Here is a 61,864-nt window from a genome sequence, read left to right on the forward strand (position 1 = left end):
CCTGAATGCCCCAAATCCCGAACATCCCAAAATCCTGAACATCCCAAATCCCGAACATCCCAAAATTCTGAATGCCCCAAATCCTGAACATCTCAAAATCCTGAATGCCCCAAATCCTGAACATCCCAAAATCCTGAGCACACCAAAATCCTGAATGCCCCAAATCTTGAACATCCCAAAATCCTGAGCAGCCCCATATCCTGAGCACCCCAATATCCTGAGCACCCCAAAATCCTGAACACCCCAATATCCTGAGCACCCCAAAATCCTGAACACCCCAATATCCTGAACACCCCAAAATCCTGAGCACCCCAAAATCCTGAGCAGCCCAAAATCCTGAGCAGCCCAAAAACCTGAATTCCCCAAAATCCTGAATGCCCCAAATCCCGAACATCCCAAAACCCTGAACACCTCAAAATCCTGAACATCCCAAACTCGTGAACGCTCCAAACTCCTGAGCACCCTGAAATCCCGAGCAGCCCAATATCCTGACCCCAATATCCTGAGCACCCCAATATCCTGAACAGCCCAAAAACCTGAACACCTCAAAATCCTGAACATCCCAAACTCCTGAGCACCCCAAAATCCTGAGAACCCTGAAATCCTGAGCACCCAATATCCCGAGAATCCTCAAACTCCTGAACACCCCAATAATCCTGAACACCCCAAAATCCTGAACACCCCAAAAACCTGAACATCTCAAACTCCTGAACACCCCAAACTCCTGAGAACCCTGAAATCCTGAGCAGCCCAATATCCTGAGCACCCGAAAATCCTGAACAGCTCAAAATCCTGAACGTCCCAAACCCCTGAATGCCCCAAATCCCGAACGTCCCAAAATCCTGAATACCCCCAAATCCTGAGCGCCCCAAAATCCTGAACACCTCAAAATCCTGAGATCTTGATCACCCCAAAATCCTTGGAACCCCGAAATCCTGAGCAGCCCAATATCCTGAACACCCCAAAATCCTGAATACCCTCAAATCCTGAGTGCCCCAAAATCCTGAATGCCCCAAAATCCTGAACGCCCCAAAATCCTGAACGCCCCGAACTCCTGAGAACCCTGAAATCCTGAGCAGCCCAATATCCTGAACACCCCAATATCCTGAGCACCCCAAAATCCTGAACATCCCAAAACCCTGAACACCTCAAAATACTGAACGTTCCAAAACCCTGAATGCCTCAAATCCGGAACATCCCAAAATCCTGAACATCCCAAAATCCTGAACACGCCAAAATCTTGATCACCCCAAAATCCTTGGAACCCCGAAATCCTGAGCAGCCCAATATCCTGAACACCCCAAAATCCTAAATACCCTCAAATCCTGAGTGCCCCAAAATCCTGAACACCCCAAACTCCTGAGAACCCTGAAATCCTGAGCAGCCCAATATCCTGAGCACCCGAAAATCCTGAACATCCCAAAAACCTGAACAGCTCAAAATCCTGAACGTCCCCAAACCCCTGAATGCCCCAAATCCTGAGCACCCCAAAATCCTGAACACCCCAATATCCTGAGCACCCCAAAATCCTGGGCACCCCAAAATCCTGAGCAGCCCAAAAACCCGAATTCCCCAAAATCCTGAATGCCCCAAATCCCGAACATCCCAAAACCCTGAACACCTCAAAATCCTGAACATCCCAAACTCGTGAACGCTCCAAACTCCTGAGCACCCTGAAATCCCGAGCAGCCCAATATCCTGACCCCAATATCCTGAGCACCCCAATATCCTGAACAGCCCAAAAACCTGAACACCTCAAAATCCTGAACATCCCAAACTCCTGAGAACCCCGAAATCCTGAGCAGCCCAATATCCTGAGCACCCCAATATCCTGAACAGCCCAAAAACCTGAACACCCCAAAATCCTGAACGCTACAAATCCGAACTCCTGAGAACCCTGAAATCCTGAGCAGCCCAATATCCCGAACATCCCAAAATCCTGAGCACCCCGAAATCCTGAGCACCCCAAACTCCTGAGCACCCCAAAATCCCAAACACCCCAAGGACGAAGCCCAAAACGCTTTGTGAGGGAGGATGACACATCCAGCGGGTGACACCTGACCGGGATGAGGACACCGGGAGACGTCGGAGCAGCTTCTGCCCCGCGGCCGAAGCTTTGGGAATGAGGGATCTGGGAGCAGCAGCTTCCATTTGTCAGGAGGGGACAAGTCCGGTCACGGTCCAAAACCAACCACAAAACCCTTTTATTCCCTTTCCAACCTCGCCGTAATCCCTGACTCGCAGGTTTTCCAGGAATTCGGCCGGCTCTGCTGCCGGTTGTCTCAGCAGGACGGGAGCCTCCAGGGAGCTCCTCTCCTGTTCCTCCTCCACGTTCTGCCAGACCTCCCTCACGTCCAAGCCGGGGTTTTTTTGGGAGCTGAAGGACCCAAAACCCCGTCGTGGTTCCCCCTCCCTGCACGTCCCGGGGGAGCTCCGTGGATCCCGGGAATCGGTGAGTCATCCACGTTCTGGGCTTTTTTCCCGGGGGCTTCTTCCTCCTGCTGAGTTGTTTTATTGGGGTTATTTTTTGGAAACATTTAGTTCTGGGCTGGTTTTATTATTATTTTTGTTATTATTCTTCATTTTTTTCCCCCCCCCCAATCTAATCTGATTTATAGGGAATAAAAGAGCGCTTTTGTCCCGGTCCAAGAAGGACTTGTCACCAAATCATGGAATGCTTTGGGTGGGAAGGGACCTTCGAGGTCGTCTCATTCCACCCCCTGCCACGGGACACTTCCCACTGTCCCAGGTTGCTCCAACCTGGCCTTGGACACTTCCAGGCACGGAGCAGCCACAGCTCCTCTGGGAATTCTCTTCCAAGGCCTCACCATGAAAAAACTTCGGCTCCTCTTCCTCAAATAACGGCTTTCTGTCCAAAAAATTTGTAGGATGTGGATCCTATTTTACGATCTTCTGGGTTTTTTTCTGTCCCTTTTTTTATCAATCCTTTGTTTTTCCAAGCCAAAAAAAAAGGCAGGTTTTGTTGCTTTCCCACCGCTCCAGATCCCGGAGCTTGGCAGGAAACACATTCCCAGGATGGGAATACCTGGATGCGTTTTGGACGGTGAGAACCGTGTTTAACTCTGAAACTCTCCTGGAATTACTCCCAAAACTCACCTACAAGGGGCTGAGCCCGGAGAAAAGGAGGCTCAGGAGGGACCAATATCCCACCTAACCCTGGGAAGCCATTCCCTGTGTCCTGTCCCTCCACATCCCTTGTCCCAAGTCCCTCTCCAGCTCTCCGGGAGAGCCCCCAGTGAAGGAAAACGACCTTGAAAGGTCACTTCCAACCCAAACTGTTCCATGATTCCATGAAAATAACCAGGAAAAGCCGCTCAAGCCTTGAGTAACTGAGGGAAAACCGGGATATTTTGGGCTGGAAAGGATCTTAAAGCTCATCCAGCCCCACCTGCCACGGGCAGGGACACCTCCCACTATCCCACATTGCTCCAACCTGCCCTTGGACACTCCCAGGGATGGGGCAGCCACAGCTCCTCTGGGAATTCCATCCCAGCCCCTCCCCACCCTCCCAGCCAGGAATCCCTTCCCAATATCCCATCTAACCCTGGGAAGCCACTCCCTGTGTCCTGTCCCTCCACATCCCTTGTCCCAAGTCCCTCTCCAGCTCTCCAGGAGCCCCCAGTGAAGGAAAACGACCTTGAAAGGTCACTTCCAACCCAAACTGCTCCAGGATTCCACGAAAATAACCAGGAAAAGCCGCTCAAGCCTTGAGTAACTGAGGGAAAACCGGGATATTTGGGGCTGGAAAGGATCTTAAAGCCCATCCAGCCCCACCTGCCACGGGCAGGGACACCTCCCACTATCCCAAGTTGTTCCAACCAGGCCTTGGACACTTCCAGAGACGTGGAATCCACAACCTCTCCGGGAAACCTGTTCCAGCACCTTTTTTGCTGTTTGAATCCCACCCCGTTCTGGGCTGGGGGTGAGGAAGAAGTAAATCCCAGCAGGATAAACCCAGGAGGCGGGCCCAGGGATATTTCCACCCCGCAAGCGCCAAGGAGATGTGGCTAAACCGGGATGGAGCTCTTCCAGAGGGGTTTTTCCAAACAAAAGCACATTTATTCCTTGTTTAATCCCTGGGGGGGGGGGGGGGTTGACAGTTGTTCCGAGCTTTTAAAGAACTTAAAAATATTAAAAGATAATAGTTTTAATTATTAAAAAACTATTTACTCAGAACAGGAGGTTTTTTGGTTGGTTTTTTTTTTTTTATCTTCAGGGGCTTATTTTTCCTTCTCCATCAGCTGCTTGTAGGGTCTGTTCATGTATTTATTGTCTGCAGCTGGTTTGGAGGGTGGGGTTATTTAATCAGGACGTTGCCCCTCCCTGTTGGGGTTGATATTCTTTGTTGAATTCTATGGTGGAGGATCTCTGAGTCCTTTTATCCACGGATTTACAAGCTGTGAGGGGTGGAAAAGGCAACAAGAGGTGTTGTCCAACACCTCGGGGGAAATGGTGAGTCCACAGGACACGGAAAAGTTGCATCAGCAAAAGGTGGTTTGATATGAGTTACACTTAATTATTATTTTATTAAATATGATCAATTATTTAATTTTATTAATTGAATGTTATTAAATTGTTTATTGGATTTTATTAGATTTATTAATTATTAATTTAATTTTATTATATTAAATTAATATAGAGTTTGATAAACAGGGACCACTTTGTTACTTAAAATCACATCATGGAATCATTAGGGTTGGAAAAGACCTCCAGGACCATTAAGTCCAACCCACTACATGGATGAAACACGTAATAAATGTTAATAGATTAGCATGAAATTATAATTAATTTTGAATTATTTACGTGGAGAGTGGGGAAGGAAAAAAATGTAAGAAGGTCTAGTGGCACTTAATCCTTGATTTATCCTTGATTTATCCACAAAGTGCTTCAGGAGGATTTACTACAATCAGAACAGAGACTCAGCTGGAGATTCCAAACAGTAAAATCCCTGCTGTACTTACCATCATGTATTTAAATCTTGGAATCACCTTCCCACTAAAATAAATACCATGGAGTCATGGAATCATGGAACTGTTGAGGTTGGAAAAGCCCTCAGAGATCGGGTCCAACCCCAACCCACCTTGTCCATCGCCCTGAGCCACTTGGGGAGAGGGGGCAGAGAACTGGGGAGTGAAGTTGAGCCTGGCTGAAAGGAGGGGTGGGAGGAAGGTATTTCAAGATCTGCGTTTCTGTCCCATTATCTTACTTGAAGGTTTGAATTTAATGAACGAAATGGCTTTCCCTGGGTAGAGTCTGTTTTGCCCACAATGGTGATTGGTGACTGATCTCCCTGTCCTTAACTCCACTCAGGAGCCTTTCTCCATCTTCTTCTCTCTTCTGTCCACCGGAGGGAAGGGACTGAGAGAGGGGCTTGGTGGGCACTTGGTGTCCTGCAAAGATCAACCCCAACCCCGCAGAGCCCCAAGTTGTCAGCAGAGCAGGGTCCCAGGCTTGTCCCTGCCCCTGGTTCCAAGGTCTCCAGGCTGTGCCTGAGGAATGCCCAGTGACGGTGACCTCACAAAGGGGACTTGCTGTGGGACGTGAGAGCAGAGGGATGGGGGCTTGGGGTCACGTGCACAGGTGATGCAGGGCCCCTGGAGAGGGAGGCTGGTGGTGCAGAGACCCCCGGAATGGGTCCCTGTGGGGCCCTGCAGTGAGCAGGGGATGGTGGCCGGGGCATCTCCACCAGGGATCAGTTGAAGACCCACAACAAGGTGAGATCCTGGCCCAGGGACTCCCAGGCAGGAGGAATGGGGAGCAGGCAGCCAGAGGGACAGTGCAACAAGGGCCCAGAGCGGGGTGAGCTGAGGACCCTGTGGAAGGGTGGGTGGTGAGCTGGACAGCCTGCATGGGTTCCCCAAGGTCCTTGGAGCACGAGGGGACAAGGACATGGGGCCTTGTGTGGGTGGTCCTGGGACGTGTGTGTGAGGGGAGATGGTGTAAGAGGGACTGGAGGTGTTTGGGGAGGGAGCAAAGGGTTGGGGTGTGCCAGGGAGTGTTGTCATGTCAAAGCCTGAGTGTGATGAGTGATGGGCTGGTGTAACTTTGTGACAGACCCTCAGGATCCAGTCAGTGCTGCTGGTGGTGCTGGTGAGATATTTCCTAGGAGGGGTCTTGTGGCCCTTTTCGACCCAACCCAATGGCCTGTTGAGGCCTGGCTGTGTAGGGGGTGAAGTTATAAAATCCCTGGTAGAATAAAGGAGGCAGAGGCGTCTCAGGCTTTGATGCAGGAGAAGTTTATTGAGTGAAACAAGTGAAGAGAGAGGAGCAGGGAGTGGGATGGTCTAGGTGTGAGGTGCAAGTAGGGCGACCATCAGCCGAGGTGCTTTGCTTGCAGGAGATATTGGTGCAAGAGTGAGAAGGGCAGGTGCAGGGGGTGTCAGCTGTGATGGCAAGGACCCTCAGCAGGTGCCGGAGCAGCCCCGGCCTGCCAGGCCAGAGCAGCCCAGGCCTCCCAGGCCGTAGCCAAAGCCACGGCCATAGCCCAGGCCGTAGCCTCCGGCCCCAAAGCCGCCGGAGATGGGCTGTCCCTGGACGTTGAGCTCCGTGCCCAGGGCAGCCCCTGCGGTGGATCCAACGAAGGAGCTCTGGGGGAAGGAGGTCATGATGGGCCCTGGGAAGGTGACGCGGACGGGGGAGGGCTGGATGAGGACGGTGGAGTCCTGGCACTGCCTGACACAGGGCTCGTTGCAGCTGTTGGCCAGCGGGGTGGGTCCGCAGGGGCGGCAGAGGTCGTAGCAGGCCATGGGTGTGGTGTGGAGGGGCCCTGGGAGGGCAGGCAAGAGAAGGGGAGAGAAGGTGAGAGCAGAGAGGGGTGCTCGGCAGGTGGGGGCGGTGGGGGTGCTCGGGGCGGTGTTGCAGGAGGGCTGGTCAGTGGGGAGGCTGGTGTGGGGCTGTGGGGAGGCGTGAGGGCTGCTGAGGCTGGGTCCGAGCGTGCTGGCCGAGAGGGGCCAGGGGGGCGGTGTGTCAGGAGCAGGAGGGGGTTGTGAGGGGCTGGAGGCTCACCTGGTTGTGGGCAGAGAAGGCAGGAGAAGGCTTGAGGAGAAGCGTGGCAGGGAGAGAGGCGCTGGGCCGGCTTTTATGCTGCTCCCGCAGGGGCGGCACAGCCTTGGCCCAGCCCTGTCAGCTGGCGGCAGCTTTGAGGAGTTGGGATTTGGGAGGGTTGGATTCTTGGATGTGTGTCAGAGTGGGCTGAGGAAATAACCAAGCCCAGGAGAGGTGTGATGTCATCAGTGAGGTGATTTTGTGGCCCTCGTGTGCTGTGGTTTGGGGATGTGTTGTGGATTGTGGATCCTCTTGTTCTGTGTGACTGGATGTCCATCAGTCATTGTGTTGTACCCAGGAATGCTGAGGGAGCCATTTGATGTCCTGGGGAGGTCACTCTCTATCAGCTTGGAAAGGTCATAGTCCTTTGGAGCAATTCTTGAGGGGTGAAAGAGAGCTCATCCCCTGGAATCGTGATTGAGATCACGAGAGAGGACCTGGAAAACTTGAGGCTGTTCAGGCTGAATTCAGGCTGGTCTGGTTCCGTTCCTATGGTCTACTTGGATTTTTGTAATATTCATCACAAGGTACTTGGTCATTTAAACTTTATTTCTTGACCTTCTGAAGAGAGGCAATAAACAAACCCCCAACAAGGCTTGATCTGTTCTTGCCCAGACTGGTCTGTGACGCCAGTTCCCTTATTCCACATTTAAGCCATGAGGTTTCACAAGGTATAACCTGTAAGTTGTAACATCCTCTACCTACGACACAAAAATTATAATTAGTAGGGGATGGTCAGTGGCTCCTCCCTCGTCCTCTGTCACAGTGCAGGCATTCGTTTCTGGAATTCTGTGATTCCATGTCCTGCCCTTGAGACCGTGTCCATCTGACCTTGGGAGCAGCTTTGAATTGTGAGTATTAGAGGCCAAAGTCTGGAGTTGATGGTGCGTGTCGGGGAGGGCTGAAGATGTGAGCGAAGCTTTGTAAAGGTGAGGTGTGATTAGTGAAGTCCCCCCATGTCCCTGGTGTGCTGTAGATTGTGGGTGTGTTGTCAAGCAGGCCTCCATTCCCTGTGAGCCCTGTCAGGCTGGTCTGGGCTGTGCAGCTGTGCTGGGCATGAGCATGAAGACCTGCCCTTTCCAGTGCAGTTTCTCCCTCCCCACCTTGCTCCCAGCTTACCAGGCTCTTTGTTCCTGTGGGTGATCGTTGGATAGTTTTTGTCTCCTGGAAAGCACTGCCAAGGCTGTGGAGAAGCAGAAGCTGATGATGAGAAATTAGCATTGATTTTGGAAGGGGAAATGATGTATTAAAGAGCTCTGTGTTATCTAGAGAGAAGAAAATCTTAGATGGTGAGAGAGCCATGGCTGGTGTTTACCCCAAGCTTTTAGTAAAGTCTTTGGCACTGTCTCCCAGTGCATGATACTGGACTACCCAGGAATGTCCAGGTTGTGGTAGTGGACAGTGAGGTGGAGTGCTGAGTGTCTGAAGGGCTGGGCCAGAGACCTGTGATCAGTGACCTGAAGTGCAGAAGGAGTCAAGTCTCCAGGGGAGCAGGAAAAGGGCTGGATCCATGGGACCAACACTGTTCAACATGCTCAGCCATGACATGGGCAGGGGGACTGTTGCCCCCGCAGCAAGTTGGCAGATGATGTAAAGTCCAGGGGAATGACTGAGGCACTGACTGGTTGTGCCACCAGTCAGAGGGACCTGAAGACGTGGGAGATTGAAGGTTAAAGGAATCTCCTGAAGTTCCAGAGGGGGAAATGTGAAGTTCTGCAACTGGGCAGGAACGGCCCTGGGCCCCAGGTCACACTGGGGTTTGGGAGGCTGGAAAGCAGCTTTGCTGAGCATGACCTGTGGTGCTGGTGGAGAATCCAAGGGCCACAAGGTCTCAATGACCCTTGACTGGAAATAGCACAGCAGTGCCCAAGATGGATTTCAGAAATACGTTGCCCTGAAGTGAAGAGAGGTGGCCCTTCCTCTCTGGAATTTTATTGGGGTCCCATATGGGACATCCTATGCAGGTCTGGGCTGCACAGTGGAAGGAGAAGCTCATGGACTTAGTGAATCCAGACCAGGGCAGGGCCACCCACAGTGAAGGGGCTGGAGCATCTTTGATAGAGGAGAGGCTGAGAGAGCTGGGACTGCCAGGAAACAAGGAGGGACAGAGAGACCTTCACTGATGTGTGAAAATCCCTGTTGGCAGGGACTGAAGTGGAGGGAGCCCAGGTCTTGTCAGCAGAGCACACGGGCAGGACAAGGGGCCATTGGTAACAGGGAGAACAGATACAATTCCGTGGGCAAAGAAGGGAAGACTGTTTCAGTGTGAGTGTGACCTGAGAGTGGAAGAGGTAGTGGGTTCTCTGTCGTGGGAGATCTAAAACTGAACTGGCCAAGGTCCTGGAAAACCTCCTCTCACTGCTCTTGCTTGAGCAGGAGAGTTGAACAACATGCACTGCAGGGTTCCTGTCAAACCTGTTGTATTTGAAACTCTTGTTTTTACTGTGAGGGCTGAAGAGTCCTGTTGGGGAAGAGAGTTTGTGCAGTGCGTGCTGGCACAGAGAGACTTTGGCAGAGGCGTGTGCAGGAGAGCCTTGTTGTGTGGAAGCCTTTGGTGTAGCAGGTGATGGGTTTGTGCCACGTTCTGGCAGGGCCCCCAGCCTGTGCCAGTCTGTGTGTTAGTGCTGGTGGGGTACTTGTTAAGAAAGGTCTTGTGACTCTTCTTCAACTCCCTAATGGCCTGCTGTTCCTGACATTGTGCTGGGTGAGGATGTGAGACCAAAGGAATTCCAAAAGAAAAGGAGGAGTCATCTGAGGCTGTGATGCAGGAGAACTTTATTGAGACTAAAGAGTAAAAAAGCAGGAGCAGTCAGGGGAAGGGATCTGGTGTGAGGTGCAAGCAGGGTGACCATCAGATGAGGTCCCTCTCTTGCAGGAGACTTTTCCAGAGTCCCGAGGTCTTGCTGCTCCCCTTGTTGGAAGCAGCCCAGCAGAAGAGGCCGCTGGTGTGTGGCTTGTGAGAAGGTGTTTTCAGCAGAGGGGACTGGCCAGAGCCGAAGGGGCACTGGAGAGAAGGAAGGGGGAGAAGAGGAGGAGGGAGCTGGGCCATGTTTGCAGGCAGTGCAGGCTGGCCCCTTGGCTGCTTCCATGCTTGGAGCCCTGAGAGCAGGAGCTGGAAGTGCTGAGCCTATTGGAAAGCCTGGGCACGGAGATGAATCCCTGTTCCATGTGGTGACTTGCAGGTCCTGGGTGGTTGTTGTTGGGGCAGTTGTTTGGGGCCTCAGCAGATGCCGTAGCAGCCCCTGTTGGCGTAGCAGCCCAGGCCTCCCAGGCCGTAGCCAAAGCCACGGCCATAGCCCAGGCCGTAGCCTCCGGCCCCAAAGCCGCCGGAGATGGGCTGTCCCTGGACGTTGAGCTCCGTGCCCAGGGCAGCCCCTGCGGTGGATCCAACGAAGGAGCTCTGGGGGAAGGAGGTCATGATGGGCCCTGGGAAGGTGACGCGGACGGGGGAGGGCTGGATGAGGACGGTGGAGTCCTGGCACTGCCTGACACAGGGCTCGTTGCAGCTGTTGGCCAGCGGGGTGGGTCCGCAGGGGCGGCAGAGGTCGTAGCAGGCCATGGGTGTGGTGTGGAGGGGCCCTGGGAGGGCAGGCAAGAGAAGGGGAGAGAAGGTGAGAGCAGAGAGGGGTGCTCGGCAGGTGGGGGCGGTGGGGGTGCTCGGGGCGGTGTTGCAGGAGGGCTGGTCAGTGGGGAGGCTGGTGTGGGGCTGTGGGGAGGCGTGAGGGCTGCTGAGGCTGGGTCCGAGCGTGCTGGCCGAGAGGGGCCAGGGGGGCGGTGTGTCAGGAGCAGGAGGGGGTTGTGAGGGCTCACCTGGTTGTGGGCAGAGAAGGCAGGAGAAGGCTTGAGGAGAAGCGTGGCAGGGAGAGAGGCGCTGGGCCGGCTTTTATGCTGCTCCCGCAGGGGCGGCACAGCCTTGGCCCAGCCCTTGGGGCATTTCTCAGGCAGCAGCTCTTGCCTGGCCCAGCCTGGTGAGTCCTGAACTGGGCACTGTTTTCCCTCCCCACCTCTGCAATGTCATGTCCTGCCCTTGAGGCCGTATCCATCTGACCTTGGCAGCAACTTTTGAGATTGAGCTGTAATTGGGAGGATTTGCATGGGAAGTGCATTTCAGGGAGGTTTGTAAACCTGAGTGAAGCTTTGGAGGCAGAGGTGTCATTAGTGAGGTTACCTCATGCCACTCGTGTGCTGTGGTTTGTGGTTCTGTTGTGCAGAGTGAACCCTCTTCTTTGTAACTGGATGTAAATAAATCATTTTACTGCGCGCAGGAATGCTGAGGAAGCTGCTTTTTGTTCCTGGGAGGTCACTCTCCCGTAGCCTGGAAAGGTCATGGTGCCTGGGAGCACTTCCTGATGGCACTTCCAGGATGCAGAGGGATGATCTGGAAAATTCAAGGTTGGTCAGGGTGAGCACCTACCCACTGTTATGCTCCATTTGGAGCTTCCAAAATTGCCCAACAGCATATTCTGTCATTTAAACCGTGTTTCTTCAGCTCATGAATAATCCAGTGACCAAACAGCAAACTCAGGCTGGATAATCTTTTTGCCCAGGCTGGTCTATGACATTAATTTATCTATTCTGTATTTTTGTCATAAGGTTTTTTGAACCTGTATGTTTTGATATTTTGCAACTCTGAGCCAAACCCAATAATTGCTATTAGAAGGTCAGTGGGCTCCTCTTTACTCCTCTGCCATAGTATGGGTGTTCCTGTATAAGCCAGGGAAGCATGAGAGCCTCAGCAGTGCAGCTGCTGCTTCAGGATCTGCTTCAGGAGCTGTTTTGGGAGAGCTGATGTTCTGAACCTTCCAGGCTGGAGCTTTGGTCTTCATCATCATGGCTAGGCTTCGTGAACGAAGATTTGGGAAGGCTCTATCCACATTTGTTGCAGGCATGCTGGTGGCTCATGCGGCCAATACGTGACAGACATATCCGATTGCAAAAGGCACAGCAGAAAGACTCCTTAGGTGGTAAATTCTGCAAGACACGGTTCTTTCTGTGTTGCCTTTTCTCCTCGAGGGTGATCCTGCGTGCGTTCTCAAAGGAGACAGTTGCGTTATAGATGGTGTGTCTCCAGGCCTCCCGATTGGAGGCCAGAGTAGACCAGTTATGGTGATCAATATGGCCAAGGCTGAGATGTTGTTTCAGGGAGTCCTTGTATCTTTTCTTCGGGGCTCCTCTCTTGCGGCAGCCAGTGGCAAGTTCACCATAGAGCAAGATCTTAGGGAGGGGGTGGTCCTTCATCCTTGAGACGTGCCCTGCCCAACCCAGCTGTGTTCTCAGTAACATGGCCTCAATACTTGTGACTGCTGCTTGCTCTAGAACAGATGTGTTGGTCACAAAATCTGACCAGGGGATGTTTAGGATTGTACGGAGGCAGCGTTGATGGAAGCGTTCTAGGAGACGCAGGTGGTGGCGGTAGATGACCCATGATTTGGAACCATACAAGAGAGTAGACAACACTATGGCTCTGTAAACACTGATCTTGGTGCTTTTCTTCAAGTGTTTATTACGCCACAGTCTTTTGTGGAGTTTTCCAAAAGCACTAAAAGCCTTTGCTAACCTGTTGTCTATCTCTCCGTCAATCTCACCATCCGAGGAGATGAGGCTACCGAGGTAATTAAACTGTTGGACTGATTTGAGCTCTGATTGGCCAATGGTGATGTGGGGATGATGGGGGACTTCCTGAGGTGCAGGTTGATGGAGGACCTCTGTCTTCTTTAAGCTGACTTCCAGCCCAAAGAGCTCAGCAGCATCTGCAAAGCAGGATGTTAAACGCTGCAGAGCTGCTTCTGTGTGGGCAACAAGGGCGGCGTCTTCGGCATAAAGCAGCTCCCGGACGAGATGGTTTAAGGTCTTGGTGTGGGCCTTCAGACGCCTTAGATTGAATAGGCTTCCATCAGTACGGTATCGAATGTAGATACCGTCCTGATCATCGAGGTCTGCTGTGGCCCTTTGGAGCATCAAGCTAAAGAAGACTGTGAATAGGGTAGGAGCGAGAACGCAGCCTTGTTTCACACCATTCTTAATTAAGAAGGGCTCAGAAAGTGTGTTGCCATATCTGATTGGCCATGCTGATCCTCATGGAGTGAGATGATCATTTTAAGGAACTTGGGGGGACATCCTAAACATTCCAAAATCTGCCACAGACCTTTTCTGCTCACAGTATCAAAAGCCTTGGTGAGGTCGACAAAGGTTACATACAGGCTGGAGCTTTGGTCTTACATCATTTCCATCTGTTCCTGTATTCTGACCACACTGCCAGAGGCAAAGAAGAGCCTTCAGGAGAGGGCAATTTGCAGGGGACAGTGGCTGCACAATGGCCTTTGGCTTTTGCTGGCCACTTGTCCTGCTTGCAGAGCGTGGATCAAAGTGTGGGAGAGAAGTGGCGCTGCCCTGGAGCCCTGGGGCCCAGCGCTGGGGATGGGTCAGCAGGCAGATGGAGCCCCAGTCACTGTCCCCCTTGGAGCTCTGTCATCCCCCAGGGCTTCCCCCACTGCTGCCTGTGCTGCTCCTGCACAGCTGGACAATTGTCTTGTCCAGGAGGGTGCAGGGAGGGACAGGAGCATCGACCTGACTAAAAGCCCAACAAACTGCATCCACCACATTCCCTTCATGCCTGAGTGGAGGGGCATAAACACAGAAGGATATGAAATGAGGCAGGAGAGACTTTCCCTTACTGAGCCCCCCCTGACTGTTGCTGAGGGTTGCCTTGTCCTTTCAAAGCCTTCCAGTTGCACCCTGTAGGATCTTGTGGCCAATTTTGCAGGTGCTGCGGATAGAGGGACAGGTTTGCAGTTGCCTGCATCTTCCCTGAGTGCCTTTGCTAAGTGGGGCTGAGTTGGGCTGGTTGCAGCCTGGCTGGAGCTGTGCTGAGTGCCAGCAGCTGCCGAAATGCAGGGGAGCTGAGTGTGCTGAGGGTTGTCCCCCAGGGCAGCAGAGGTGTTGGGGAGGAAGAGGAGGGGAGGCAGGAAGGGGATGTGTGTCTGGGCGTTGCTGGGGCTGCAGGGCCTGGCAGGCAAGAGGCATCTGGGCCAGTGCAGGGCTGGGCTGGGGGTGCCAGGGAGTGCGGGGGTCTCAGGGATCCCCCCAGAGAGGGGGGTTGTGTGACTGGGTGTGCAATAGTCCCTGGGGAAAGGTGGGGTGAAGCCTGGAGTGCTGAGGGAGGGACCTGATATCCTGGCCATGGAGGAATCTCCTGGAGTTCAGTGAGGAAAGATGCCAAGTCCTGTTTCTGGGGCAGAAGACCAGAACAGGGACATCAGGACACAGAATTATCTAGAGGTGAATCTGAGAGGGCTTGGACTGCCAGGGGATCAGGACAGACTGGAGGTGTCATCAGTGTGTAAATCCCTGATGGCAGGGAATGAAGCTGAGGGAGCCCAGCTTTTGTCAACAATGCACTGGTGCACGACAAGAAGCCCTTGCTCAGGTGAGAAGAGGTGGAATTCCATGGGAAAGGAAGCCAAGCCTTCTTCAGCATGTGGGTGTTGACAGAGTGGAAGAGGTGGTGGGTCCTGTGTCCTGGGAGATCTAAAGCTGAACTGCACATGGTCCTGGAAACCCCGCTGATGCTTGCCGTGCTTGAGCAGGGGGTTGAATCAGCTGCACTGAAGAATTGCTGCCCAACAGGAGGATTTTGTGGCTCTGTTTGCTGGGAGGGTTGAGGAGTCCTGCTGGGGAATAGTTTGTGCAGGGTGTGCTGGATGCCAGAGCCCTTGGTGTGGTGTGCACAGGTAAGAGTAGTGTTGTGTGGAAGCTTTTGGTGTAGCAGGAGATGGGCTGGTCCCCTGCTCAGAAAGGACCCTCAAGCTGTGCCAGTCTGTGTTGGTGGTGGTGTCCTAGTTGTTAAGAAGGATCTTGTGGCTCTTGTGCACCCACCACAATGGCCTGTTGAGGCCTGGCTTTTGCCAAGGCAGTTTGTGAGACCACTGGGAGAAAAAATGACAAGGAGTCATGAGAGGCTGTGATGCAGGAGAATTTTATTGAGACAATAGAGTAAAGAGACAGGAGCAGGGAGTGGGATGGGCGCAGGTGTGAGGTGCAAGTAGGGCGACCATCAGCCGAGGTGCTTTGCTTGCAGGAGATATTGGTGCCAGAGTGAGAAGGGCAGGTGCTGGGGGTGTCAGCTGTGATGGCAAGGACGGTCAGCAGGTGCCAGAGCAGCCCAGACCTCCCAGACCGGAGCAGCCCAGGCCTCCCAGGCCGTAGCCAAAGCCACGGCCATAGCCCAGGCCGTAGCCTCCGGCCCCAAAGCCGCCGGAGATGGGCTGTCCCTGGACGTTGAGCTCCGTGCCCAGGGCAGCCCCTGCGGTGGATCCAACGGCGGAGCTCTGGGGGAAGGAGGTCATGATGGGCCCTGGGAAGGTGACGCGGACGGGGGAGGGCTGGATGAGGACGGTGGAGTCCTGGCACTGCCTGACACAGGGCTCGTTGCAGCTGTTGGCCAGCGGGGTGGGTCCGCAGGGGCGGCAGAGGTCGTAGCAGGCCATGGGTGTGGTGTGGAGGGGCCCTGGGAGGGCAGGCAAGAGAAGGGGAGAGAAGGTGAGAGCAGAGAGGGGTGCTCGGCAGGTGGGGGCGGTGGGGGTGCTCGGGGCGGGAGGCTGGTGGGGGGCGGTGGGGAGGCGTGAGGGCTGCTGAGGCTGGGTCCGAGCGTGCTGGCCGAGAGGGGCCAGGGGGGCGGTGTGTCAGGAGCAGGAGGGGGTTGTGAGGGGCTGGAGGCTCACCTGGTTGTGGGCAGAGAAGGCAGGAGAAGGCTTGAGGAGAAGCGTGGCAGGGAGAGAGGCGCTGGGCCGGCTTTTATGCTGCTCCCGCAGGGGCGGCACAGCCTTTACCTTTGTGGTACAGTCATGAGGTGGGTGTGATTTCCTTCCCTCCATTCTGCAATGTCATGTCCTGCCCTTGAGGCTTTTGTCCTTCTGGCCTGGTTGCAGGTTTTAATTGCAAGAATTAGAGCCCAATGACTTGTTTATGGTGTGTGTTGGGACACATGGAATTTGCAAAGCTTTCAAGAATTGGGGCGTCATCAGTGGTGTCATGACATGGCATATTGACATGTCACATTTGGATTCTTGCCTCCTCGTGAAAATGCCTCCAGCTCCCTCAGCTTTTCCTCATATTAACTCAACTCCAGTCCTTTCAGCGTTGTAGTTTCCCCGCACTGCTCTTGGTCAAACAAGTCCATGTCACTCTTCCACTGTGGAACCCCATCAGTGGGTGGACAGGAGGGTTGACTCCCTCAACCAGTATTCATTTTTTTTCCTAATGCTGTCCCTTTTTACCAAAAATGGCCAGAAATGGCCAACCCATGATCCATTTATTCTCAGCCGGGACCACAAGGTCCTTCTCTGCTGAAATGCTTTGGTTGACAAGAGAAATCCAACCAGTGCGATCTGCCTAAACTTCTGTAAGGGCTTTAACATGGTCTCACATGACATTACTCTCTGAAATGGAAATATATGGGTTTGAAGGGTGGAGAAATAACTGGATGAGGAGTTGTCTGGGTGGACACAGCCAGAGAGTGGTGCTCAGTGGCTCTATGGACAGGTGGGGCTGGTGACAAGTGAAGACCCTCAGTGCTCTGCCCTGGACTGGTGCTCTTTAAGACCTTTATCAGTGATGTAGACAGTGAGATCGAGTGCACCCTCAGTGAGTTTGCAGGTGACATGAAGCTGAGTGGAGCAGTTGACACAACCAAATGTGGGAATGCCATCGGGAGGGGCACGGGGGATCTTGACAAGTGGGACCATGAGAACATCATGAGGTGCAACAAGTCCAAGTGCAAAATCCTGCACCTGAGCAGAGGCAATCCCAGACAGGAGCACAGCCTTGGAGAGGAACAACTTGAGAGCAGCCCTACAGAGAAGGACTTGGTGGTTCTGATGGACCAAAACCAGAACATGAGACAACAATATGCAACCAGACCACCAACCAAAAAAGTGGTGTGGCCAGCAGGAATGGCTGGGGATCAATTGGAGACAAGAGAAGGCCATTATTGTCCTGGCAGAGACCAAATGGATCAAAAGTTGACCGTGTTCCCTTGCAGGAAAAGGTGCATTGGGAAAAGTGTTTCCAGCAGCTTGATTTGGTGACGCTTCCTCTCTCCTCAGAAATAGGTAGCCCTGATGTGGGAGGGTGTGTTGGGCTCTGTAGCGAAAGAAAGATGTGGAGAAAAGTGAAGCAAAAACAGTACAGGGAGAGCAAGACACTGAGGGGACTGAAGCACTGTTGCTATGAGGAGCAGTGAGAACTGCAAGGTTTGTTGCAGCCAGGAGGCAATAATGGACAAAGGAAATGTTGTCAGCGTGCCATAGCACGATCTCAGTGATGACACCACAGTTCTTGTTTTTGTGTGTCAGGTACGTAGAAAATGCAAACAAAGCCTACAACACCAAGCCACTGGTGTCTAATTCTGGCAATTAAAAGCTGCCGCCAAGGTCAGATGGACACAACCTCAAGGACAGGACATGAGAGTGCAGAGGTGGGGACGGAAAACAGCGCCCAGCTCAGGACTCACCAGGCTGGGCCAGGCAAGAGCTGCTGCCTGAGAAATGCCCCAAGGGCTGGGCCAAGGCTGTGCCGCCCCTGCGGGAGCAGCATAAAAGCCGGCCCAGCGCCTCTCTCCCTGCCACGCTTCTCCTCAAGCCTTCTCCTGCCTTCTCTGCCCACAACCAGGTGAGCCTCCAGCCCCTCACAACCCCCTCCTGCTCCTGACACACCGCCCCCCTGGCCCCTCTCGGCCAGCACGCTCGGACCCAGCCTCAGCAGCCCTCACGCCTCCCCACAGCCCCACACCAGCCTCCCCACTGACCAGCCCTCCTGCAACACCGCCCCGAGCACCCCCACCGCCCCCACCTGCCGAGCACCCCTCTCGGCTCTCACCTTCTCTCCCCTTCTCTTGCCTGCCCTCCCAGGGCCCCTCCACACCACACCCATGGCCTGCTACGACCTCTGCCGCCCCTGCGGACCCACCCCGCTGGCCAACAGCTGCAACGAGCCCTGTGTCAGGCAGTGCCAGGACTCCACCGTCCTCATCAAGCACTAAACCGTCCGCGCTAACCCAAAAAAAAAAAATAAATAAAATCTAAAACAATTAAAAACTTCCCAGGGCCCATCATGACCTCCTTCCCCCAGAGTACCTTCGTTGGATCCACCGCAGGGGCTGCCCTGGGCACGGAGCTCAATGTCCAGGGACAGCCCATCTCCGGCGGCTTTGGGGCCGGAGGCTACGGCCTGGGCTATGGCCGTGGCTTTGGCTACGGCCTGGGAGGCCTGGGCTGCTCTGGCTTGGGAGGCCTGGGCTGCTCCACCTGCTGAGGGCCCTCCACAACTTCCCTCACACCATGAGCTCCGGCTCTGCCAAAATCTGCGACAACACAAGTACCTCAGCTGATGGTTGCCCTACTGCACCTCAGACCTTCTCCCTTCCACTGTCTTCTCTGCCCTTTCACTCTTTCTCTCAATAAAGTTCTCCTGCAGCAAAACATGACATGCCTCCTCATCCTTTCTTCCTCCAAGACTCTTAGACTTTCATTTGGCACAGAGCTCAGGGACCAGATGCCATCGGATGGGTGGGAAAGGGACCAGCTCTCTCCTAGGAAATATTTCATAACGATCAACAGAGACTGGTACAGAAGGGCCTTCCACAATGGGACACAAACTCTTCCCTTGCCCAGACACAGCCTTGGACACAACACCCACACTCGCACACAAACTCCCAGTCTGGGCTGCTTTCAGTCTCCATGGACACTGGGGGCTCCAGCCCTTCATCATCCCCAAGGCTCTACTCTGCATCCCACCAACAGCTCCCTGCTTTCCTTCTCCTCAGGCTCCCAGAGCTGAGGAGAACACACAACTCCAATCTCCCCAGAAAGGAGCAGAGGGGCACAATCCCCTCCCTCTCCCTGCTGCCCACACTGGGGCCAGGAGCCCAGCACACGGGGGCTTTCTGGGCTGCCAGGACACGTTCCTGGCTCCCAGTCAGTTCCTCACCCACCAATACCCTCCAAGCCTTCTCCACAGGGCTGCTCTCAAACCAGACACCACCAGCCTGGAGCCCTGTTAGGGACAGACACAACCCACAAGCTCTTGGCTCTCTTGAATACCATGAGCATCACACAGGTCCTCCTCTCCAGCCTGTCCAGGTCCCTCTGACTGCCATCCCTTCCCTCTTGACAACCAACCACAACACTCAGCTTGGTGTCATCCACAGTCTTGCAGAGCTCGCACTTAATCCATGATCCTGATGGAAATGGGGGAGGTCAAACATCAGCTCAGCCACAAAAGCAGCTGGAGTAGATCCACCAGCAGCTGCTCTGCTCAGTCTCTGAGGCTTCTCCATATGATTCAGGAACACCCACAGCAAGACAGACGAGGAAAGAGAAGCACATTGACCCTCCTCTGGTAGTTATAGTTTTTTCCTCACAAGAAAAAGATATTAAGAATTACGGCTTATAAATTGTGAACCCTTATTGCCTGAATGGTGAACCAGTGAACTGATGTCACAGACCAGCCTGGGCAAAAAGGGACCAAACCCACACTGTTGTTTGTTTATTGCTTTTCTTAATGAGGTCACGAAATACAGTTTCAATGAGAGAGTATCATGTCCTGTAAACGGGAGAGATCCCAAGGGTCCGTAACCCTGGCAATGAGGGCAGCCTGACCACATGCCAGTTAGCCAGGGAGTCACTGCTGCTCTTCCTCCACAAACCAAGCCAAGAGCTCTCTTTCAGCCCTCAGGAAGCGCTCCCAGGCACTGGCACCATGAGCAGCTGATGGCAAGAGGAGCAGAGTGGCCTCCCCAGCACATCAGGCAGCTCCCTCAGCATTCCTGGCTGCAGCACCTCAGGCCCGGAGGGCACAGGTGCACCCAGAGACACAGCAAACCTTCCTGCAGGGCTTCCCCTTGCCCAGCAACACTCACTGCTCGCCTGACAAACCCCCTGCAAACTCTGCCCTGGGCTCCAGGGGGGCAGCTCTGCCTGGCAGCCTTTGGGGCCTCATCTTCACCAGGTCCCCACAAACCACAGCACACCAGGGACATGGGGGACCTCACTGATGACACCACCAATTTCCTTGGCCTTTTTGTTTCTTCAGCCCTCCCTGACACACATCCAACCATCCAACCCTCCCAAATCCCAACTCATCAAAGCTGCCACCAAGGTCAGACAGACACGGCCTCAAAAGTAGGACATGGGATGAAAGAACTCCACAAACCCACAGCACGGGATTGACATCAGGTGACCTCACAGAGGACACCCCACCTCTCCTGGGCAGTGTCTGCACCTGCCAAGTGCCCCCACAAGCACATTCCAGGCACAACCTCCCAAATACCAACTCTCCCTTCAAAGCTGCCGCCACAAGGACACGTCTGCAAGAGGAGCACACGGAAGGGGAGCACTGTGGAAAGGAAAACACACCCCACCTCACCCACTCAGCCCACAGCACACGAGGGCCATAAAATCACCTCACTGATGACATCACACCTCTCCTGGGCTCGGCTTGTTTCTTCAACCCTCCATGACACACATCCAACAGTCCAACCCTCCCCAAAACCAACTCCTCAAAGCTGCCGCCAAGGTCAGATGGACGCGGCCTCAAGGGCAGGACATGGAATCCCAGAATTCCACAAAGGAACATCTGCAAAATGACAGAAGAGGAGAGCAGAGCCCACTGACCATCCACTAATTATAGTTTTTGCTCACAGCTGCAGGATGTTACAACTGACGGGTTATACGTTATGAAACCTCCTGGCTTGAATGCGGAAGAAGGGACAGGAAATCCCAGACCAGCCTGGGCAAAAAGGGATCGAGCACAATTTGGTGTTTATTTATTGTATTTCCTCAGAAGGTCAAGAAATAAAGTTTAAATGACCAAGTACCTTGTCATGAAAATTTCAGAAATCCAAATGGACCACAGGAATGGAACCGGACCAGCCTGAATTCAGCCTGAACAGCCTCAAGGTTTCCAGGTCATCTCTCTTGATCTCATTGATGATTCCAGGGGATGAGCTCTCTTTCATCCCTCAAGAATTGCTCCAAAGGACTATGACCTTTCTAAGCTGATAGAGAGTGGCCTCCCCAGGACACCAAATGGCTCCCTCAGCATTCCTGGGTGCGACACAAGGACTGATGGACATCCAGTCACACAGAAAAAGAGGATCAACAATTCTCAACACGTCCACAAACCACAGCACATGAGGGCCACAAAATCACCTTACTGATGACACCACACCACTCCTGGGCTCTGGTTGTTTATTCAGCTCTCCTTGACACACATCCAACAATCCAACCCTCCCAAATCCCAACTCCTCAAAGCTGCCGCCAGCTGACAGGGCTGGGCCAAGGCTGTGCCGCCCCTGCGGGAGCAGCATAAAAGCCGGCCCAGCGCCTCTCTCCCTGCCACGCTTCTCCTCAAGCCTTCTCCTGCCTTCTCTGCCCACAACCAGGTGAGCCTCCAGCCCCTCACAACCCCCTCCTGCTCCTGACACACCGCCCCCCTGGCCCCTCTCGGCCAGCACGCTCGGACCCAGCCTCAGCAGCCCTCACGCCTCCCCACAGCCCCACACCAGCCTCCCCACTCACCAGCCCTCCTGCAACACTGCCCCGAGCACCCCCACCACCCCCACCTGCCGAGCACCCCTCTCTGCTCTCACCTTCTCTCCCCTTCTCTTGCCTGCCCTCCCAGGGCCCCTCCACACCACACCCATGGCCTGCTACGACCTCTGCCGCCCCTGCGGACCCACCCCGCTGGCCAACAGCTGCAACGAGCCCTGTGTCAGGCAGTGCCAGGACTCCACCGTCCTCATCCAGCCCTCCCCCGTCCGCGTCACCTTCCCAGGGCCCATCATGACCTCCTTCCCCCAGAGCTCCTTCGTTGGATCCACCGCAGGGGCTGCCCTGGGCACGGAGCTCAACGTCCAGGGACAGCCCATCTCCGGCGGCTTTGGGGCCAGAGGCTACGGCCTGGGCTATGGCCGTGGCTTTGGTTACGGCCTGGGAGGCCTGGGCTGCTCTGGCTTGGGAGGCCTGGGCTGCTCCGGCACCTGCTGAGGGTCCTTGCCATCACAGCTGACACCCCTGCACCTGCCCTTCTCACTCTTGCACCAATATCTCCTGCAAGCAAAGCACCTCGGCTGATGGTCGCCCTACTTGCACCTCACACCGCATCCCTCCCATTTGTTCCTCTTCTCTCTTCACTCTTTTGACTCAATAAACTTCTCCTGCATTAAAGCCTGAGATGTCTCTACCTCCGTTATTGTACCAGAGCTTTTCCAATTTCACCCCTTACACAGCCAGGCCTCAACAGGCCATTGGGTTGGGTCGAAAAGGGGTACGAGACCCCTCCTAGGAAATATCTCACCACCACCAGCAGCAGCACTGACTGGCTCCTGCGGGTCTGTCACAAAGTTACACCACCCCATCACTCATCACACTCAGGCTTTGACATGACAACACTCCCTGGCACACCCCAACCCTTTGCTCCCTCCCCAAACACCCCCAGTCCCTCTTACACCATCTCCCCTCACACACACGTCCCAGGACCACCCACACAAGGCCCCATGTCCTTGTCCCCTCGTGCTCCAAGGACCTTGGGGAACCCATGCAGGCTGTCCAGCTCACCACCCACCCTTCCACAGGGTCCTCAGCTCACCCAGCTCTGGGCCCTTGTTGCACTGTCCCTCTGGCTGCCCGCTCCCCATTCCTCCTGCCTGGGAGTCCCCGGGCCAGGATCTCACCTTGTTGTGGGTCTTCAAATGATCCCTGGTGGAGATGGCCCGGCCACCATCCCCTGCTCACTGCAGGGCCCCACAGGGACCCATTCCGGGGGTCTCTGCACCACCAGCCTCCCTCTCCAGGGGCCCTGCATCACCTGTGCACGTGACCCCAAGCCCCCATCCCTCTGCTCTCACGTCCCACAGCAAGTCCCCTTTGTGAGGTCACCGTCACTGGGCATTCCTCAGGCACAGCCTGGAGACCTTGGAACCAGGGGCAGGGACAAGCCTGGGACCCTGCTCTGCTGACAATTTGGGGCTCTGCGGGGTTGGGGTTGATCTTTGCAGGACACCAAGTGCCCACCAAGCCCCTCTCTCAATCCCTTCCCTCCAGTGGACAAAAGAGAGAAGAAGATGGAGAAAGGCTCCTGAGTGCAGTTAAGGACAGGGAGATCAGTCACCAATCACCATTGTGGGCAAAACAGACTCCACCCAGGGAAATTCATTTAATTCCTTACAAATCAAATTGTAGAGTAAGATAATGGGACAGAAAACCAAACTTTAAATACCTTCCCTTCACCCCTCCCTTCAGCCAGGCTCAACTTCACTCCCCAGTTCTCTGCCCCCTCTCCCCAAGTGGCTCAGGGCAATGGACAAGGTGGCTTGGGGTCAGTTCATCCCACCTTGGTTTTGCTGTTCCTTCCTCCTCACACTCTGCCCCTGCTCCAGCGTGGGCTCCATCCCACACACACAGTCTCCAACGGGGGCCTTCCCATGGGCTGCATTTCCATACAAACGGCTCCAGCCTGGCTCCCTCCCACGGGCTCAGGCCTTCAGGAACACGCTGCTCCAACGTGGCTCTGGAGGGGCTCCCAAGTTCTGACAACAAACCTCCTCCATGGCGGGCTCCTCTCTCCAGGGGGCCACAGGTCCTGCCAGGAGCCTGCTCCAGCTCGCCCTCCCCACGGCCTCACAGCCTCTTTGGGCACTCCCTGGCTCTGCTGGCAGCTCCTCCTGGGGCTGCAGCTGCATCTCTGCTCCACCCTGCACCTCCAGGGGCTGCGGGGGGACAGCCTCACCCACCATGCTCTGCTCCACGGGCTGCACAGCACATTCTGCTACAGCCCCTGGGCCACCTCCTCCCCTCCCTCGGCACTGCCCTTCATCACCCCACACTTCTTCCTCTCCCATGGTTTCTCTCTTCCAGCTCCTCTGGAGCACTAATTGTGCCCCTTCCAGAACAGGCTGTGATCACAGAATCCCTGCATCATCCAGGATTGCCTCTGCTTTGTCCAGCAGCTGATCCAACATGGATCCAGTGGGAACTTGCTGTGTCAGACACCAGGGAAGCTTCTGGAACCTTCTCCCAGAAGCCACACCTGCAGAACTCTTGAGACCAAAACCTTGTCAGCTGAACCTGAGACACTCAGATCCAACCTTAACAGCAGTAGAGGCAACCAGGCCCCCAGAGAGCACACCCAGTGGGCAAGGCTGAGCCTAAAACCAGGCTGGGTGAGCTGGGAGAAAGCTGGAGAGGAATCCAACAAAATGGAAGGAGAAGCCCCTCACGCCCGGCACAAACTCTTCTTTGGACGCTCGTCTTCAACCAGAGCACAAGCCCTGTGACCCCAAAGGGTCAACTTGCTGACAGCAGAGCACAGCCAGTGACAAAGGCCAGGCTCAAAGACAGGCTCAGTGAGCTGGCAGTGAGGCTGGAAGGAAGGAATGGGATTGAAGGGGCAGCCCCTCACACCCGGCACGGCTGCACAGCCCAGACCAGCCCGACAGGGCTCAGAGGGAATGGGGCCCCTCTAAACAACTCACCCACAAACCACAGCCCCCGAGGGACACGGGGTGACCTCACTGATGACACCCCACCTCTCCAGTGCTTTGCTCACATCAGACAAATGCCCTGACCCCCATATTTCATGTAAATCCTCCCAACAACCAACTCAGCAAAGCTGCCCCCAAGGTCAGATGGACGCGGCCTCAAGGGCAGGACATGGAAGCACAGAATTCCACAAAGGAACATCCGCAAAATGACAGAAGAGGAGAGAGGAGCTCACTGACCATCCACTAGTAATTATAGTTTTTGCTCACAGGCACAGGATGTTACAACTTAGGAGTTATACATTGTGAAATCTCATGGCTTGAATGCAGAATAAGGGAATTGGCATCAAAGACCAGCCAGGGCAAAAAGGGATCGAGCCCCGTTGGTGTTTGCTTAATGCATCTCTTCAGGAGGTCAAGAAATAAAGTTTAAATAGCCAAGTATGTCGTGATGAAAATTGCAGAAATCCAAATGGACCACAGGAATGGAACCGGACCAGTCTGAATTCAGCCTGAACAGCCTCAAGGTTTCCAGGTCCTCTCTCTTGATCTCAATCACGATTCCAGGGGATGAGCTGTTTTTCATCCCTCCAGAAGTGCTCCAAAGAACCATGATCTTTCCAAGCTGATGGAGAGTGACCTCCCCAGGACATCAAATGGCTCCCTCAGCATTCCTGGGTGCGACACAATGACTGATGGACATCCAGTCACACAGAAGAAGAGGAGGCCCAGTCAGCACAAAGCACCCACAAACCACAGCACAAGAGGCCACAAAATCACCTCACTGATGACATCACACCTCTCCTGGGCTCTCATTCTTTATTCAGCCCTCCCTGACACACATCCAACAATCCAACCCTCCCAAATCCCAACTCCTCAAAGCTGCCGCCAGCTGACAGGGCTGGGCCAAGGCTGTGCCGCCCCTGCGGGAGCAGCATAAAAGCCGGCCCAGCGCCTCTCTCCCTGCCACGCTTCTCCTCAAGCCTTCTCCTGCCTTCTCTGCCCACAACCAGGTGAGCCTCCAGCCCCTCACAACCCCCTCCTGCTCCTGACACACCGCCCCCCTGGCCCCTCTCGGCCAGCACGCTCGGACCCAGCCTCAGCAGCCCTCACGCCTCCCCACAGCCCCACACCAGCCTCCCCACTGACCAGCCCTCCTGCAACACCGCCCCGAGCACCCCCACCGCCCCCACCTGCCGAGCACCCCTCTCTGCTCTCACCTTCTCTCCCCTTCTCTTGCCTGCCCTCCCAGGGCCCCTCCACACCACACCCATGGCCTGCTACGACCTCTGCCGCCCCTGCGGACCCACCCCGCTGGCCAACAGCTGCAACGAGCCCTGTGTCAGGCAGTGCCAGGACTCCACCGTCCTCATCCAGCCCTCCCCCGTCCGCGTCACCTTCCCAGGGCCCATCATGACCTCCTTCCCCCAGAGCTCCTTCGTTGGATCCACCGCAGGGGCTGCCCTGGGCACGGAGCTCAACGTCCAGGGACAGCCCATCTCCGGCGGCTTTGGCTACGGAGGCTACGGCCTGGACTATGGCCGTGGCTTTGGCTACGGCCTGGCAGGCCTGGGCTGCTCTGGCCTGGCAGGCCGGGGCTGCTCCGGCACCTGCTGACCGTCCTTGCCATCACAGCTGACACCCCCTGCATCTGCCCTTCTCACTCTTGCACCAATATCTCCTGCAAGCAAAGCACCTCGGCTGATGGTCGCCCTACTTGCACCTCACACCTCGCCCATCCCACTCCCTGCTCCTGTCTCTTCACTCCTTTGACTCAATAAAATTCTCCTGCATCAAAGTCTCTCAGGCCTCCTCTTTTTTCATTCCGGTGGTTTTACATCCTCACTCGGCACAAGGCCAGGGCTCTACAGCCAGTGAGAATCTGGGAAAAGGCCACAACACCTTTCTTAGCAAATCTGTCACCAGCACGAACACAGACGGGCAACGGAACAGGGGTGGAGGGGCCCTGCCACAACATGGCACAAACCCATCACCTGCCACACCAAAGGCTTCCACACAACAAGGCTCTCCTGCACACGCCTCTGCCAAAGTCTCTCTACTCCAGCACACACTGCACAAACTCTCTTCCCCACCACGACTCTTCAACCTGCCCAGCACAGACACAACATCAGCCACTGGGCCAGGATGCAGTGCAAGTGCTTCAACCCTCCTGCTCAAACCAACCCCGCAAGAGCAGCTTGGCCAGGACCATGGCCAGTTCAGCGTTACAGCTCCAGGCACACAGACTCCACCTCCTCTGCCACTCTCTCACCTCCCTCACACACAACAAGGCTTGTCTTCTTTCTCCATGCAATTCCATCGGTTTCCCTTGTGTCCAGGGCCCCTTGTCCTGCCCGTGTGTTCTGCTGACAAGAGCTGGGCTCTCTCCACTTCAGTCCCTGCCAGCAGGGATTCACACACACTCAGGACACTCCCCTGGCCAGCCCTGTCTCCTGCCAGTCCCAGCTCTCTCAGCCTCTCCTCTATCCAACATCCTCTGCCCTCTTTAGAATCTTGATGCTCCTGAACTGCTCTGCATTCCCCAAGTCCATCAGCTTCTTCCACTGGGGAGCCCAGCACTGCCCACAGACCTCACATGGCACATCACCAGTGCTGAGGAGGCAGCAAGAGTCACCTCCCACTGCTTGATCACACCTTGCCCAGTCCTCACCTGCAGACTTCTTTTCCCACACTGGTTCATGGCCACCTCTTGGGCCATTTGTTCTCCACCAGGAACACAAAATCAGGTCGTAATAAGAGATTAATTCTATGAAAACAGTTGATCCAGTTGATCTCCAGCCTTTCCTCCTCCCTGGGCTGACCCCTCCCCACAAACAGGACTTGGCCCCTGCCCTTGCTCAACTCCAGGACGTGGCCATGGCCATCACCACTCATCTTTGCAGTCTTGGCCCAATGGATGCAGCTGCTGGGCTACAGCACTGCACACTTGTTCCCATCTGCACTTTGGCACACTCAGCCCAAGGCTCTGGGCCCAGCCCTGCACACACTTCTCACCCCACCACACTGGGCACTGACACAGCCCGGCCTTGTTTGCACTCTCTGGCATCACACAATGCTTGTGTCCAACAACCCTGGACACCTCCAAATCCTCTTGCTGTCCTTCAGACAGAAAAGATGCCCAGAGCAGGGACCTCGCTCCCTGCCACTCAGCCCAGGACAGGGCCCAAAAGGCCCCAGCTATCAAAACCTTCAAAGCAGGAGGGGCACCAAAACCCCCAGAGAGCACAGTCAGCAGGAAAAGTCAGGTCCAGTGTCAGGCTTAGCCAGGTGGAAGCAAAGGGGAGAGGAACAGAAGGTGAGGGAAGGGGCAACACGTGTGAAACTCCAGAGCAGCCTGACAGGGCTGGGATGCTTTGGGGCCCCTCCTCACAACACACCCCCAAACCACAGCACACCAGGGACACGGGGGCACCTCACTCATCACACCCCACCTCTCCAAAGCTTTGCTCACATCTTCAGCCCTCCCTGACACGCACCATCAACTCCAGACTTTGCCCTCTAAGACTCACAATTCAAACCTGCTGCCAAGGTCAGATGGACACGGCCTCAAGGGCAGGACATGGAATCACAGAATTTCACAAAGCAATGTCCACACCATGACACAAGAGGAGAGAGGAGCCCACTGAACAATCACTAGTAGTTATAATTTTTTATTCACAGGTACAGGATGTTACAACTTACAGGCTCAAAGTTAGGAAACCTCCTGGCTTGAATGCGGAAGAAGGGAACTGGCGTCACAGACCAGCCTGGGCAAAATGGGATGGAGCCCCATTGGCTCTTTCTTTATTGTATTTCTTCAGGAGCTCAAGAAATAGAGTTTAAATGACCAAGTATGTTGTGACGAAAATTTCACAAATCCAAGTGGACCATAGGAATGGAACCGGACCAGCCTGAATTCAGCCTGAACAGCCTCAAGGTTTCCAGGTCCTCTCTCTTGATCTCAATCACGATTCCAGGGGATGAGCGCTCTTTCATCCCTCAAGAATTGCTCCAAAGGATTATGACCTTTCAAAAATGATGGAGAGTGACCTCCCCAGGACATCAAATGGCTCCCTCAACATTCCTGAGTGCGACACAATGACTGATGGACATCCAGACACACTGAAGAGGGGGCCCAGTCAGCACAAAGCACCCACAAACCACAGCACACAAGAACCACAAAATCACCTCACTGATGACATCAAACATCTCCTGGGCTCATTCTTTATTCAGCCCTCCCTGACACACATCCAACCATCCAACCCTCCCAAATCCCAACTCATCAAAGCTGCCACCAAGGTCAGACGGACACGGCCTCAAGGGCAGGACATGGGATGAAAGAACTCCACAAAACCACAGCACGGGAGTGACATCAGGTGACCTCACAGAGGACACCCCACCTCTCCTGGGCAGTGTCTGCACCTGCCAAGTGCCCCCACAAGCACATTCCAGGCACAACCTCCCAAATACCAACTCTCCCTTCAAAGCTGCCGCCACAAGGACACGTCTGCAAGAGGAGCACACGGAAAGGGAGCACTGTGGAAAGGAAAACACACCTCACCTCACCCACTCAGCCCACAGCACACGAGGGCCATAAAATCACCTCACTGATGACATCACACCTCTCCTGGGCTCGGCTTGTTTCTTCAGCCCTCCCTGACAAACAGCCAACAATCCAACCCTCCCAAACACCAACTCCTCAAAGTTGCTGCCAAGGTCAGATGGACGCGGCCTCAAGGGCAGGACATGGAACCACAGAATTCCACAAAGGAACATCTGCAAAATGACAGAAGAGGAGAGAGGAGCCCACTGACCATCCACTAGTAATTATAGTTTTTGCTCACAGGTACAGGATGTTAAAACTTAGGAGTTATACATTGTGAAATCTCATGGCTTGAATGCGGAATAAGGGAACTGCCATCACAGACCAACAGGGGCAAAAAGGGATCCAGCCCAGTTGGGTGTTTGTTTATTGCATTTCTTCAGAAGGTCAAGAAATAAAGTTTAAATGACAAAGTACCTTGTCATGAAAATTTCACAAATCCAAATGGACCATAGGAATGGAACTGGACCAGCCTGAATTCAGCCTGAACAGCCTCAAGTTTTCCAGGTCCTCTCTCTTGATCTCAATCATGATTCCAGGGCATGAGCTCTCTTTCATCCCTCAAGAATTGCTCCAAAGGACTATGACCTTTCCAAGTTGATGGAGAGTGACCTCCCCAGGACATCAAATTGCTCCCTCAGCATTCCTGGGTACAACACAACGACTAATGGACATCCAGTCACACTGAACAAGAAGATCCACAATTTTCAACACATCCACGAACCACAGCACACGAAGGTCACAATATCACCTCACTGATGACATCACACCTCTACGAGGCTCTTATTCTTTATTCACCCCTCCCTGATACTCATCCAACAATCCAACCCTCCCAAATCCCAACTCCTCAAAGCTGCCGCCAGCTGACAGGGCTGGGCCAAGGCTGTGCCAAGGCTGTGCCGCCCCTGCGGGAGCAGCATAAAAGCCGGCCCAGCGCCTCTCTCCCTGCCACGCTTCTCCTCAAGCCTTCTCCTGCCTTCTCTGCCCACAACCAGGTGAGCCTCCAGCCCCTCACAACCCCCTCCTGCTCCTGACACACCGCCCCCCTGGCCCCTCTCGGACAGCACGCTCGGACCCAGCCTCAGCAGCCCTCACGCCTCCCCACAGCCCCACACCAGCCTCCCCACTGACCAGCCCTCCTGCAACACCGCCCCGAGCACCCCCCCCGCCCCCACCTGCCGAGCACCCCTCTCTGCTCTCACCTTCTCTCCCCTTCTCTTGCCTGCCCTCCCAGGGCCCCTCCACACCACACCCATGGCCTGCTACGACCTCTGCCGCCCCTGCGGACCCACCCCGCTGGCCAACAGCTGCAACGAGCCCTGTGTCAGGCAGTGCCAGGACTCCACCGTCCTCATCCAGCCCTCCCCCGTCCGCGTCACCTTCCCAGGGCCCATCATGACCTCCTTCCCCCAGAGCTCCTTCGTTGGATCCACCGCAGGGGCTGCCCTGGGCACGGAGCTCAATGTCCAAGGACAGCCCATCTCCGGCGGCTTTGGGGCCGGAGGCTACGGCCTGGGCTATGGCCGTGGCTTTGGCTACGGCCTGGGAGGCCTGGGCTGCTCTGGCCTGGCAGGCCTGGGCCTGCGCCGGCACCTGCTGGACGTCCTTGCCATCAAACGCTGATCACCCACTGCACCTTGCCCTTCTCACTCTTGCCACACAATATCTTCTGCAAGCAAAGCACCTCGGCTGATGGTCGCCCTACTTGCACCTCACACCGCATCCACCCCACTCCCTGCTCCTCTCTCTTCACTTGTTTCACTCAATAAACTTCTCCTGCATCAAAGCCTGAGACGCCTCTGCCTCCTTTATTCTACCAGGGATTTTACAACTTCACCCCCTACACAGCCAGGCCTCAACAGGCCAGTGGGGTGGGTGGAAAAGGGCCACAAGACCCCTCCTAGGAAATATCTCACCACCACCACCAGCAGCAGCACTGACTGACTCCTGAGGGTCTGTCACAAAGTTACACCAGCCCATCACTCATCACACTCAGGCTTTGACATGACAACACTCCCTGGCACACCCCAACCCTTTGCTCCCACCACAGACACCTCCAGTCCCTCTTACACCATCTCCCCTCACAGACACGTCCCAGGACCACCCACACAAGGCCCCATGTCCTTGTCCCCTCGTGCTCCAAGGACCTTGGGGAACCCATGCAGGCTGTCCAGCTCACCACCCACCCTTCCACGGGGTCCTCAGCTCACCCAGCTCTGGGCCCTTGTTGCACTGTCCCTCTGGCTGCCCGCTCCCCATTCCTCCTGCCTGGGAGTCCCTGGGCCAGGATCTCACCTTGTTGTGGGTCTTCAACTGATCCCTGGTGGAGATGCCCCGGCCACCATCCCATGCTCACTGCAGGGCCCCACTGGGACCCATTCCGGGGGTCTCTGCACCACCAGCCTCCCTCTCCAGGGGCCCTACATCACCTGTGCACGTGACCCCAAGCCTCCATCCCTCTGCTCTCACGTCCCACAGCAAGTCCCCTTTGTGAGGTCACCGTCACTGGGCATTCCTCAGGCACAGCCTGGAGACCTTGGAACCAGGGGCAGGGACAAGCCTGGGACCCTGCTGGGAAGATGCAGCTCCTGAGAGGCTGCACCATCACATTCCCTTGTGCCACCTTCCTGCCTCTCTCCTTCCCAGCTTGGACACTGAAACATGGAGTTTTGGGTCCTAAAGATCTTTGGCTGCCCCAAATTGCTTCTCACCAGTGATGTTCCCTCTTTCTCCTCCCTTGATGTGCTTATTTTTTCTCTTTATAATGGCTCCTGGCAAACAGGTGAGCTCTGGGCTGACACAGGAGCTCAGAGTCTCCAGGGCTGATGACAGCACTAAAATATTCATCAAAAGCCAATTAAAATAACATCTCTGGAGCAGCTGGAACGCACAGAGCTCCACACACAGCTGGATTCCAGTTTGGTTCAAAGAGGGAGTGTTTGGTGAGGAAAAAAGCCCTTCTCTAAAACCAAAACTAAACATCACCTGCCACTTAGAAAGGAGAGAGGGAATGGGTTTGGATCTGGTTTTATTTCTTGATTTAGTGTAAACAGCACTGCAGAGAAACCTCGTTGGCCTCGTTGACCAACTTGAGCTCATCCTAAAGTCAAGCCTAACCAATAAAAAGACAAATTTCAGTACTCTGTGCTCTTGCAGTCACTCACCTTGGAGTTCATCCAGCTTGACATCAACCCTTGGACTGGAATGGGGGCAGGATTCCTCCTCCCTGCAGCCCTGCGACGTGTCTGAGCAGCCAGGCCTGGCGGGGTGTCTGCCTCGCCCCTGGGGTGTCTGCCTCACCCCAAACCCGTGCCAGAGACGCTCGTTTCGGGCACAGCCAGCTCACACGGGTTCAAGGGAGCACTGGGAGGAGGCTCAGATCCACGTTGCCCACATTCCTCTCTCCCATCCACCCCGGGAAATCCACGGCCCCTTCCCAAGTTCTCTCCTCCCCATCCTTAGGTGACGCCAAGCAGTGGGATGTGCTGGAGGACACCCTCCAGGTGGCACCTCTTCCAGTGGCTCTCCCAATGGGATTCACATCCACCCAGCGCCCAGAACAATTCCAAACCCTGTCAGGGAGCAGTGGAATGTTGGTCTCCCTTCAAGAGGCCTGGACTTGACCAAACCCAATATGATGATGGCAAGGACATTCCCAAGCAGCAAGTTCTCCCAATTCCATGAATTGCAAGTCTAGGAATATCTGTGGCCACCACTGCCATCCCCATCCCATCCCTCCGTGTCTGCAAAACTGTCCCACGTTTTTGGATAATTCCCATTGCCAAAGGGTTGCACGCTGGTGGGAAGCAACCCCCAATCCCTACAAAAACTGGCACGGGCTCTGCTGCAGGACAGGACCTGGAAAGAGGGTCACCGGGAGTTAAAAAAGAGCCACAAAGCTGGAATTCTATGGGAGAGGGATGCTCAGAGCTGGGGGGGGTCTCACCTGGGCTCCTGGAGCTGCAGCTGCGAAGCCCCATCCCGAGCCAGCTTCCACCTGGGAATTCCATATCCACCTGCCCCCCTTTCCTGGGAGGGATGGGGAGGGCAGAGCAGGGAGTGGGGCTGGACCCAAAACCCAACCAGTCCCAGAGAAATAGGTCACCACAGGGAAGCTTCGTTCTGGGAACGACGGCGTCAGGCGGAGCGGCGGGACGGCATCTCTGACAGGATCTGACCAAGCCACCCGAGCTTCATCCTGCTGGAAGGTCCTGGGATGTCCTCTGGATCACACAGACGCCCTGCCCAGATGAGCTAATGGCTCATGCTCCAGGCTTTCATCCTTGAATCCCAAGACCTTGTGAGATGCTATCTGGGTTGATATTTGATGAGCAAGCGAGTCCTGCTCCATCCCGTGCGGTCACCGCGACTTCAGCCCTTTCCCTTGTGATCTTCCCTCGTGCTCCCATGTTTTTTTTGGTCATTAGCTCTGGAATTAGCATGTTTAAGCCTCCAAAATTACCATATTTAATGCAGCACCGTGGTTATTCGGGTGCTGTCACAGCAGCTCTGGCTGCGCCGCCTCCCAGCGATTCCTTGGCTGGAACGGGTTATTCCTAAATAGTCTCCAAAGGAGGCAGCAGGAAGGTCTTATCCTCCCACCAGCACCCAGAAAACCTTCCTTAGCTTTTTTGTCCCATCCCTGGAAGTTCTCAAGGCTGGGTTGGACAGGGCTCGGAGCAAACTGGTCTAGTGGGAGCAGTGAGATGATTTTGAAAGGTCCCTTCCAACCCCAAACCCTTTTATTCCATAATTTTACCCCGGAGTGAGGTGGAAATGTGGACTGTGACTCATCCCAACATCCACGTGAGGTTTTTTTCCTGCCAAACCTCGGTGTCTCGTGGAAGATGCAGGACAGACATGGAGAGGGAGCTTCAGTGCTCCCTCAGTGGGAGATCAGCCAGGGAATCCCGTGGCATGGAAGGGGGGGAATAAAACCAGGACTGAAGTCGCTCCTGGGAGTGGGATTTTGGAGCTGGGAAAGGCCTGGGAGGGGTGGGAACTCAGCCAGCTGGGAATGAGGACTGACACTTCCATCGGACACAGGGATAAGGTGACATCTTTTAATGTGCAGGGGGGAAAAAAAATTACACCCCCCCAACTTCCAGGAAAGGGGTCCCCAAGGATTCAGTTTTCCCTGCGACTTTCCCAAAGGAAAAGGGCACATTTCCAGGTCTCACCCAGGAGAGAAGGTAGGAAAAAGCCGTGATATTCTACTACTCCTCTACACTGGGGCCATCCAGGGCTTTGAGGGGGAAAAGTGGGAATTCCTGGCCGGGTCTCCCTTAATTCCATTTTCAGATTCTAATTTAGAGCAAAGGCCCTGCCTTTGCCTCAAGGAAATCCCGAAGGAAATGCCGGCTGGAAGTGGGGGTGGGAGGGGATGCCTTACAAACCCTCCCCCACCACGGGAAAGCTCTGCTCATTTTTAATCTCAGTTTAAGTGCATTACAGATGATTAAAACCTGTTCTCATCAAAATCCCCTTTGACGAGCCCCTTTGGGGGAAGGGGGGAACTGGGCACCCCTTTTCCCTTCCCTGAGCCCCCTTTTCTGCCCCTGCACCCCCTTCCCTGCCTCTGTTCCCCTTCCCGTTCCTTCCTTGAATTCCCTTCCCTGCACCCCCTGCCCTGAGTCCCTTTACCTGTCCCTGCACACCCTTGTAGCCCCTCCCCATCTCCCCTTCCCTGACCTTGCACCCCCTTTTCCTTCCCCCGCACCCCTTCTCTTCCCACTTCCCTGCACCCCATTCCTTCTCGTGAATCCCCTTCCCTGCTCCTGCACCTCGCTCCCTTCCCCCTTCCCTGTTCATTGTCCACCCTTCCCTTCCCTTCCCAAACCTTCCCTTCCCAAACCTTCCCTTCCCAAACCTTCCCTTCCCAAACCTTCCCTTCCCAAACCTTCCCTTCCCTTATCTCCTTTTCCCCGCTTTTTCCCCCTGCACCCTTCCTTCCTCACACCTCCTCCCCTCAGCCCTCTTCCCTTCCCTGCACCCCATTCCCTGCTCCTGCACCCGGGCAGGGACTACATTTCCCGACAAGCCACGCGGCAGCGACCGGTGACGGCGGCGGAAGCGGCCGAACCCAGCCGAGCCCCCTCCGAGCCGACCCGAACCCAGCCGACCGCATCCGAACTCACTCCAGTGCACCCGAACTCACCCGAGCGGAGCCGAGCCCCCTCCGAGCCGACCCGAGTAGTCCCGAGCGCAGCCGAGCACCTCCCGAGCGGCTCCGAGCGCAGCCGAGCGGCCCCGAGCGCAGCCGAGGGTGAGACGCGCCCCCCGCCCCATTAAAGGGCCATTTGGGGGTTTAGGAGCACCCCCAAACTGGGGGGTCGGGGGGGAATAGAAGCGGGAGGGGTCCCCAAAGTGGGGGGGCAGGAGGGCGGGAGGCGCAGCGGGTGGAGGGGGGTGCAGGAGTGGGATTTGGGGGGCGGAGGGGATTAGGACAGGATTTGGGGTGCAGGGCGCACACCTGGGTGCAGACTTGGTTTTTGGGGTGGAAACCTGGGGGTTGGGGTGCAGGGGAGGTTTGGGGTGCACAGCTGGGATTTGGGGTGCACAGCTGGGATTTGGGATACAGGGAGCACAGCTGGGTGCAGGCTTGGGTTTTGGGGTGGAAACCTGGGGTTTGGGGCGCAGGGGAGGTTTGGGGTGCACGCGTGGGTGCAGAGCTGGGGTTTGGGGTGCAGGAGAGGCATGAGGAGCAGAACTGGGACTTGGGGTGCAGGAGGAGACCTGGGGTGCAGGGAGGGATTTGGGGTGCAGGGAATTATTTGGGGTGCAGCCCTGAGGGTGCAGGAGGAGACTTGGGGTGCAGGGAGGGATTTGTGGGGGCAGCCCTGGGGGTGCAAGGGGAGATTTGGGGTACAGAGGGTGATTTGGGGGTGCAGGAGACGATTTGGGGCAGAACCTTGGGGGTGCTGGAGGAGATTTGAGGGTGCAGGGGGTGATTCGGGGGTGCAGGGGTCGATTTGGGGCCCAGCCCTGGGGGTGATTTGGGGGTGCAGGGGGAGATTTGGGGGTACAGGCGTGATCTGGGGGTGCAGGGGGAGATTTGGGGCCCAGCCCTGGGGGTGATTTGGGGGTGCAGGGGGAGATTTGGGGGTACAGGGGTGATCTGGGGGTGCAGGGGGAGATTTGGGGGTACAGGGGTGATCTGGGGGTGCAGGGGGAGATTTGGGGCCCAGCCCTGGGGATGATCTGGGAGTGCAGGGGGTGATCTGGGGGTGCAGAGGGAGCTTTGGGGGTGATTTTTGGGGTACAGAGGGTGATTTGGGGGTGATTTGAGGGTGCAGGGGGAGATTTGGGGTCCAGCCTTGGGGGTGATTTGGGGGTGCAGGGTGTGATTTGGGGTCCAGCCCTGGAGGTGATTTGGGGGCTCAGGAGGAGATTTGGGGCCCAGCCCTGGAGGTGATTTGGGGTTACAGGGGGTGATCTGGGGGTGCAGGGGGAGATTTGGGGGTGATTTTGGGAGTACAGAGGGTGATTTGGGGGTGCAGGGGTTGATTTGGGATGGGAGAGGTGATTTGAGGCACAGCCCTGGGGGTGATTTGGGGGTGCAGGGGTTGATTTGAGGGTGCAGGAGGAGATTTGGGGCCCAAGCATGGGGGTGATTTGAGGGTGCAGGGGTTGATCTGGGGGTGCAGGGGGAGATTTGGGGGTGATTTTGGGGGTGCAGGGGGTGATTTGGGGTTGATTTGGGGATGCAGAGGGAGATTTGGGGGTGCAGAGGTGATTTGGGGCCCAGCCCTAGGGGTGATTTGAGGCTGCAGGGGATGATTTGGGGGTGCAGGGGTGATTTGGGGCACAGCCCTGGAGGTGATTTGGGGGTGCAGGGGGAGATTTGGGGGGGATTTGGGGGTGCAGGGGTCGATTTGGGGCCCAGCCCTGGGGTTGATTTGGGGGTGCACGGGTTGATTTGGGGGTGATTTGGGAGTACAGGGGTGATTCGGGGGTGCAGAGGGAGATTTGGGGGTGCATGGGTTGATTTGGGGGTGATTTGGGGGTGCAGGGGGAGATTTGGGACCCAGCCCTGAGGCTGCAGCCGCCCCTCCCACTCGTCCCAGATGTCCCCACGTGGCAGGTCTGGCCCCGGGGCCCGGGTGCCACCGCCCAGGTGCCACCTCCACTGTCCCCACCTGCCGACTGTGGGTGCCACGTCAGAGCCCGCCCCGCCCCTCCCCTCCTCTCCCACTTCCCTTCTCCCAGAAACACCCCAAAACTGCCCCAGAAAATGCCGCCCCCGTAGGACCTGGGCCATGACAGAGGTGACCAAGCGCATCCTGGTGACGGGGGGCACCGGCTTGGTGGGAAAGGCCATCCAGAAGGTGGTGGAAGATGGGGAGGGGCGGCCGGACGAGCGTTGGATCTTCGTGTCCTCCCGGGACGCCGACCTGACGTGAGTCGGGATTTTCCTCGGGATCCCCCACGACCTGCTCTGGTGAACCCCAAAATATCCCGTCCTAGGATTGGGTTTTTGCCTTGGAAACCCTCCCTCAATCTGCCACAGACCCCTGAAATCTCTCCTCCCAGGAATGAGTTTTTCCTTGGAATTCCCACAGTCTTCTCTGTTGACCCCACAGAACCTCAAAATATCCCATCCCAGGATTGGGTTTTTCCTTGGAAAAGCCCCAATCTGCTCTGCTGACCTCACTAAATCCCAAAATATCCCATCCCAGGATACAATTTTTCCTTGTAATCCCCACAATCTGCTCTGTTGACCTCACTGAACCCCAAAATATCCCATCCCAGGATTGGGTTTTTCCTTGAAAACACCCCAGTCTGCCACCAAACCCCAAAATTTCCCCTCCCAGGATTGGGTTTTTCCTTGAAAACACCCCAGTCTGCCACCAAACCCCCAAATTTCCCATCCCAGGATTGGGTTTTTCCTTGGAAACCCCACCAGTCACCTCTGTTGACCCCATCACACCCCAAAATTTCCCATCTCAGGATTGGGTTTTTCCTTGGAATCCCCACAATTTGCTACTGAACAACAAAATTTCCCATCCCAGGATTGGGTTTTTCCTTGGAACCCCCCCCTCAATCTGCCACAGACCCCTGAAATCTCTCCTCCCAGGAATGAGTTTTTCCTTGTAATCCCCACAGTCTTCTCTGTTGACCCCACAAAACCTCAAAATATCCCATCCCAGGACTGGGTTTTTCCTTGGATTCCCATCCCAGGGTTGGGTTTTTCCTTGGAACCCCCCAGTCTGCCACAGACCCCTGAAATCTCTCCTCCCAGGAATGAGTTTTTCCTTGGAATGCCCACAGTCTGCTCTGTTGACCCCACAAAACCCAAAAATATCCCATCCCAGGATTGGGTTTTTCCTTGGAAAAGCCCCAGTCTGCTCTGTTGACCTCACTAAATCCCAAAATATCCCATCCCAGCATTGGGTTTTTCCTTGTAATCCCCACAATCTGCTCTGTTGACCCCACAGAACCCCAAAATTTCCCCTCCCAGGATTGGGTTTTGCCTTGGAAAAGCCCCAATCTGCTCTGTTGACCTCACAGAACCTCAAAATATCCCATCCCAGGATGGGGTTTTTCCTCAGATTCCCCTCCCAGGATGGGGTTTTTCCTCAGATTCCCCTCCCAGGATGGGGTTTTTCCTCAGATTCCCCTCCCAGGACTGGGTTTTTCCTCAGATTCCCCTCCCAGGATGGGGTTTTTCCTCAGATTCCCCTCCCAGGACTGGGTTTTTCCTCAGATTCCCCTCACAGGAGGGGGTTGTTTTTTCCCGCAGATTCGTCACTCCGGAGCTGGGTTTTTCGTCAGATGCCCCTCCAGGACTGGGTTTTCCTCAATTCCCCTCACAGGACTGGGTTTGTTTTTTTTCCCGCAGATTCCCCTCCCCAGGAAGGGGTTGTTCCGCAGATTCCCCTCCCAGGACTGGGTTTTTTGCCTCGATTCCCACTCCCAGACGGGTTTTTCCTACAGATTCCCCTCCCAGGACTGGGTTTGTCCTCAGATTTCCACTCCCAGGACTGGGTGTTCCGCGAGGCCCATCCCAGGACTGGGTTTTTCCTCAGATTCCCCTCCCAGGACTGGGTTTTTCCTCAGATTCCCCTCCCAGGACTGGGTTTTTCCTCAGATTCCCCTCCCAGGACTGGGTTTTTCCTCAGATTCCCCTCCCAGGACTGGGTTTTTCCTCAGATTCCCCTCCCAGGATGGGGTTTTTCCTCAGATTCCCCTCCCAGGATTGGGTTTTTCCTCAGATTCCCCTCCCAGGATGGGGTTTTTCCTCAGATTCCCCTCCCAGGACTGGGTTTTTCCTCAGATTCCCCTCCCAGGATTGGGTTTTCCCTCAGATTCCCCTCCCAGGATTGGGTTTTCCCTCAGATTCCCCTCCCAGGATTGGGTTTTTCCTCAGATTCCCCTCCCAGGATTGGGTTTTTCCTCAGATTCCCCTCCCAGGACTGGGTTTTTCCTCAGATTCCCCTCCCAGGATGGGGTTTTTCCTCGGAAACGCCCCGACCTGCTCCGTTGACCCCCCCCAGAGCTCCCAAATTTCCCCTTCCAGGAGCAGCTCCGAGACCAAGGCCCTGTTTGAGAGGCACCGGCCCACCCACGTCATCCACTTGGCCGCCATGGTCGGGGGCCTCTTCAAGAACATCCGCTCCAACCTGGATTTCTGGGTGAGCCCACGGAAAACCGGCACCGTCGGGATCCCCGGGATGGGGGATATGGGGACGCAGGGATAGGGGGGCTCCTTCTGCTTCCAGAGCCAAGAGCTCCGGTGGCTCCGGGAGTTATTAACGAGCCGCCGCTCGCCGGGCGACGAAGGGATTTGGGGAATCTCCCAAATCCCACAATCCCGACAAATCTCTCCTTTCCCAGAGGACAAACATCCACATCAACGACAACGTCCTGCACTCGGCCCACGAGATGGGGGTGGAGAAGGTGGTCTCCTGCCTCTCCACCTGCATCTTCCCAGACAAGACCACGTATCCCATCGACGAGAGCATGGTGAGCGCTCCCGTCCCCGCACGACATTCCAGGGAATGTCCCTTCCCCGCTTACCGCTCCGCTCCCGTATTCCCAGATCCACAACGGGCCCCCTCACAGCTCCAACTTCGGCTACTCCTACGCCAAGAGGATGATTGACATCCAGAACAGGTGAGGGAGGGACACGCGGGAGCCCCTTCCCAGGGTGGAAACACCCCTTGGTTATCGAGGCAACGGGAATCCCGTGGGATTCCCGGGATTTAAACGGCGCCGGGGTGGAAGGTGGGGAGAGATACCTGGGATCGGCGGGTGAAGGTGCTGCTGGCTGGGGTCTCGTGGGGCCGTTCCAGTGGCTGATTTCCCGCCCCTGCTGCCATCCAGGGGTTATTCCGAGCAGCACGGCCGGCGCTTCACCGCCGTCATTCCCACCAACGTCTTCGGGCCGCACGACAACTTCAACATCGAGGACGGCCACGTCCTGCCGGGGCTCATCCACAAGGTCCACCTGGCCAAACGTGAGGGTGGCAGCGCTCCTGGGGGGGTTTTTTTTTGGGAAGGGTTTTCCAACTCTCCACCTGCTCCGCGAGGTGGTGACGGCCGCGCTCCTTCCTCCCGCAGAGTCCGGCTCCGCTCTGACCGTGTGGGGAACGGGAAAGCCCAGGAGGCAGTTCATCTACTCCCTGGTGGGTGGGGCCTTGGGAAGCAGGGAATGGGGCTGGAAAGGCTGGAATGGGATCCAGAGGGGTCTGAGCCCACCTGGCTTGTCCTGGGCCATCCTCAGGGTTGGGTTCCCTTGGCATGGGAGGGCAAAGCCAGGAGACAGTTCATCTACTATTCCCAGGTTTGGGAAGCAGGAAATGGGGCTGGAAGGACAAAGCCAGGAGACAGTTCATCTACTCCGTAGGCTGTGGGGCCTTGGAAGTAGGGAAGGGGGCTGGAAAGGCTGGAATGGGATCCAGAGGGGTCTGAGCCTGCCTGGCTTGTCCTGGGCCATCCTCAGGGTTGGGTTCCCTTGGGATAGGAGGGCAAAGCCAGGAGACAGTTCATCATCTACTCCCTGGGGTGTGGGGCCTTGGGAAGCAGGGAATGGGGCTGGGAAGACTGGGAGTGGGACCCCAGAGGGGTCTGAGCCCACCTGGTTTGTCCTGGGTTGGGTTCCTTGGGAATGGGAACGCTGGGAACAGCAGTGACCCCCCCAAGGGTTGTCTGCTCTTCCCCCCAGGACCTGGCCCGGCTCTTCCTTTGGGTCCTGCGGGAATACGACGAGGTGGAGCCCATCATTTTGTCAGGTGAACCTCCCCCCCAGACCTCCCCCTGTCCATCCCCTCTCCACGAGGGAACAGCCACGATCCCGTCCTTCCCCGCAGTGGGAGAAGAAGACGAGGTGTCCATCCGGGAGGCGGCGGAGGCCGTGGCGGAGGCCATGGATTTCCGGGGAGAGCTCCTCGTATCCTTCACCGGGGAGGGCTCCTGGGGGGGATCCCACGCTCCACCAGGACACGGTGGGGGCAAAGCAACGCCCATTTTCCCTCCTTAATCCCTGCCATCCCAGTTTGACCCCAGCAAGGCCGACGGGCAGTTCAAGAAGACGGCCAGCAACGCCAAACTCCGGCGGTACCTGCCCGGCTTCCAGTTCACTCCCTTCAGGAAAGGTGAGGTGGGGACATGGAGGTCCTGCCTCTGCCAGCCTTGGTGCCATCAGGGTGGTCCATCCTTCGGGATGAGGGTGGTGGAACACTGGCACGGGGTGTCCAGGGACGTTGGTGGTTTCTCCGTCCCTGGGAAGTGTCCAAGGTCAGGTTGGATGGGGCTTGGAGCAAGCTGGGATAGTGGGAGGTGTCTCTTTGCACAGTGGTTGGATGAGATGACCTGAAAGAGTCCCTTCCAATCCAGCCCATTCCATGATTCTGTGAAGAAAATCCGTACCCAAATCCCCAAACCCATCCCATGATTCTGACCAAAATCTGTCCCCAAATCCTCAAACCCATCCCATGATTCTGACCAAAATCCATTCCCAAATCCCCAATCCCATCCCATGATTCCCTGACCAAAATCCATTCCCAAATCCCCAATCCCATCCCATGATTCTGACCAAAATCCATTCCCAAATCCCCAATCCCATCCCATGATTCCCTGACCAAAATCCATTCCCAAATCCCCAAACCCATCCCATGATTCTGACCAAAATCTGTCCCCAAATCCTCAAACCCATCCCATGATTCTGACCAAAATCTGTCCCCAAATCCTCAAACCCATCCCATGATTCTGACCAAAATCCATTCCCAAATCCCCAATCCCATCCCATGATTCTGACCAAAATCTATTCCCAAATCCCCAATCCCCATCCCATGATTCTGACCAAAATCTGTCCCCAAATCCTCAAACCCATCCCATGATTCTGACCAAAATCCATTCCCAAATCCCCAATCCCATCCCATGATTCCCTGACCAAAATCCATTCCCAAATCCCCAAACCCATCCCATGATTGTGACCAAAATCTATTCCCAAATCCCCAAACCCATCCCATGATTCCCTGACCAAAATTCATTCCCAAATCCCCAATCCCATCCCACGATTCCCTGACCAAAATCCATTCCCAAATCCCCAAACCCATCCCATGATTGTGACTAAAATCTATTCCCAAATCCCCAAACCCATCCCATGATTCCCTGACCAAAATCCACTCCCAAATCCCCAAACACATCCCATGATTTTATGACCAAAATCTATTCCCAGTCCCATCCCATGATTCTATGACCAAAATCTGCTCCCAAATCCCCAAACTCACCCCATGATTCTGTGACCAAATTCTGCTCCCAAAATCCCTGACTTATCCCATGATTCCGTGACCAAAATCCATTCCCAAATCCTCAAACCCATTCCATGATTCTCTGACCAAAAATCCATCCCAACCCCAACCCATGATTTTCTGACCAAAAATCCATCCCAAACCCCCAAACCCATCCCATGATTTTATGACCAAAATCTATTTTCAAGTCCCATCCCATGATTCTGTGACCAAAATCTGCTCCCAAATCCCCAAACCCATCCCATGATTCCGTGACCAAAATCCATTCTCAAATCCCCAATCCCATTCCATGACTCTATGACCAAAATCCATCCCCAAACCCATCCCGTGATTTTATGACCAAAATCCATCCCAAATCCCATCCCACAATTCTATGACCAAAATCTGCTCCCAAAACCCATCCCATTTTATGACCCAAGTCCATTCCCAATCCCACCTTCTCCCTCCGCAGCCGTGAAGGAAACCTGTGCCTGGTTCGACGCCAACTACGCCGACGCCAGGAAGTGACGGCACCGGGATCACCGGGATCATCCTCTTCCAACTCAGGGTTGTCCTTTGCTGGGGCAGAGGACAGGGCTGGGGGGGGTGACAGGGACAATTCCAAAGGGAAAAAAACAGGAGCCCAGGGAGCAGCTCCCACATTCCTGCCCCGTGCCGGGAGCGGCGCGGGACGCCCAGGGCAGGGAGGGGCGGGAAGGTCGGAGTATCCCAAAGGGATCCCAAATTAGGTGGTAGGAAGGAGCCACCGTGGTGGTGTCCAAGAGGATGGTGAGCTGTTAATGAGCTGCGCTAATTACCTGGAATTAGGCCTAATAACGGGAAGGGGATCGGGATTCCGCGGCACAGGGACGGCAGCCAAGGGATTCGCTGCTGGCTCTTGGCACATGGGGATGATCCCACGGGATAAGGGGGGACCAGAGCGGGAAAGACTCCAGCTGGAAACGTGGCATTTATTAAAATATATGCAAATAACCAAATATATGCAAATAACCTAAAATTGGCGGGATGAGGAGCCTCTGCCCCGAACCCACATCCAACGGCATCCACGTATTCTCCGCCAGGATCTGGGAGAGCCAAAAAAAAAAAAAGAAAGGGGGTTTAAAAGCCCTCAGGGAGGGGGTGGAGGGTCAAAAGCAGGGGATGAATCCATGGCCGAGCTGCTGCCGGAGGCGTGGATGTGGCACAAGTCCTTCCCGGGAATGGCTTTCTTCCGGCATCGCTGCCCGGCCCTGGTGAGCGCCCGGCACAGGGAGCGTGGGGACAGCAGGGACCTGCAGGGGACACGCCCGTCAGCCCCCCCAGGAGGCCACAGCCCACGCTGGGGTGACACCAGGCCCTGGGGAAGGGACGGCCCGGGTGGTCGGAGCTCACGTGGTGGCCCTCGGGATGCAGGGATTGGGCTCCCGGCGCTTCCTGGTGTCCGTGACCGGCTCCGGCGTCGCCTGGTGGGGAAGAAAGGGTTTAGGAGGCCCTTCCAACCCATCCTGTGATTCTGTGGCCAAAATCCACTCCCAAATCCCCAAACCCATCCCATGATTCCCTGACCAAAATCTGCTCCCAAATCCCCAAACCCATCCCCTGATTCCTTGACCAAAATCCATTCCCAAATCCCCAAACCCATCCTATGATTCTGTGACCAAAATCCATTCCCAAATCCTCAAACCCATCCCATTATTTTATGACCAAAATCCATTCCCAAATCCCCAAACTCATCCCCTGATTCCCTGAACAAAATCCATTCCCAAATCCCCAAACCCATCCGGTGATTCTGTGGCCAAAATCCACTCCCAAATCCCCAAACCCATCCTATGATTTTATGACCAAAATCCATTCCCAAATCCCCAATCTCATCCCCTGATTCCATGACTAAAATCCACTCCCAAATCCCCAATCCCATCCCATGATTCCCTGACCAAAATCCATTCCCAAATCCATTCCCAATCCCCAATCCCATCTCATGATTCCCTGACCGAAATCCATTCCCAATCCCCAAACCCATCCCATGATTCTGTGACCAAAATCCATTCCCAAATCCATTCCCAATCCCCAATCCCATCCTATGATTCCCTGACCAAAATCCACTCCCAAATCCCCAAACCCATCCCATGATTCCGTAACCAAAACCCATTCCCGAAGAGCAGGTTTTTGAGGGACAACCCCAATTTGGGGACATCCCATCCAGCACCACTTACCCCACGTGAGCTCCGCGTCGTCCTCCGGCCACCAGGAACAGGTGACACCCATCCTACGGAGCCGGGAATGTCCTGGGGCTGCTCCGGGTGCGAGGGCTCTGGAAGAACATGGAGACACCTCCCAGTGCTCCAGGCGGAGGTTGGGGACACTTGGAATGGTGCCACGTGCCCTGGCAGAGCTTGGGGACGCTCTGGGATGACACTGGATGGGGACACTGGATGGGGGGGACACGCCAGGGTGTTGGATCTGTGTCCTGGATCCCCACATCTCCTACAGCGTGGTCACCTCGCACGCAGCTCATCTCCATCCTGTCCAGCTCCTCCTGGAGCAGCTCCAGGTCGCATTCCCTGCATGGGAAGAAGGACAATCGGCTCCTATGTCACCACCATGATGGTCTGTGAGCAGCTCTCCAGCCTCTCCACCCCCTTCTCCCAGCAGGAACAGGGCAGGGAGCTGGGATGAGGTGCCCCAAATCCGTAGGGAAGCCACCAAGATGTCCATCAAGGTGGACAATGGAGGTGTCTCCTGTCCCTTCCTGGGAACCTCTGCCAGGAGGCTCCAGGATGGGGCATCCAGGATGGGGCACCCAGGATGGGGCACCCAAGCACGGGGCACCCAAGCACGGGGCACCCAAGCACGGGGCACCCAAGCACAAATAGGTGCCCAAAATCCATAGGAAAGCCATCAAGGTGTGTCCTGTCCCTTCCCAGGAACCTCTGCCAGATGGTTCCAGGATGGGACACCAAGGACGAGACACCAAAGATGGGACACCCAGGATGGAACACCCAGGATGGGACACCCAAGCAGAAATAGGTGTCCAAAATCCATAGGAAAGCCATCAAGGTGTGTCCTGTCCCTTCCCAGGAACCTCTGCCAGGTGGCTCCAGGATGGGACATCTGGGAGGAGACATCCAAGCAGAAACAGGGCAGGGAGCTGGGATGAGGTGCCCAAAATCCATGGGAAAGCCATCAAGGTGTGTCCTGTCCCTTCCCGGGAACCTCTGCCAGGTGGCTCCAGGATGGGACTTCCAGGATGGGACACCCAGGGTGGAATGCCCAGGACAGGTCCCACCAGCTCCCAAGGGTGCCACGCCCACCCCCTCAACCCTCTCCTATCTCTCCGGGGTGGAGGTGAGCCGGTGAGGGATTTTTTCCCGGGAAACTGCCGGTCGGATCCCTCTGGATGCCACCAGCTGCTGTCCTGCAGGACAACAGGAGGGTGGGAGAGGGCAGAGCACCCCCAGGGTGGTGTGTCCCCATCCAGGCGTCCCCACACCCGTCCCCACCTGCCACAGCAAGGGCCAGGAGAGCGGAGAGCTCCGGGATTCCGAGGGCGCTGGAAGCCAGGAAAAGGCGGAGGAGGAGGAGGATCAGCCAGAGCAGCGCCAGCACCAGGAGAAGAACCAGCAGCACTGAGTAGGAGCCGGGTGGGATGAAGGTGGAGGTGGCACTTGGGCTCTGACCTGTGGGATGAGATGGAAAAACCTGGAATTGGCACCCACCGGCTCCCATCCGCGCTCCAGCCCCTATTCCCGCTCACCATCCGGGCTGGGAACGGCCTTGAGGCGCTCCAGGTGGTTTTCCAGCTGGCTCTGTGTGTCCTCCAAGGCCTCCAACATCAGCTCCAGGCTCTGGTTGAGCTTCTGCAGCTTCTCCATCACCTCCCGAAGGACCAGGGCACTCTCTGCGGGTGGGAAAGATGGATACGGTGGTGGGATGAGCCTGGGAAAGTGAAAAAAGCTGGGAATGGGGTTTGCTGGGTTCCCACCTCGTCGGGGATAAACATCGCGAGGTCTTTCCTGCTCCTGAGGGAGGTGGGATGGGAAAACCCGGTGTCCTTCCCCGAGCTCTGCAGCCCCCCGGCTGCTCCCATTCCCTGTGGAGGAGGGATAAGAGGTTGGATCAATCCCAAGGTGGGACAGGGGGATTCTCAGCATCCTTGGATCAACCCAAAACCCAGGGGGATGTCTCAGCATCCTTGGATCAACCCAAAACCCAGGGGGATGTCTCAGCATCCTTGGATCAATCCCAAATCCAGGGGGATTCTCAAAATCCTTGAATCAATCCCAAACCCAGGGGGATGTCTCAGCATCCTTGGATCAATCCCAAGGTGGGATATGGGGATGTCTCAGAATTCCTTGGATCAATCCCAAGGTGGGATATGGGGATGTCTCAGCATCCTTGGATCAATCCCAAGGTGGGATATGGGGATGTCTCAGAATTCCTTGGATGAATCCCAAGGCAGGGGATGTCTCAGCATCCTTGGATCAATCCCAAGGTGGGATATGGGGATGTCTCAGCATCCTTGGATCAATCCCAAGGTGGGATATGGGGATGTCTCAGCATCCTTGGATCAATCCCAAAGTGGGACAGGGGGATGTCTCAGCATGTCTGGATTAATCCCAAAGTGGGATATGGGGAATTCTCAACATCTTTGGATCAATCTCAAGGTGGGATATGGGGACGTCTCAGCATCCTTGGATCAATCCCAAAGTGGGACAGGGAGATGTCTCAGCAGCCTTGGATCAATCCCAAATCCAGGGGGATTCTCAGCAGCCTTGGATCAATCCCAAGGTGGGATATGGGGATGTCTCAGAATTCCTTGGATCAATCCCAAGGCAGGGGATGTCTCAGCATCCCTGGATCAACCTCAAGGTGGGATATGGGGATGTCTCAGAATTCCTTGGATGAATCCCAAGGCAGGGGATGTCTCAGCATCCCTGGATCAATCCCAAGGTGGGATATGGGGATGTCTCAGCATCCCTGGATCAATCCCAAGGTGGGATACGGGGATGTCTCAGCATCCCTGGATCAATCCCAAGGTGGGATATGGGGATGTCTCAGCACCCTTGGATCAATCCCAAACCCAGGGGGATGTCTCAGCATTCCAGAGCCAGCTCGTACCCATCCGGTGGGCGACGTCCTCCAGGAGCTGGACCACGGGGGTCTCATCCAGCGCCAGCCTCATCCAGGTCTCCCCCAGCTCCTCCTGTGGGGAATATTCAGGAAGTTGGTGACGGGGGGTGACCCCAAACCCCCCCCATCCCCCAGGGAGGTGCCCACGGACACCCCAAAACGAGCCCTCAGCCCCCCGGGGTGCTCCCAGCGCAGGGTGGGGGCCCAGAAAGGGGGGAATTTGGGGTGAAAAATACGAAAAAGAGTGTGAGAACCGCCCCAGAACTTGACCTTCACGCCCCAAAAAACACCCCCACACCGAGCAAGGCGAGGCCTGGGGTGGGGGGGTCCCAGGAACCCCCATTTCCCAGCCGGGGGGGGGGTCCCACCCTGGATGGTGACAGGAGTCCAGGGGTGACACCTCCCGGGCTGGGGCTTCATCCTGGCACTGGTTGTCACCTGTGGTGTCTTGAGGGGGTCCCCAGTTCCCTGGGGGAGGGTCCCCACCTCCTCTGAGGGGGCAGCGAGGCCCAGCCCCCCCAAAATCCCGGCGCAGAGGAGCAGCAGAGCCCGGGAGCTCCAGGGCAGCATCGTGGGAATGGGGGGGTCCTGTGGGGAGAAGAAGGTTGGGAGAAGCCCCTCAGATCCAGGGACAAATTTTGGGACCCCCTACCCCGAATTTGGGGGGACCAATCCCACTGAGGGGACCCTCCCATAGTCCCAGGGGTGCCGATGATGGTCCTGTGGGGAGAAGGGGGTGGGAAACACCTTGGAGTGGGGAGCACATCCATGGACAAATTTGGGGACTTCCCCACCTCAAATTTGAGGGACCCATCCAACCTGAGGGGACCCCCCCATAGTCCCAGGGGTGCCGGCAGTGTCCTGTGGGGAGAAGAGGGTGGGAACCCCCCCTGCGCCCACGGACGAACTGTGGGACCCCTGTCCCAAATTTGGGGGACCCCCCCATAGTCCCAGGGGTGCCCAAGGGGGTCCTATGGGAAGAAGAGGGTGGGAAACACCCCCCACACCAAAATCGATGGACAATTTGGGGATGTCCCCACCCCAAATTTGGGAGACCCACCCCACTGAGGGGACCCCCATAGTCCCAGGGGTGCCGATGGGGGTCCTATGGGGAGAAGGGGGTGGGAAACACCTTGGAGTGGGGAGCACATCCATGGACAAATTTGGGGGACTTCCCCACCCCAAATTTGAGGGACCCACCCAACTTGAGGGGACCCCCCCATAGTCCCAGGGGTGCCCATAGGGGGTCCTCTAAGGAGAAGAGGGTGGGAAACTCCCCCAAGCCCACGGACAAACTGTGGGACCCCCGTCCCAAATTTGGGGGACCTTCCCATAGTCCCAGGGGTGCCGGCGGGGTCCCGTGGGGAGAAGAGGGTGGGAAACCCCCCCGCGCGCCCACGGACAAATTTGGGGGTCCCACCCCACCGAGTGACCCCCCCCCGCAATTCCCAGATGTCCCGAGGGCTCCGCCGAGCACCCTGGGGGGGTGGGGACATATCGCGACCCGTCGGGGACCCCCCTCAGGACCCCCCCAACCAACCACGTGGCGGCCGCGCGCCTGCGCAGATCCCCCCCTCGGCTAAGCCGCGCCCCTTTATAGGCGGTTCAGCCAATAGGAGGGAGGGGCGGGGCGGGCGGGGCCATGTGGTGGGCGGGGCGGTGTGGGCGTGGTCTCTGCGAGGGGGCGTGTCCCGCGGCGGGCCGGGGGCGATGGAGGAGCCGCCGCTGTGGGTCGGGTTCGTGGGCGCGGGGAGGATGGCCGGGGGGCTCGCCCGGGGGCTCCTGCAGGCGGGTACGGCCCGGGGAGGCTCGGGGGGTCAGGGGGGACCCTCAAACACGGGGAGGGGAGGGGGCGTGGGGACAGACCCTCCCTCCTCTTGCCTCCGCGTGTCGCTGTCACACGGGGAGGGGACATGGGGACAGTCCCGGTCTGGGGATGTGGCGGGTCACTGACCCACGGGGAGGGGACGTGGGGACGTGGGGAGAGTCCTGCACTGGTCCCTCACCGGGGGGAACTGGGGGGGGTCCCGTGCCACGGAAATGGGAGGGGACATGGGGACAGCCCTATCCTGTCCCCCTCCCCGCGGTCCCTGTCCCCCAGTCCTGGTCTGGCACCTCCACGGGGGATCTGGGGGGTCTCTCATCCACGGGGGTGGGAGGGGACATGGGGACAGGCCTGGTCTGGAACCTCCCCGGGGCGCCTGAGGGGTCCCTGACACACGGAGAGGGGACATGGGGATATGGGGACAGGCCTGGTCTGGCCCCTCCCTCGGGGTCCCTGCCATCCCCAGGGTCTCCGACCTTCAGTACAGGGACATGGGGACAATCCTGGTCTGGCTCCTGCCCCGGGGTTTTGGGAAGTCCCTGATCCACCGAGAGGGGAGGGGACATGGGACAGTCCTGGTCTGGAACCTCCCCGGGGGATCTGGGTGGTCCCTGATCCACGGGAGTGGAGGGGATATGGGGACAGCCCTGTCCTGTCCCCCTCCCCGCGGTCCCTGTCCCCCAGGCCTGGTCTGGCACCTCCACGGGGGATCTGGGGGGTCTCTCATCCACGGAGGTGGGAGGGGACATGGGGACAGGCCTGGTCTGGAACCTCCCTCGGGGTCCCTGCCATCCCCAGGGTCTCTGACCTTCAGTACAGGGACATGGGGACAATCCTGGTCTGGAACCTCCCCGGGGGGCCTGAGGGGTCCCTGACACACGGAGGGGAGACATGGGGACATGGGGACAGCCCTGGTCTGGAACCTCCCCGAGGGATTTGGGGGGTCCCTGATCCACGGAGAGGGGAGAGGACATGGGGACAATCCTGGTCTGGAACCTCCCCGGGGGATCTGGGTGGTCCCTGATCCACCGAGAGGGGAGGGGACATGGGGACAGCCCTGTCCCCCTCACTAGAGTCCCTGCCCTCCCCCGGGGCTGTGTCCTCCCGTTCAGGGACATGGGGACAACCTGCTCGTGGTCCCTCCTCTGCGTCCCTGACCTCCAGTGGAGGGACATGGGGACAGCCCCGACCTGTCCCTCTCCCGGGGTCCCTGCTCTTCCTGGGATCCCTGTTCCACAGATCAGTGCGGGGACATGGGGACATCCCTGTCCTGCCCCTCTCCTGGGATCCCTGCTCTTCCTGGGATCCCTGTCCCACAGATCAGTGCGGGGACATGGGGACATCCCTGTCCTGCCCCTCTCCCGGGATCCCTGCTCTTCCTGGGATCCCTGTCCCACAGATCAGTGCAGGGACACGGGGACATCCCTGTCCTGCCCCCTCCCTGGTGTCCCTGTCCCACAGATCAGTGCAGGGACATGGGGACAGTCCTGTCCTACCCCCTCCCTGGTGTCCCTGTCCCGCAGATCAGTGCAGGGACATGGGGACAGTCCTGTCCTACCCCCTCCCTGGTGTCCCTGTCCTATAAAACAGTGTGGGGACATAGGGACAGTCCTGTCCTGTCCTATTCCCCTGGAATCCCTGCTTTCCCTGTCCCACAGGTCAGTGGGGACATGGGGACATCCCTGTCCTGCCCCTCTCCCAAAATCCCTGCTCTCCCTGGTGTTCCCATCCCACAGATGAGTGCAGGGACATGGAGACAGTCCTGTTCTGCCCCTCTCCTGGGTCCCTGCTCTTCCTGGGATCCCTGTCCCACAGATCAGTGTGGAGACATGGGGACATCCCTGTCCTGCCCCCTCCCTGGTGTCCCTGTCCTATAAAACAGTGTGGGGATGTGGGGACATGGGGATAGTCCAGTCCTGCCCCCTCCCTGCTGTCCCTGTCCCACAGATCAGTGGGGACATGGGGACATCCCTGTCCTGCCCCCTCCCTGGTGTCCTTGTCCCACAGATCAGTGGGGACATGGGGACATCCCTGTCCTGCCCCTCTCCCGGGATCCCTGCTCTTCCTGGTGTCCCTGTCCCACAGATCAGTGCAGGGACATGGGGACAACCCTGTCCTGCCCCTCCCTGGTGTCCCTGTCCCACAGATCAATGTGGGGACATGAGGACAGCCCTGTCCTATTCCCCTGGAATCCCTGCTTTCCCTGTCCCACAGGTCAGTGGGGATATGGGGACATCCCTGTCCTGCCCCTCTCCCAAAATCCCTGCTCTCCCTGGTGTTCCCGTCCCACAGATCAGTGCAGGGACATGGGGACAACCTTGTCCTGCCCCCTCCCTGGTGTCCCTGTCCTATAAAACAGTGTGGGGATGTGGGGACATGGGGATAGTCCTGTCCTGCCCCCTCCCTGCTGTCCCTGTCCCACAGATCAGTGCAGGGACATGGGGACATCCCTGTCCTGCCCCCTCCCTGGTGTCCCTGTCCCACAGATCAGTGGGGACATGGGGACATCCCTGTCCTGCCCCCTCCCTGGTGTCCCTGTCCCACAGATCAGTGGGGACATGGGGACATCCCTGTCCTGCCCCCTCCCTGCTGTCCCTGTCCCATAGATCAGTGTGGGGACATGGGGACATCTCTGTCCTGCCCCCTCCCTGCTGTCCCTGCCCCACAGACAGTGGGGCCACAGCCCTTCCCTCCTCCCCGGGTGTCCCTGATTGTCCCCGTGGTGTTCCCAGCAGGATCCATCCCCATCCCCCTTTAATCCCACTGGGATCCTGCAGGGACTGGGGGAGGGAATCACATCCCTGTGGAGCTCGGGGGGGGGGTCCCCACCACCCTGGGGCCGCCCTGGGTGCTCAGGACCCTAATCCTGCCCCTGTCCCTGCGTATCCCAAGGGAAGGTCCCGGCCGGCAACATCCTGGCCAGCGCTCCCTCCGATAAAAACCTGGAAGTTTGGAGGGTGAGTGGGGCCTTTTCCCCCTTTTCCCACCCCTTTGGCTCATCCTTCCTGGATCTGGGTGAGATCCAGGCACAGGGCCCCGAGCTGTGTCCCTACATCCGTGTCCAGGGGGGCTGGGTTTGGGGGGGCTGGGTTTTGGGGGTGCTCTTTTTTAGGGGGCTGATTTTGAGGGTGCTGATTTCGGGATTACTGGTTTTGGGGGTTTGGGGTTTTGGGGTTGCTGATTTGGGGGTTACTGTGTTTTGGGGTTTTGGGGGTTTTGGGTTGCTGATTTGGGGGTTACTGGGTTTTGGGGTTGCTGATTTTGGGGTTACTGGGTTTGGGGTTGCTGGGTTTAGGGTGCTGGTTTTGGGGTTGCTCATTTTGGGGTTACTGGGTTTTTGGGGTTGCTGGGTTTAGGGTGCTGGTTTTGGGGTTGCTGATTTTGGGGTTACTGGGTTTTGGGGTTACTGGGTTTAGGGTGCTGGTTTTGAGGGTGCTGATTTCAGGATTGCTGGTTTTGGGGTTTTGGAGGTGCGGGGTTTGAGGTGCTGGTTTTGGGGTTGCTGATTTGGGGGTTACTGGGTTTTGGGGTTGCTGGGTTTCGGGTGCTGGGTTTTGGGGTTGCTGATTTTCAGGATGCTGGTTTGGGATTGTTGATTTTGGGGTTGCTGGGTTTTGGGGTTACTGGGTTTACGGTACTGGGTTTAGGGTGCTGGTTTTGAGGGTGCTGATTTTGGGATTGCTGGTTTTGGGGTTTTGGAGGTGCGGGGTTTGGGGTGCTGGTTTTGGGGTTGTTGATTTGGGGGTTACTGGGTTTGGGGTTGCTGGGTTTAGGGTGCTGGGTTTGGGGTTGCTGGGTTTTGGGGTTACTGGGTTTACAGTGCTGGTTTTGGGGTTGCTGGGTTTGGGATTGCTGGGTTTGGGGTTCTGGGTTTTAGGGATGCTGATTTTAGGAATGCTGGTTTTGGGGTTGCTGGGTTTGGGATTGCTGGGTTTGGGGTGCTGGGTTTTAGGGATGCTGATTTTAGGAATGCTGGTTTTGGGGTTGCTGATTTTCAGGATGCTGGTTTGGGGTTGCTGATTTTGGGGTTGCTGGGTTTTGGGGTTTCTGGGTTTTGGGGTTACTGAGTTTTGGGGTTTCTGGGTTTTGGGATTGCTGATTTTGGGGCTACTGAGTTTTGGGGTTTCTGGGTTTTGGGATTGCTGATTTTGGGGTGCTGGGTTTTGGGGTTGCTGGGTTTACGGTGCTGGTTTTGGGGTTGCTGATTTTTAGGATGCTGGTTTGGGGTGCTGGGTTTGGGGTGCTGGGTTTTAGGGATGCTGATTTTAGGAATGCTGGTTTGAGGGATGCTGATTTTTAGGGTGCTGGTTAAGGGGTTGATGCTGAGGTTGATGGGTTTTGAGGTGCTGGTTTTGGGGTTGCTGATTTTTAGGCTGCTGGTTTGGGGTTGCTGATTTTGGGATTGCTGTTTTGGGGGATGCTGGGTTTCAGGGTGCTGCTTTGGGGGTTGATAGTTTGGGGGATGCTGGTTTTTAGGGTGCCAGTTTGGGGCTGCTGGTTTTTAGGCTGCTGGCTTGGGGTTGCTGGTTTTTGGGATTGATGGGTTTTGAGGTGCTGCTTTTAGGGCTGTGACACCTCTCCCTGTCCCGTGGGCAGGAGTTGGGGTGCAGGACCACGCACTGCAACCTGGAGGTGGTGCAGAGGAGCACCCTGGTCTTCCTGGCCACCAAACCCCACGTGCTCCCGGGGGTCCTGGAGGAGATCCGGCCTGCCGTGGGCACCCACCACATCGTGGTCTCCCTGGTGGCCGGAGTCACCATCCAGACACTGCAGAGGGTGAGCCTCCTTCTCCTCCTCCTCCTCTTCTCCTCCTCCTCCTCCTCCTCCTCTTCTCCTCCTCCTCCTCCTCCTCCTCCTCCTCCTCCTTCTCCTTCTCCTTCTCCTTCTCCTTCTCCTCTGTCTCCTTTTCCTCCTTTTCCTCCTCCTTCTTCTCTCCTTCTCTTCTCATTTTCTCCTTCTCCATCTCTCATTCTCCTCTCCTTTTCCTTCTCCTTCTCCTCCTCTCCTGCTTCTTTGTCTTCTCCTTGTCCTCTTCTCGTTTTCCTTCTCCTCCTTTTCCTCCCTCTATTCTTCCTCCTTCTCCTTCTCCTTCTCCTTCTCCTTCTCCTTCTCCTTCTCCTTCTCCTTCTCCTTCTCCTTCTTCCTTTTTCTTCTTTTCCTCTCCTTCTTCTCCTTCTCCTTCTCCTCCCTTTCCCCCCCGGCCCCACAGAGGACGCACCCCCGCGGCCTTGTCCCCACCTGGTTCCCCTCCCCTCCCGCTCCTTCCCCACCTCCCCACTTCTCCCCCAGCCCCTCTGGGTGACCCCCCCAGTGTCCGGGACACCTTTGGGTCCTTCCCGGTGCCGTCTCCCCTTCTCCCATCCCGTCTCTCCGCAGCTGCTCCCGCCCTGGACGAAGGTGCTCCGGCTGATGCCCAACCTGCCGTGCGTGGTGCAGGCGGGCGCCATGGTCTTCTCCCGGGGCAGCAGCGCCGGCGACAAGGAATCGGCTCTCCTGAAGAACCTCCTGGCGTCCTGCGGGCTCTGCGAGGAGGTTCCCGAATCCTACATCGACATCCACACCGGCCTCAGCGGCAGCGGCGTGGCCTACGTGAGCGCCGGGGCGGAATTCCCACCCCGTCGGGATGGGGGGGGCTCTCCTCGCCCCCCGGCTCACCCCGGATGTCCCCGTTGTCCCCCCCCAGGTGTACCTGTTTGCCGAAGCCTTGGCCGAGGGCGCGGTGAAGATGGGAATGCCGGGAGCCTTGGCCGGCAGGATCGCGGCGCAGACGCTGCTGGTGAGTCGGGAACCGGCGGCGTTGTTCCCTTCCCGCCTTTCCTGCTCCCTTCCCGCCTTTCCTGCTCCCTTCCCGCCTTTCCCATTCCCTTCCTGCCTTTCCTGCTCCCTTCTGGCCTTTCCTGTTCCCTTCCCACCTTTCCCGTTCCCTTCCCACCTTTCCCGTTCCCTTCCCACCTTTCCCGTTCCCTTCCCGCCTTTCCCATTCCCTTTCCGCCTTTCCCACTCCCTTCTCGCCTTTCCTGCTCCCTTCCCGCCTTTCCCATTCCCTTCCCGCCTTTCCCATTCCCTTCCCACCTTTCCTGTTCCCTTCCCGCCTTTCCCATTCCCTTCCCGCCTTTCCTGCTCCCTTCCCGCCTTTCCTGCTCCCTTCCTGCCTTTCCCGTTCCCTTCCCGCCTTTCCCATTCCCTTCCTGCCTTTCCCACTCCCTTCCTGCCTTTCCCGTTCCCTTCCCGCCTTTCCCGTTCCCTTTCTGCCTTTCCCGTTCCCTTCCTGCCTTTCCCATTCCCTTCCTGCCTTTCTCCCATTCCCGTCCTGCCGTTTACCACCCCCTTCCTGCCTTTCCCGTTTCTCCTTCCCACCTTTCGCCCGTTCACTTCCCCCCCTCCTGCCTTTCCTGTTCCCCTTCCTGCCTTTCCCATTCACTTCCCCTCCCGCCTTTCTTCCCGTCCAACCTTTCCTGCTCCCTTCCCGCCTTTCCCGTTCCCTTCCCGCCTTTCCCGTTCCCTTCCCGCCTTTCCCGTTCCCTTCCCGCCTTTCCTACTCCCTTCCCGCCTTTCCCGTTCTCTTCCCGCCTTTCCCGCTCCCTTCCCGCCTTTCCTGTTCTCTTCCCGCCTTTCCCGCTCCCTTCCCGCCTTTCCTGTTCCCTTCCTGCCTTTCCCGCTCCCTTCCCGCCTCTCCCGCTCCCTTCCCACTTTTCCCGCTCCCTTCCCTCTTTTCCCGCTCCCTTCCCACCTTTTCCACTCCCCTCCTGCCTTTCCCATTCCCTTCCCGCCTTTCCCGCGCTTCCCGCCCAGCCCTGGGCTCCACGATGGCCGTCGGGGCGAGGGAGGAGGTGCCACTTTTGGGGTGCTGGGTTTGGGGTGTTGTTTTTGAGGGTGTTGGTTTCGGGGTGCTGGTTTTGGGATTGCTGGTTTTGGGGGTACTGGTTTTGGGGGTGCTGGTTTTGGGGTGCTGGGTTTGGGGTGCTGGGTTTGGGGTTCCTGGGTTTTTTAGGGTGCTTGGTTTGGGGTGCTGGTTTTGGGGTGCTGGGTTTTGAGGGTGTTGGGTTTTGAGGGTGTTGGGTTTGGGGTTGCTGGTTTTGGGGTGCTGGTTTTGGGGTGCTGGTTTTGGGGTTGCTGGGTTTGGAGTGCTGGTTTTGGGGTGTTGGGTTTTGAGGGTGTTGGGTTTGGGGTGTTGGGTTTTGAGGGTGTTGATTAAGGGGTGCTGGTTTTGAGGTGCTGGGTTTGGGGTGCTGGGTTTTGAGGGTGTTGGGTTTGGGGTTGCTGGGTTTGGGCCTTTTGGTTTTGGGGTGCTGGTTTGGGAGTTGCTGATTTTGGGGTCGCTGTTTTTGAGGGTGCTGGTTTTGGGTGCTGGTGTTGGGGGTGCTGGTTTTGGGGGTGCTGGTGTTTGGGTTGCTGGGTTTGGGGTTCCTGGTTTTTTTAGGGTGCTGGGCTTGGGGGTGTTGGGTTTGGGGTTGCTGGGTTTGAAGGTGTTGGTTTTGGGGTTGCTGGTCTTGGGGCTTTGGGTTTTGGGGTTCCTGGGTTTTGAGGGTGCTCATTTTGGGGTTCCTGGTTTTGGGGTTGCTGGTTTTGGGGTGCTGGGTTTTGAGGGTGCTGGTTTTGGGATTGCTGGTGTTGGGGGTGCTGGGTTTGGGTTGCTGGGTTTGGGGTTCCTGGGTTTTTTAGGGTGCTGGTTTTGGGGTGCTGGTTTTGGGGTTGCTGGTTTTGGGGTGCTCGGTTTTGAGGGTGTTGGTTTTGAGGATTTTGGGTTTGGGGGTGCTGGGTTTGGGGTCCGGATTTTGGGGTTCCTGGGTTAGGGGTTGCTGGTTTGGGGGTACTGGTTTTTAGGGTGCTGGGTTTGGGGTGCTGGTTTTAGAGGTGTTGGGTTTGGGGGTGCTGCTTTTGATGGTGCTGGGTTTGGGGTTCCTGGTTTTGAAGGTGTTGGTTTTGGGGTGCTGGCTTTGGTTTAGCTGGTTTTGAGGTTGCTCGTCTTGGGGCTTTTGGTTTTGGGGTTCCTGGGTTTTGGGGGTGCTGATTTTGGGGTTGCTGGTCTTGGGGCTCTTGGTTTTGGGGAGCTGGTTTGGGGGTTGCTGATTTTGGGGTTGTTGTTTTTGGGGCTGCTGGTTTTAGGGGTTGCTGGATTGGGATTTGCTGTTTTTTAGGGTGCTGGGTTTGGGGTCCTGGTTTTGAGGTCACTGGGTTTGGGGTTGCTGGGTTTTGAGGGTGTTGGTTTTGGAGGTGCTGTTTTTTCTTTTTTAGGGTGCTGGTTTTGAGGAGGCTGATTTTAGGGATGATGGTTTTGGGGTTCCTGGGTTTTAGGGCTGCTGGTTTTGGGGTTGCTGTTTTTGGGGTTGCTGGTTTTGGGGGTGCTGGTTTTGGGGTTCCTGGGTTTTGAGGATGCTGATTTTAGGGCTGCTGATTTTGAGGATGCTGATTTTAGGGCTGCTGGTTTTGGGGTTCCTGGGTTTTAGGGCTGCTGGTTTTGGGATGCTGGTTTTGGGGTTCCTGGGTTTTTTAGGGTGCTGTTTTTGGGGGGTGCTGTTTTTGGGGATGCTGGTTTTGGGGCTGCTGGTTTTGAGGATGGTGATTTTAGGGCTGCTGGTTTTGGGGGTGTTGGGTTTTGAGGATGCTGATTTTAGGGCTGCTGGTTTTGGGGGTGTTGGGTTTTGGGGATTGCTGGTTTCGGGGTTGCTGATTTTAGGGCTGCTGATTTTGGAATTGCTGGTTTTGAGGATGCTGATTTTAGGGCTGCTGGTTTTGGGACCCCCACGAGGGTGAGAGAGGAGGTTCTGCCTCCCCTCCTGCCTCCCTTCCCCTTCTTGGCCCCCCAAAAAACGAGGCCACCCTCAGAAGGCGGCGGCGGCGAAGGCCGCGAGCCGATCCCTCGCCGGGACGGCGCTTCCCGGAGGGGTCGGATGGTTTGGGAGGTGCCCTTTTTATCGTAGGGCGCTGCCAAGATGCTGCTGGAGACCGGGGAACACCCGGCAAAGCTGCGGGCGGACGTCTGCACCCCCGGGGGCACCACCATCCACGCGCTGCACCAGCTGGAGAAGGGAGCGCTCCGGGCCACCGTCATGAACGCCGTGGAGGCGGCCACCAACCGCGCCTGGGACATGGCCAAGGACTAGTTGGCCCGGCTCTTGTCCCAGGAAAGGGTGATGGGGACCAAAACCGGCCTCTTCCAGGAGATCCCGACACCCTCGGGAGAAGCTGGAGGGGGGGTGGGAAGGTGGCGTCGGGCACGTGTTACCTCAGCGGGGCCGCGGGCAAATAAACGTGGGCACACGTGGCTCCTCCGGGTGCCTTTGGTCCCTGGGGGCTGTGGGAGCCACCACGGGGTCACCACCCAGCCATGGGTGGCTCCTCCGGGTGCCTTCGGTCCCTGGGGGGTGTGGGAGCCGCCACGGGGTCACCACCCAGCCATGGGTGGCTCCTCTGGGTGCCTTCGGTCCCTGGGGGCTGTGGGAGCCGCCATTGGGTCACCACCCAGCCATGGGTGGCTCCTCCGGGTGCCTTCGGTCCCTGGGGGCTGTGGGAGCTGCCATGGGGTCACCACCCAGCCATGGGTGGCTCCTTGTGGTGCCTTCGGTCCCTGGGGGGTGTGGGAGCCACCACAGGGTCACCCCCCAGCCATGGGTGGCTCCTCCGGGTGCCTTCGGTCCCTGGGGGCTGTGGGAGCCGCCATGGGGTCACCACCCAGCCATGGGTGGCTCCTCTGGGTGCCTTCAGTCCCTGGGAGGTGTGGGAGCCACCACGGGGTCACCCCCCAGCCATGGGTGGCTCCTCGTGGTGCCTTCGGTCCCTGGGGGGTGTGGGAGCCGCCACGGGGTCACCACCCAGCCATGGGTGGCTCCTCCGGGTGCCTTCGGTCTCTGGGGGGTGTGGGAGCCACCACGGGGTCACCACCCAGCCATGGGTGGCTCCTCTGGGTGCCTTCGGTCCCTGGGAGGTGTGGGAGCCGCCACGGGGTCACCACCCAGCTGTGGGTGCCCGGGATGGTGCCGGTGCCACGCCGGCTCTGCTCCCCCCGGGGATGGAGTTGGTGCCGCCGTCGCCAAGGATGGAGGTGCCACCCGCCCTCACGGGCACCGTGCCCTCTGTGTGGCACCAGGGCCGGGGTTTTGGGGATGGGCTGATCCCAACTGAAGCCTCCCGGAGCTGGGAGAGCGGCCACATCCCTGCGGTGGGACACGAGGGACCGTCCTGGGCGCCGCGAGAGTTTTATTCCCAAAAATACAGGGAGGAAGTCGACCAACCCAAAAACCTCCACCGTGATCCCACAGACGGGTCCCTCTCCGGCTCCACGGGAATGGGATGGAAGCCTAGACCCATTCCCAGCTCCAGGGAGTGGAAACTCAAACTATCCAGCAAGGATCCAAACCTTTTCCATGCCCTAATTCAGTTCCCTTTGCCTGCCGGCACCTGCACGGATACAATGAACATTCCAGCTGATTTGGGAACTGCTTTGAGGGTGAAAAGGCCTTTTCTGGGCAAAACGTGGGTTTTGGGGAAAACATCTGGATGCTGAGCCTCTGGATCCTGTGGCTTTGACCCCATTCCCCAGGATTTGGTTGCCCCAGAGGCTGGTGGCACCGAGCCAAGAGAGATTCCACAGATTCCAAATTTATGGTGCTGCCAAGGCATGACCTGAGTGGGAACCTTCTCCAGGCACCCAATTAATTAATTAGCAAAGCTCCACAGGAACCAGAAACGGAGCTGGAGCCGGCCCGGAGAAGGGAAGGCTCCAGGGAGACCTTGGAGCCCCTTCCAGGGCCTAAAGAGACTCCAGGAGAGGTGGAGAGAGACTTGGGATGAGGGACGGAGGCACAGGACACAGGGAATGGCTTCCCACTGCCAGAGGGTTAGATGGGATATCGGGAAGGAATTCTTGGCTGGGAGGGTGGGGAGGGGCTGGGATGGAATTCCCAGAGAAGCTGTGGAAGTGCCCAAGGCCGGGTTGGAGCAAGCTGGGATAGCGGGAGGTGTCCCTGCCCATGGCAGGGGGTTGGAATTCCAAAGTCTCTTCCAACCCAACCCATTCCCTGCTTTGAAGGTCTCACCCCCCCGGATCAGGCCAAGCACCTTCTGCCGAGCTCGGCGACGTTCCTGTCACACAACCGAGGATTCCTTGAATTCCCAAACTCCTGCTCGAAACCAGCCACATCCCAAGCTCCCCAAAACATTTTTGTGGGGTCTTTTTTTTTTTTTTTTTGGGAGAAAACCACCCCCAGGGGACACACCCACGCCGAGGTCCCCCTCGGGCCCCCCCAAGCCCCCCTGGGATGGCTCCGCGTGGCTGTTCACAAACAACAGGCTCCGTGTGGGAATAAAAATCCATTTAATTTCCATAAACTCTGCAGTGAGGAGACCAAGACACGGAGAAACCTCCACCCCTCCGGCTGACACGGGGCAGCTCCGAGGAGTTCATCTCATTCCCCCCCCCTCCCTTCAGTCGTTGGCTTCAACCGGCTCAAATTTCATCCAGGTGGGGCCAAGAGCTGCCAAATTCCTCTCTCGAGGCCTCCAGAATTCCAAGGTGGCTCTCCCTGCTCCGACCTCAAACTCACCCAGACGTGTCGTCCAGCCCCAACCACCCCACAAAACCTCCCGGGAAGGAACACCCCGTTCCCGGAGCCTTCGGCTCCGCGGGGATGCCGGGATGAGGTACCTGCTCCGGCAGCTCTCCGTGGTCCAGGTGTTGCCAGCTGTGGTGGGAATGGTGGTGGTGACCTTTTCCAGGGAGCTGCAGCTTCTGGGATGCCACCCAAGCATCCCTTTCCCAATCCAGTGCACGGAGTTGCCTTCAACCGGCCCCAAACCGTCCTGGCGTAACGGGGATTTTGTTTCGACAGCGGGAAGGGCGTCACCAACCTCTGCCAGGCTGGAATATTTGCCCTACAGCACCTTGGGAGTGGTCCCTGTCCAGCTGGCTGGGCCCTGCTCCGAGATATTATCCCCAATAATCCCGGTGACACCGAGCAGGTCCCTCCCTAACC

General features: G+C 56.8%; 9 protein-coding genes and 1 long non-coding RNA gene across 10 annotated transcripts; 5 read left to right on the plus strand and 5 right to left on the minus strand.

Moving 5' to 3' along the window:
- Positions 1-6,280: 6,280 nt before the first annotated feature.
- Positions 6,281-7,166, minus strand: LOC114000396 (feather keratin B-4-like). Its single transcript, XM_027744687.2, has 2 exons — positions 7,027-7,166; positions 6,281-6,787 (listed from the first exon to the last, which is right to left on the minus strand). Exon 2 carries the CDS (start codon positions 6,765-6,767, stop codon positions 6,423-6,425), a length of 345 nt encoding a protein of 114 aa, XP_027600488.1. The 5' UTR covers positions 6,768-6,787; positions 7,027-7,166; the 3' UTR covers positions 6,281-6,422.
- Positions 7,167-10,196: 3,030 nt separating this feature from the next.
- LOC114000392 (feather keratin B-4-like) lies at positions 10,197-11,080 on the minus strand. The gene is made up of 2 exons (XM_027744681.2): positions 10,876-11,080; positions 10,197-10,644 (listed from the first exon to the last, which is right to left on the minus strand). The coding sequence occupies exon 2, from the start codon at positions 10,622-10,624 to the stop codon at positions 10,286-10,288; it is 339 nt and encodes a 112-aa protein (XP_027600482.1). The 5' UTR covers positions 10,625-10,644; positions 10,876-11,080; the 3' UTR covers positions 10,197-10,285.
- A 4,025-nt stretch (positions 11,081-15,105) lies between these two features.
- Positions 15,106-15,876, minus strand: LOC113994753 (feather keratin B-4-like). The gene is made up of 2 exons (XM_039390830.1): positions 15,786-15,876; positions 15,106-15,571 (listed from the first exon to the last, which is right to left on the minus strand). The coding sequence occupies exon 2, from the start codon at positions 15,549-15,551 to the stop codon at positions 15,207-15,209; it is 345 nt and encodes a 114-aa protein (XP_039246764.1). The 5' UTR covers positions 15,552-15,571; positions 15,786-15,876; the 3' UTR covers positions 15,106-15,206.
- A 5,489-nt stretch (positions 15,877-21,365) lies between these two features.
- Positions 21,366-22,351, plus strand: LOC113988839 (feather keratin B-4-like). Its single transcript, XM_027722786.2, has 2 exons — positions 21,366-21,505; positions 21,745-22,351. The coding sequence occupies exon 2, from the start codon at positions 21,765-21,767 to the stop codon at positions 22,107-22,109; it is 345 nt and encodes a 114-aa protein (XP_027578587.2). The 5' UTR covers positions 21,366-21,505; positions 21,745-21,764; the 3' UTR covers positions 22,110-22,351.
- Positions 22,352-25,428: 3,077 nt separating this feature from the next.
- On the plus strand, positions 25,429-26,218 carry LOC113988838 (feather keratin B-4-like). The gene is made up of 2 exons (XM_027722785.2): positions 25,429-25,614; positions 25,854-26,218. The coding sequence occupies exon 2, from the start codon at positions 25,874-25,876 to the stop codon at positions 26,216-26,218; it is 345 nt and encodes a 114-aa protein (XP_027578586.1). The 5' UTR covers positions 25,429-25,614; positions 25,854-25,873.
- Positions 26,219-30,379: 4,161 nt separating this feature from the next.
- LOC113988837 (feather keratin B-4-like) lies at positions 30,380-30,827 on the plus strand. Its single transcript, XM_027722783.2, has one exon. The coding sequence runs from the start codon at positions 30,459-30,461 to the stop codon at positions 30,825-30,827; it is 369 nt and encodes a 122-aa protein (XP_027578584.2). The 5' UTR covers positions 30,380-30,458.
- A 6,392-nt stretch (positions 30,828-37,219) lies between these two features.
- GFUS (GDP-L-fucose synthase) lies at positions 37,220-43,937 on the plus strand. Its single transcript, XM_027722773.2, has 10 exons — positions 37,220-37,602; positions 39,724-39,838; positions 40,041-40,169; positions 40,246-40,319; positions 40,530-40,663; positions 40,767-40,831; positions 41,371-41,437; positions 41,516-41,595; positions 41,701-41,800; positions 43,410-43,937. Exons 1-10 carry the CDS (start codon positions 37,271-37,273, stop codon positions 43,463-43,465), a joined length of 1,152 nt encoding a protein of 383 aa, XP_027578574.1. The 5' UTR covers positions 37,220-37,270; the 3' UTR covers positions 43,466-43,937.
- On the minus strand, positions 43,889-44,401 carry LOC120325187. Its single transcript, XR_005567068.1, has 2 exons — positions 44,330-44,401; positions 43,889-44,229 (listed from the first exon to the last, which is right to left on the minus strand). It is a non-coding gene; the product is annotated as an uncharacterized LOC120325187 (long non-coding RNA).
- Positions 44,402-46,263: 1,862 nt separating this feature from the next.
- Positions 46,264-48,883, minus strand: LOC120325186. Its single transcript, XM_039390827.1, has 6 exons — positions 48,554-48,883; positions 48,056-48,140; positions 46,920-47,027; positions 46,692-46,835; positions 46,438-46,614; positions 46,264-46,352 (listed from the first exon to the last, which is right to left on the minus strand). Exons 1-6 carry the CDS (start codon positions 48,635-48,637, stop codon positions 46,264-46,266), a joined length of 687 nt encoding a protein of 228 aa, XP_039246761.1. The 5' UTR covers positions 48,638-48,883.
- Positions 48,884-49,762: 879 nt separating this feature from the next.
- PYCR3 (pyrroline-5-carboxylate reductase 3) lies at positions 49,763-59,164 on the plus strand. Its single transcript, XM_039390828.1, has 6 exons — positions 49,763-49,859; positions 52,785-52,849; positions 54,489-54,668; positions 55,269-55,481; positions 55,576-55,668; positions 58,814-59,164. Exons 1-6 carry the CDS (start codon positions 49,778-49,780, stop codon positions 58,994-58,996), a joined length of 816 nt encoding a protein of 271 aa, XP_039246762.1. The 5' UTR covers positions 49,763-49,777; the 3' UTR covers positions 58,997-59,164.
- The last annotated feature ends 2,700 nt before the right edge of the window (positions 59,165-61,864 follow it).

This window comes from Pipra filicauda, unplaced genomic scaffold (genome assembly GCF_003945595.2).
Source record: "Pipra filicauda isolate LSUMZ 115617 unplaced genomic scaffold, ASM394559v2 scaffold875_size61878_pilon, whole genome shotgun sequence".
NCBI classification, from domain to species: Eukaryota; Metazoa; Chordata; class Aves; order Passeriformes; family Pipridae; genus Pipra; species Pipra filicauda.

Excerpts from the sequence above, each read along its gene's own strand:
- LOC113994753 (XM_039390830.1), bottom strand. The coding sequence starts at position 15,551 with ATGGCCTGCTACGACCTCTGCCGCCCCTGCGGACCCACCCCGCTGGCC.
- LOC114000396 (XM_027744687.2), bottom strand. The coding sequence starts at position 6,767 with ATGGCCTGCTACGACCTCTGCCGCCCCTGCGGACCCACCCCGCTGGCC.
- LOC113988838 (XM_027722785.2), top strand. The coding sequence starts at position 25,874 with ATGGCCTGCTACGACCTCTGCCGCCCCTGCGGACCCACCCCGCTGGCC.
- LOC120325186 (XM_039390827.1), bottom strand. The coding sequence starts at position 48,637 with ATGCTGCCCTGGAGCTCCCGGGCTCTGCTGCTCCTCTGCGCCGGGATT. Across the intron at positions 48,141-48,553 it reads TCGCTGCCCCCTCAGAGGAG|GAGGAGCTGGGGGAGACCTG; the intron begins GTGGGGACCCTC and ends TATTCCCCACAG. Across the intron at positions 46,836-46,919 it reads CGATGTTTATCCCCGACGAG|AGAGTGCCCTGGTCCTTCGG; the intron begins GTGGGAACCCAG and ends TCCCACCCGCAG.
- PYCR3 (XM_039390828.1), top strand. The coding sequence starts at position 49,778 with ATGGAGGAGCCGCCGCTGTGGGTCGGGTTCGTGGGCGCGGGGAGGATG. Across the intron at positions 54,669-55,268 it reads CCATCCAGACACTGCAGAGG|CTGCTCCCGCCCTGGACGAA; the intron begins GTGAGCCTCCTT and ends GTCTCTCCGCAG. Across the intron at positions 55,669-58,813 it reads TCGCGGCGCAGACGCTGCTG|GGCGCTGCCAAGATGCTGCT; the intron begins GTGAGTCGGGAA and ends TTTTTATCGTAG.
- LOC113988837 (XM_027722783.2), top strand. The coding sequence starts at position 30,459 with ATGGCCTGCTACGACCTCTGCCGCCCCTGCGGACCCACCCCGCTGGCC.
- GFUS (XM_027722773.2), top strand. The coding sequence starts at position 37,271 with ATGTCCCCACGTGGCAGGTCTGGCCCCGGGGCCCGGGTGCCACCGCCC. Across the intron at positions 37,603-39,723 it reads TCCCGGGACGCCGACCTGAC|GAGCAGCTCCGAGACCAAGG; the intron begins GTGAGTCGGGAT and ends TTCCCCTTCCAG. Across the intron at positions 39,839-40,040 it reads GCTCCAACCTGGATTTCTGG|AGGACAAACATCCACATCAA; the intron begins GTGAGCCCACGG and ends CTCCTTTCCCAG.
- LOC114000392 (XM_027744681.2), bottom strand. The coding sequence starts at position 10,624 with ATGGCCTGCTACGACCTCTGCCGCCCCTGCGGACCCACCCCGCTGGCC.
- LOC113988839 (XM_027722786.2), top strand. The coding sequence starts at position 21,765 with ATGGCCTGCTACGACCTCTGCCGCCCCTGCGGACCCACCCCGCTGGCC.